The following is a 72,089-nucleotide window of genomic DNA, read 5'->3' as shown; positions in this document are numbered from 1 at the left end:
GATCACTCACTCTAATGATTAGGTTATAAACCTGAAGCTACCCATCACAGACAGCACACTGGGTAAAAACTCAGGCTTTGACACTACACAGCGTTGTGATTTGCCAGCTGTGAAATCTTGGGCAAGTTACTAGATTCCTCTAAACTTTATTTCCATTATGGTAAGTGGAAATGACAGAATCCCGTACTCATTGGGTGGTGAGAGGAGGACATGAAATAATGTAGATCAATCGCACATCACACTTCCTGGCATTCAGTGAGGGCTCTATGGGTAGCAGCCATCAGTGCTGCCCTTCTTTCAATCCATATATATTTATTAAGCACCTACTGTGTGCCAGGCATGGTTCTAGGGTCTCAGATACAGCAATGAATAACTCCCTGCTCTCATGTTGTTTATACTCTAGTGGAAGAAGACTAGTAATAAACAAGTATGTTAAATGGTGATAATGCTATGAAAAAAAATAAAGCAGGGGGAAGGATGGAGAGTGACGGGGTGCTAATTTATAAAGAGTGATCAGGGAAGAGATCTCTGATTACTGGGAAGCTCCCCAAGCAAGAGTTTTGCCCCCAGCCATATTTCAATGTCAGGAGTGAAGAAATAAACGACTCTATCCCTGCATGTTGGTTTGAGCTAACTCTTATTTTTTTTTACAGAGAGGTTCACAGTAGTACAGCTTGTTAACAGTCGAAAGATAATTTCCATTTGGCAACACTCTAATGAATAAAACATTGCCAGGAAGAGCAAGCAGAACGTGATCTGCTGGAGGCTACACATAGAGCATCAAAATGAAAGGCTCCAACCATGAGCTGCCTCCACAACAAGAAGCAAAGATTGCCCGTGTGCCCAGGCACTCAGGAAAGGAAAGATGTTTCCATAAGTAAATAACACATCCTTGATCTGCTAGTCCATTTCAGAAGTAATGATGCTTTCTTTTTTTCAAATCAGCCAAAAATAGATTAAGAGAAAAACAGAGTCTGCTGGAACATCTCAAATTAGAAACCTTTTCATATGGAGGTCTTTCATGCCTCTGTCATAGGAAGACTAGGAAAGCAGAGCTAATTTCATTTTTTTTTTTTTAGCTGTATACTCAAGCTTAAGTGAGTATTCTGAGTTACTTGTGATATCGGCATGCAAATCAACTCAGCACACATTTATTGATCTCCGCTATATACCAGGATATGAAGATAGAATATGATCCATATCATAAACTCACAATCAGGTATGGAAGACAGCTGTATAAAATAATTACAATCAAGCAGGATGAGTGAAATAATGGAAATATGTTTAAGGCATAGGAAGAAAGGAAAGGGGAGGAGCATTGAAGAATGCTTTCTAGAACTGGCAAGTGAACTGGACTTTGAAAAATGGCCAGTGGGCAAAGTGGGTGAGAAAATCATACCAGATAGAGGCAACAGCACAAACAAAGCATGGCCTTCTACAAACAGCATGGCTCATTAAAAAGAAGTTGTAAATGGAGTTACAGATTTAGGGGCATAAAGTAGAAGTGGGCTAATGTCAAGAGAAGCAGCTCAAAACATAGGCAGGGGTCCTTTCTCGAAGGGTCTGGTTGCACTGCTTTCTTTTTTAATACATTTTAAGAGGATACTAATTGGCTGTGCCTTTAAAAATAGTCACTAAAAAAATTCCATTAGTTAATTTTGTTCCTCACAGTCATTTCTCACTTTAATAACTTGTTATTTGTGGTCTGAGATCTGTCCTTCCCCTCTCCCCTCTAGAGTCACACCTAAATGTATGAAATTCAATTTATGGCTGGTGAATGGTAACAGATTAATAGCACTATAAATTAATCTATCCATCCATATACTAAGAATAGAAAACCTAAAAAGAGGCAGTTCAATCTAATACCATCTATTATTATGTCTTAAAACTCAAGCCCAGAGAAATGAGATGAAAATTTACAACCCAAGACCAAAGAGCAGAGGGCATGCAATGGCTGCCATGCCTGGCTTCCAGAACCCTTTCAGAATGACACTTTTGAGCAAGAATCTCCTAGTTTTTAAAAAAAATATCTTTATATTGGATCAAATACCAATGTTGCATTGTTTCATTAATATATAAGGGAAGCCATACTAAAATATGATTTATTCTGGACTATAATCAACAAATAATAGGATGACAATGATAATAGAAAATAAATAAATAATAAGAGACATACAAGTTGTTGAGAATTTCTTTATCTTTTTGGAAAGGAAGGAGGGGGACTTTAATAATCCCTCATTGGTCATAACTTAGATCAGGGGCACCAATTACATAGCCTGTATGCCACCTCCCTCCATCCCACTCACAGGACAAATGTTTATATCCACTGGCATTCTTTCCAACACAGTCCTCAGCCAGTTGGCCCAGGCTGCCATTTTGGAGCTGGCAAGCAGAGTGCACCATGCTGCATCAACAGATGCCTAACAAAACCAGATCCTCTCCATTCAAATCTATTTTCCACCCTGTCACCAGAGCTGTCTTCCTAAAACTGAAAGCTAGCCATATCATTTAACCACATTGAAAGCTTCCATTGGCTCCTTTATACCTAGAAAGATAAATACAACTTTCTTAGCATAGCTTAAAAGCCTTTTACCATTTGGACTCCAGTCACCTGTTTCTCTGGCCTCAGCTCAACTCCCTTCTCTTTTACAAACCTTAATTTAACCACCTAAACCATTCCCTTAACATTCAAAGCCTTCTAACAACACCTTGCCTTTGCAAATGCTGTTCCACTGCTCTCCTTTTTCTTTATCTTTTAAATGATTATTCATCCTGCAAAATGCAGGTCAAATATCACCTCCCTGATGAGTCTTTCCTGTAGTGGACATCTGCCAGCCTCCAGTCTCCCCCCCCCCGCCATTCAGGACACATCCCTTCCCCACTTTCGGCACTTGGGATTCAGAGAAAGCTACCTGGACAACGAGGATGGCACTTCCCTGGACACAGAAATTGGCTCAAAGACGGACAGTGGACAACAACTGGACCAAAAAATCTTCTTCCCCAGGATTCCTCCAAACCATTAAGAAAGAGGCACAAATAAAAATCTGATTGGCTCACTTTGGAGAGTGTGGTGCTGATAACACCAAGTCAAGGGTTAAGATCACATTACTGGTCATCTTTAAAAAAATAAAAATAAATAAAAAATAAAAAGCAGCAGTCCTGTAGCTGTTGTAGACCATTTTTTCGATCACACAAGAAGAGGCTGCAGGAGAATAAAGCCTTAACCAAGGAAGAAATAGTCAAGACAGAGACAATAAGAAGCATTTTTCTTTCTTTTTTTTTTTTAAATAATTAGAAACACTTTAATGTCTAACCAGTTGGTGGCACTTAAGCATCAGAGCCATCCAAGCATGTCAGCCTTTGAACTTGTTCAGCAAGGGTAGATGATCACACAGTTCTTAAGATAAATGAAAATTAGATGAACGTTATTCATTGGTGTGACTTTTTCCTGTACTAAGCTTCCTTTACATACATGGTGTTAATAGCACTAGACTGAATGAAAAGTTGATTATATGCAACCATAAATACTTATAATAAATATAGATCAAGTAACCACACAACACACATTTTTTAGGGCCACATTTTGGATCTGTTTTTATCTCAATGTGCCCTGTGGGAGAAGTAGCCAGTTAGCAGCAGAGACCTTACTCACAGCTGGTATCTCATCAAGTGATGGACAACAGAATCCCAAGTTCATTCAAGGGATGATGATTGAAGGGAACCAAAAGAGGCATATATTCAATGATAGTACGGAGTCCCCAAACTCCTTTTTTTTTTTTTTTTCTTTGCTCAAATTTAGATTGCACTTTTGTTATTTGCAAGAGAAAAGAAACCAACTGATATACTCCCCTAGTGCCTCCCAGGGAGAATTAATCACTATATCCTTCATGGTCCTATAGATCTCTGTTTAAAATTTCTGTAATAGCAATTATCGTGTCCACTGTAATTTATTTGTTTACATGGCTGCGTCCACCCCTGGAATGTGAGCAGTGACTGAATCTTATTCATCTTTTGGGCAGCAGTACCTGACACAGAGTCAGTACAGATGTCTATGGAATGAACGGCCAGAGAATAAAACCCCATCCCTTACTTCCAGTTCCATTGTCCTTTCAAAAGATGTCTGCAACACTCAAGGGCCCATGGGCCCCACATTTTCTAACCTCTTCCATTTGCTCTCATAACTCCCTATGAAACCAAAGATGGTGATATCGCCATACTAGCTTGTAAGTCTCTCAAATCATGAGCTATATAGCTCAGTGGAGTTAGGCACAATAGCAGAACTTCCATGGGCTTAGCATGCTAAGAAACATAATATTACAAATTTACTGTATAGGTAAGAACTGCAGAGAAATCTAATGTTTTTAAATGTAAATTGTGAAAAATAAAACTCAATCCAATTTTTTTGACTAGTGAGGCCACAGATGTATATAAAATCAGGAAGGACAAATACCACAATGTTTAAAGAGTTATCTCAGAGCGATAGGCTATCAGGTGATTTTGTAAAAATTTTCTTCTTTCTTTCTGTACTGTATTTTTAAAATGCCATTTTAAAGAAGTATAAATTCATGTTATAATAATTAAAAAGAAGTTCTTTTCATTTTAAAAATGAAAGGGCAAGGCCCATACTATGTCTCCTTTGACCCAATAGAGGGAGAATGAAGGAGCCATATCCTTAAATGACACAAAGATTTGACCTGGACAAGTTCATACCCAGCCCATCTCAGGCCCTGACATTTTGGGAAGAATCATAAATAATTGATGTTGTTCCCCAGTTTACTTGGCTCTGCAGACGCAACCTTTGATCTCTCCTTTACGAAAACATCCCTTCCAATGACCTAAACGCCTCCACCACTAACCATATGTGTTATCCTAGAATATTCACACTCTGAGGTTTAGAAAAAGTAAACATACATCATAACATAGCCATATGGTAATTGAAATGAATCATATTTGCAATTACAATTTCAGGCAGTCACTCGTGGCCTGTATCTTGAGGTTTCAGCTAAAAATAAATATGAGAAAGACCATCTCTCTTTCCCTCAGTTAACATTCCACTGCAGGTATCACCAGCTTCTTGAAGTAACTAAGAAACTGAACATAAAGGAGCAGCCCTTGAAGAGTGTGTGAACAAAACATACCAGGTCTCCCACACATCACTTATTGTGAAAAAGTATTTCAGGTAGGGTGCAGCGACAGTCATCAATATAGCCAACAATGACCTGTCCCCGAGCAGTTCTTAAGTGTCCCATATCTGCAGACTTCATCCATTCTCCATCCAAGCTTTCATCTCTGCCAGTCTCATGCCCAGCCTAAATGAAATTTTCTAAAGTTCACTATATAGTATGTCTCTGCTACACACAATGTAGATATAAATAACTTCAAGAACATGAATAATAGCAAAAGGCAGAAAAATAATTAGGAAGTGGTGAGTTTTGAGTATTTATCCTCTTTGTTTTCTAACAGTTTATTTAATTTTAGTTTTGTGTGATTTAATTTTTAATAATCATTGTGTTTAACAACCTGCTCACAACATTTCTTAAATTTTAATATCTTGTGCTCGCAAGTCATTATAAGATATTTCTAGAACATCACTGGTGCCAGGCCTAGTGATAAGTTTTGGGGACACATGAATAAAATATAGTCTCTGCCCACAAGAAGCCCTCAATCCCATAATAGAGACACAAAAAGAAATTACAGCGAAGTGAAAAGTGCTAAGTGGGAGGCTTTACAAAACACAGAGAGTACAAACAAGCCTGAGGGGAGAGTCAGGAGAGAAATTCAGAAAATGTTTTGCAGAAGATGCAACATTTGAGCTGAGTACCAAAGCACACCCAGATGTGGATGGGAGAGAGAGAATGCACAGCAGGGCAGAGACATGAGATTCCTGGATCAAGGAAATAGCATGTGCACAATTTTAAACGTATTAAAAAGACAGATATTTTCTGGGAATTTCAAGGCAATTGGAGCACAGAGTTCATGTGAAGGAAAAATAAGAAATGAAAGTTCAAATCCTTTTCCCTTTATGTCAAGAAACTATCTGCCTTTATCATTCATAGTCTTTTGGATTTTAGCCATCCTAACTGGGGTTAGATGGTATCTCAATGTGGTTTTGATTTGCATTTCCCGGATGCTGAGTGATGTTGAGCATTTTTTCATATGTCTGTTGGCCATTTGGATATCTTCCTTAGAGAAATGCCTACTTAGCTCTTTTGCCCATTTTTTAATTGGGTTGCTTGTTTTCTTCTTGTAAAGTTGTTTGAGTTCCTTATATATTCTGGATATTAATCCTTTGTCAGATATATATTTTGCAAATATTTTCTCCCACTCTGTTGGTTGTCTTTTAACTCTTTTAATTGTTTCTTTTGCTGTGCAGAAGCTTTTTAGTTTGATATAATCCCATTTGTTTATTTTTCCTTTGGTTGCCCGTGCTTTTGGGGTCGTATTCATGAAGTCTGTGCCCAGTCCTATTTCCTGAAGTGTTTCCCCTATGTTTTCTTTAAGAAGTTTTATTGTCTCAGGGTGTATATTTAAATCCTTAATTCATTTTGAGTTGATTTCAGTATACGGTGAGAGGTATGGATCTAGTTTCATTCTCCTCCATATCGATATCCAGTTATCCCAGCACCACTTGCTGAAGAGGCAGTCCCTTCCCCAGTGAATAGGCTTGGTGCCTTTGTCAAAGATCAGATGGCAGTAAGTGTGTGGGTTGATTTCTGGATTCTCTATTCTATTCCATTGGTCAGTGTGTCTGTTTTTATGCCAGTACCATACTGTTTTGGTTATTATAGCTTTGTAGTATAGCTTAAAGTCAGGTAGTGTTATGCCTCCAGCTTTATTTTTTTTGCTCAGCATTGCTTTGGCTATTCGTGGTCTTTTATTGTTCCATATAAATGTCTGAATAGTTTTTTCCATTTCTGAGAAAAATGTCTTTGGAATTTTGATGGGGATTGCATTGAATTTGTATATCACTTTGGGTAGTATGGACATTTTCACTATGTTGATTCTTCCAATCCAAGAGCATGGGATATCTTTCCATCTTCTTGTATCCTCTCTAATTTCTCTCAGCAGTGGTTTGTAGTTCTCATTATAGAGATTTTTCACCTCCTTGGTTAACTCAATTCCTAAGTATTTTATTTTTTTGGTGGCTATTGTAAATGGGCAGGCTTTCTTGATTTCTCGTTCTGCATGTTCACTATTGGAGAAAATAAATGCTACTGATTTTTGTGTGTTGATTTTGTATCCTGCTACTGTGCTGAAATCATTTATCAATTCCAAGAGTTTTTTTGTAGAGGTTTTAGGCTGTTCGATATATAGGATCATGTCATCTGCAAACAGGGACAGTTTGACTTCATCTTTTCCAATCTGGATGCCCTTTATTTCCTTCTCTTCTCTGATTGCTCTGGCTAGTACTTCCAACACTATGTTGAATAGGAGTGGTGAGAGTGGGCATCCTTGTCTAGTGCCTGTTCTTAAAGGAAAAGCTTTCAGCTTTTCCCCATTCAGGATGATATTGGCAGTGGGTTTGGCATATATGGCTTTAATTATGTTGAGATACTTTCCCTCTATACCTAACTTATAGAGGGTCTTTGTCATGAATGAGTGCTGAACTTTATCAAATGCTTTTTCAGCATCTATAGAGATGATCATATGGTCCTTGTGTTTGAGTTTATTAATATGGTGTATCACATTTATTGATTTGCGTATGTTGAACCAACCTTGCATCCCTGGGATGAATCCCACTTGATCGTGATGAATAATTTTTCATATGTGTTGCTGTATTCTGTTTGCTAGTATTTTAGTGAGGATTTTTGCATCTATATTCATCAAGGATATCGGCCTGTAGTTTTCTTTTTTGGTTATATCTTTACCTGGTTTTGGTATCAGGATGATGTTTGCTTCATAGAATGAGTTTGGGAGATTTGCGTCCGTTTCAATCTTTTGGAATAGTTTGTAAAGAATCGGTGTCAATTCCTCTTTGAATGTTTGGTAAAATTCTGCTGTGAATCCATCTGGTCCTGGGCTTTTCTTTGTTGGGAGCCTTCTGATAACAGCTTCAATCTCCTTTATTGTTATTGGTCTGTTCAAATTTTCTACGTCTTCACGGTTCAGTTTTGGGAGCTTGTGTGTGTCCAGAAATTTATCCATTTCCTCCAGATTTTCAAATTTGTTGGCGTATAGTTGTAAAAAGGAACTCTCATACATTGTTGGTGGGACTGCAAAATGGTGCAGCCTCTATGGAAAATGGTATGGAGGTTCCTTAAACAATTGCAAATAGATCTACCATACGACCCAGCCATCCCACTGTTGGGAATATACCCAGAGGAATGGAAATCATCAAGTCGAAGGTATACCTGTTCCCCAATGTTCATCGCAGCACTCTTTACAATAGCCAAGAGTTGGAACCAGCCCAAATGCCCATCATCAGATGAGTGGATACGGAAAATGTGGTACATCTACACAATGGAATACTACTCAGCTATAAAAACGAATGAAATACTGCCATTTGCAACAACATGGATGGACCTTGAGAGAATTATATTAAGTGAAACAAGTCAGGCACAGAAAGAGAAATACCACATGTTCTCACTTATTGGAGGGAGCTAAAAATTAATATATAAATTCACACACACACACACACACACACACACACACAAACCGGGGGGGGGGGGGGAAGAAGATATAACAACCACAATTATTTGAAGTTGATACAACAAGCAAACAGAAAGGACATTGTTGGGGGGGAGGGGGGGAGGGAGAAGGGAGGGAGGTTTTGGTGATGGGGAGCAATAATCAGCTACAATGTATATCGACAAAATAAAATTTAAAAAAAAAAAAAAAAGAAACTATCTGCCATATGAGTGGTCTTTTTAAATTTTTTTAATTTATTTTTTTTAGCTTTACTGAGGTATAACTGATATACGAAAATATTTTATGCATTTGATGTACGCATGTTAATGAGTTTGGACATACACATACTTTCATGAGGCTATCACCACAACCAACGTACTGAGCACATCCATCACCTCCAAAAATTTCTGTGTGGTTTTCTTTTCTTTTGTTTTTTTGTTTGATTGTATTGGTAAGAACACTCAATATGAGATCTAGCCTCTTAACACATATTAAAGTGCACAATACACATTGTTAACTATAGGTATTAGGTTGTACAGCAAATCTCTAGAATGTTTTTTATCTTGTATAACAGAAACTTTGTACCCATTGAATAACAATTTCCCATTTTCCCCTCTCCTCGTCTTCTGGCAATCATTATTCTATTCCTCCATTTTAGATACCTTGTATTAAGGGAATCATATAGTATTTGTCTTCTGTGACTGGCTTATTTCACTTAGCATAATGTCCTCCAGGTTCATCCATGTTATTACAAATGGCAGTATTTCCTTCTTTTTTAATGCTTACTAATATAACATTCCATTGTAGTTATATACCACATTTTCTTTATTCATTCATCTGTTGATGGACATTCGGGCTGCTTGTATATGTTGGCTATTGTGCATAATGCTGCAATGAACATTGTGGTGCAGATATATCTTCAAGATCCTGATTCCAATTCTTTTGGATATATACCCAGAAATGGGATTGCTGGATCATATGCTAGCTCTATTTTGGAACTCCAAATACATGGTTCTTAAATAGCAGATAATTATATTAAATCCCATAAGCATTTCAGTATTTCTGTGTTCTTTAACATTCCACTGGAGATATAGTGAGCTTTTTTTTTGAAATTAACAAGAGATTGCAGAAATAAAGAAGATACAATACTCACTCCTGAACAGCTCACAAAGGCCACACCAAGCAATTCTAAAAGAAAGGCCATCTGTGATAGACTGAATGCTTATGTCACTCCAAAATTTATATATTGAAATGCTAATCCCCAAGGTAATTGTATTAAGAAGTGTGGCCTTTGGAAAGTGATTAGGTCATGTGGATCCCTCATAAGTGGGATTAGTACCCTTATAAAAGAGACTCCAGAGAACTGCCTTGCCCCTTCCACCATGTTAGGACACAGCAAGAAGTTACCATCTATGAACCAGAAAGTGGCCCTTCACCAGATACCGAATCTGCTGTGCCTTAATCCTGGACTTCCAACCTCCTGAACTATAAAAAATACATTTCTGTTTGTAAGCCACCCAGTCTGTGGTATTTTGTCATAGCAGCTTGTATTGGTTCATTTGTGTTGCTTATAACAAAATTCATGGAACTGGGTAATTTATAAGAAAATGAAATTTACTTGCTTACAGTTTCTGAGGCTGGAAAGTACAAAGTCCATTGGGCAGCGGCGACAGTGACCTAGGTGTCTCACATTGCAAGACAGTGGAAGTGGAGAGAGCAGAGAAAAAGAGAGACGGACTCTGCTCTTCTTTTAAAGCCCTCAGAACTATGCCCCTGACCACCATTTTTAATCCATCACTACGGCATGGTCCCACAATCCAACCACATCTTCAAGGCTCCACCTTTCAATTACCATAATAGGATCTCCTACCCTTTTAACAGTCACAGTGGGGACTAAGTTTATAATACATAAAACTTGAGAGACACAATTCAAGCTTCAGAGAGTTTTGGGGGGACATAATTCAATCCACTATACAGCCCAAATGGACTAAAACACCATTCGGACATTCACTTTTCTACCTAGACCATAAACAAACTAAAGGGGGTTATCATGAACTCTATGATAAATCTCCCAGATCTCCCTTCAGTTTTGAAGGAATTCTTCTCCCCGATGATGGCATTTTACCAGAAGACAGCCCTCAACCATCAGCCCTCTTTGAAAATTTCTCTACTGAAAAAAATGGTCACGTCCATGTCTGCACTCTTTACCCAAGGAGACTCTCATCTAATAGATAGTCAGTGAGGGATTATAACGATCTTGGCTGCCTGCCTCGAGTCAAGACAGCTCTGAAGGAAGCTCCCCATGAGATTGGCTGGGAACTTGTTTAGAATTAATCCTTTTGCCAAATCCAACTTTCTTCTCCTCCCTTCCAGAGGTGTTGATCCCAAGAGCACTCCCTAATGAACATCCTTCAAGTTTATCTCTGTCTTAGAGTTTCTTTCCATGGACTCCAACTTATAACAAAAGCTAACATAAAAAGACTCAATTCTTTCATTTATTGACCTCTGACCATGTCACAGGCTTTATACAGAGCACTGAAGTTTCAAAAGTAAAGAAAATAGGATATACAGCCCTTGTCTCACGAAGTCTAGTGGAGAAAATAAATATAAATCAAATGGTTAGACTAATGAATGTACAGAATGTGCAATAACAGAAATAATTGCACTGAATGAGAAGAATACAGCCCCAAGAGAGCCTGTAATGAAGGACTGGACTGTGCTGGCTACTCGACTGTGGGAAGAAAGAGTATCAAGAACTGTGAAGGGTTTCATGTTTTCCCTACTTACAAGTTAACAAACTACTCTTCCACAGTGTCATGGAAGCTGGTAGAAGACATGTAGCTCCTAGGTCAGACACAAAGGACAGCGTACTACTCACAGCAATAGTCAGAGCATCAGCATTTTTGCACCATTTCCCTAAGCCCCTTTTCCAGCAGGGTGATGCAAAAAGAGACAAGTGGCCCCTGTACATACAGTGGGTTGCATTAGAGCAGTGGAATGCTGAGCTTAGAGAAATAAAATCTCTTTTCCTGGGCAATGAGGATGACTGCTTTAGCTCCGGAGGGAGACACTATCTCCATTTTCCAAAGCTGTTCGCCAAACAAACATCCGTGAAAAGTTACTCTGGAACAGTAATTTGCAAGATATGGACATACCAAAACTTGCAGAAACTCAAAAGACCCATAGAGAATTGTCTCCCAACAAGCAGGGTATATAAACCTGCCTCTCTTTGTCTTTTCCTTGTTAGATACTTTCACTCTAACTTCTTTATTTCCTTAATTAAGGCTTATTGGAGACACATTTTTGAGGGATTTTTGCCTTCTCAGAAATGGGATCTTAGATGTTCTGGAAGCATTGTACATTTCCTTTTTATAGGATATTATTTTACAGGCTCTCTGGAGTTAGAATATGGGGTACTGGGATCTTCTTTTTTTCTGTGTTAAATAACTTAATTAAATAACTTAGATAATATTTTATGCACAAATGCTGAATGTTAGGGGACATATGGGCTTGTAACGATATACTTGGACATCCAGAAGCTGGAAGCATTCAGCAGCAATGGAAATTTTTACTGCCTAATGTTTAGTGCTCTAGCTGTAGATGCCAAGGACCCAGGAAAACACACTTAGCAATTTTCTAAGAGATCCAGATCCTCATGAGGTATAAACTAGGAGGAGATTTTTTAAAAGTACTACAATGTGGACCCAGTGCCACACTAACATCACTTTCAGGAAATATTTACCCTTTGAATTAAGACTTCAGCATTGCAGAGAATATTCCCATTATAGGAGTGGACATGGTGAGGTCAAAAAAGTTTTACAAATATCTAAGACAGGTAGATCTCTCTTTTCTGTACATTACTGTAGGGTCCCATAGCTACAAATGGAACCAGAGAGTATGGAATTTGTATTTAGAAAATGTTTTGGAGTTGTTCTAGCATCTTTCTACTCCCTGTGAAGAAACACACTCCTGGATAATCTCTGTAAAGATAATTTTTATCATTTTTCCCTCAAATATACCTTATGTAATTATGTACTATGAAATGTCAACATTCGGTCTAGTAACTTCAACTTTAACCTGAACCTTTCTTCTGACAGCCATAAAGGAAAATGATTGACAACTTTTATTTTGTAATCTAACAGTCTAAGCAATAAATCTAACTGCCTGAATTATCATTCTTATCAAAGCAAAGTAGATTCTAGCAAAGTAGTAAGCTGAGACATACAGTGGTAACCAGATTCAAAGAAAATCAATATGCAAATCAATACATTTAACTCCATGTCTGGTCTGACAAAACTTTCATATAAACTACCTTAATTAGGAGCTCAGTGAAATGGAAGAATAGGCCTAACCCAATATCCCATGCCAAAGCTTTATCAATAATGTATAATTTTCCAGAAGGAGACACAAGGGATCAATAGAAAAGCTGTCTTGCCGCAGAAAATGGGAAGCTGACTTCACTCAGAGACAATAGGAGCTGACAAATGGATAAAAATTTTACTCCTACAGTAACCCCACCTTATCCAAGTGATACATTCCAAGATCCCCAGTACATGCCTGAAATCACCAATAGTACTGAACCCACTATATACTGTTTTTTCCTATGCATACATACCTATGACAAAGTTTAAATTATAAACTAGGCACAGTAAAAGATTAACAATAACTAATAATAAAACAAAACAATATATATATAAATTATAAGAATATACTGTAATGAAAGTTATGTGAATGTGTTAAGACAAGTGAACAGATATGATGTTGATTGGGGGGAGGGGGAAAGGGAGGGAGGAAAAGGAGGAATTGGTAAAGGGGCATGAAAATCAACTATATTGTATATTGATAATTTTTTTTTTAAAGTTATGCAAATGTGGTATCTCTTTCTGTCTCTCAAAATATCTTATTGCCCTGTACCATGGGCAACTCAAATCGCAGGAAGCAAAACTTCAGAGAAGAGGGGTTACGGTGTTTACACAGAACCCTAATCTTTAAAAGCCGATCTGCAGCCATTCTCAACATGAGCTGGCCACTAGAACCACCTGGGAAACTGTTAAAAGTCCCCATGATCAGACCACACATGAAAGACAAGTAGTTCTTAAATTTGAGCATGCATCAGAATCAACTAGAAAGTTTGTTAAAATAAGAACCACACTGTCCCAAAGCAGTTAAATCAGAATCTATGGAGCCAGGACCCCAACAGCAGTATTTTTTTAAACTTCTCAGATTTCCAATGAGAAGTCAAGGTGAGAATCACCAATAAATGGGTCAACTCAACCCGGCCACTTGTCCAAGGAGATTTCTCCAGCATGGAATATGTGTGAGCACAGAGAACTTTCGAAAAACATCTCGGAAATCTATTTGTGAGCATAAGATACGGGAGATTTTCCCAAAAATGTCAAAGTTTGTTAACCCAAATAATAACGCAGGTTTATTTATTTATTTGGGTTGCAAACTGTTTGCAACCGTTGGAGAACTGGTGGAGAGTGCTAATGCTGACAGGGTGCAAAAAATATTATAATCCTGTGAGATATGCCAGTCATAAAAGAAGACCATCTCAGCAAATCTCACGTGCATATGAAGTGAGGCCACTGTTGTCACATAAACAGAGGTCACCAGGTGGACAATGAACCAAGAGAGCTGGGCAGAGTAATGATGGTGAGCATCTGAGTGTCTGCTTATCTGTCTTAGAAGAGGGAAGAAGGAGGCCATTATGTGAAGATTCCAGGAAAGACAAGAGAGGAAAACAAAAATTAGATCTCCTAGGAAGTTCAAGACAACTATTAGATGAATATGCTCAACTGCAAAATTGAGTAGGAAAGTGACCCTAATAAATAGTCACCTGGTCCTAGGTTCTGAACATAGTTCTCAAAGATACAGTCAGAAAATAATATAATAATACTAAAATATCTAAAACTTATCAAGTCATTATGGGCCAGGCACAGTTCTAAGAACTTTACATAGATCAACTCACTTAATCACAGTCGACAGAATGGGGACCATCCAAGGCCCAGAGAGTTTAAGTAACTTGCCCGAGGTCACAGAGAGGTTTAGGGTGGTGCCGTGATTGGCATCCAGCAGGCTGGATCCACAGCACATGCTCCTAACCACCAGCAGACCTCTCTGATGCCTCTCTGCCTCCACAAGGGCATTTTCAGAAACTAGTTACCTACCTCTAACATTATTAAGACTATCAAGTTCAAGTGAAAGATCTTTAATTATATCTGTTTTGTTAAATATATACTCTGAATATTTGAAGCACTTAGTTTTTTCAGAAATCTCTTTTTTTCTAACCACATGATGACAGCTACAGAAGATGGCACGAAGATACTATTGTTCCTTTTCTACTCCTTAACTCTATTGCTGAACTCTATGGAAAAGAAACAACAAAAAGAGAAAAAAAGCATGCAAAAATCTTGAGTAATCATGACTTCTCCTATCTGGAACAATATAGGCGCTTAATAAATATTTCTTAAGTGGATGAATCAAATTACCAAAAAAAAAAAAATAAGGTTATAATAATTTGCACTGCTGAAGGGATCAGTAACAGCGATCATTCACACTGTGGATGATACATACGTTACTATGCAGTTTGACACTGTGTGTGAGGAGCTCTAAAGATATTCCTTCCTACCTATTACTCAATATTCATACTTCTAAGCCTCCATCGCATTGAAAATGCAAGAGACTATTAAATATTCACTTACAAAGACGTGCCATGCATTATTCATAAGAGTAAAAAATTTAAAACAACCTAAATGTTCAAAAGGAGCATAGTAGTGAAATAAATTATGGTACATCCACACAGCAAATCTTCTAATGACAGGGAAGAAGGATTACAATATAATGTAAAACAAAAGGAGCAGGAAATAAACTTTACATATACTACAATGCCAAATAAATAAGTGTATATATGTATGTACAGAAGACACTAGAAGGAAATGTACCATAATGTTCATGGTAGTTTCTTCTGCCTGCAGGAATGTGGATCAGTTATTTTTGTTTTTGTGTATACAGACTTTTTAAAGCTTTCTACAATTTATTAAAGTTATCCCTTTACAATAAAAAAGTAATTTTTAAAAGAAGAAAGTGCAGATTTATAACTTAATCTTGGTTCACTTACAACAAATAATTACAACCAAAGCAAAAGTCTAATTCATAAAATTTTCCCTTTCCTTCTCATGGACAAAAATATTTCTATTTAAAGTTTATAAATTTTGAGCTCACAGAAATAAGCACTTGACCCAATAACGAAATACTTCCAATTTTAGCACACCGATTGATATGGTAAGCAGTTTTCAAACTTACTTTTTTCTACAATAAATTTTTTTTTCAAATGAAGCCTTAAATGGAACAGCAACATATATAATAGAAACATATCTGTTCAAATTGGGGATGGCACCCAGAGTGTCAAGGCCATCAACCTCCTCCTTTGAGTACATCCTTGGGGACCACTGATCTTCTGGAAAACAACTCAGAAGCTACTATACCAGAGGCCTTGCAACCAAAAAGCTTTTCTACGTAGTTTCTCAACGTAGTTGCTCAAACTCATAGAGTCTTCTGTAACCCACTGGTAATAATTGTGTGCAGGCCCTTCTGAGTGACAGGTTCTGAGCTTGTGCACATAGCTAGACAGTATCCTGCTGGGTTTGTGATCACAAGCTTCTTCAAATCTACCCACTCGAACATTAAAATTTCAGGGCATCTAAAGAACAAATTGATACACTGGCAAAGACACTAATCCTTAGTCCACAACGGATTCCTTGGCATTTTTTTAATATTTGTATTTCATACTGTGTCTGCTGTGACCACAGCATACTAGAGGGAATGTAGTCTAGGCTAGCTGAATTTTCATTACATGGATGGAATTTTCAAAAAAGATTAAAGCTAATTTCTATAAGACCCAACTCAAGTGCTCCCCCTACTCACCAGTCCAGGGCATACCCTGCCCCCTAGAGCCCCACTGTTCCCAGGAGGCGCCTGGGAAGAACTGCAGAGTAATTGAAGGTAGGGGCACCAGGGCAAAAGAGATGCTCTAACTCTTTTCCCCTCAGTGGGAGCAGTTCTACTCTTTTCTCTCCTACATATTGCCATTTCCCATAGTATTTGATTTGGAGAAAAGGCACCAGAGAAATTTTCAATTTAAAAATGACTACCTTAAGAAATGTCCATCTCTATGCATTAATGCCCACCAGGACTTACCCATGGAGGGAAGTAAAGGTAAACCTAAGACCCAGAAATTACTCCTGCTAAAATTTTGGTGTATAATAGTCAAGCTTATTTTCTTTGTAGCTTTCAAAAATAGAGATTGCTTATCTATAATTTTTTATAAAACTTAAAACCTACTATATATACTTTTAGTTTTTACTGTTTTTCAGTTAATAATATATGTTGGATCTATTTTCATGCCATTAAATATAAATCTAGATTTTCATTCTATAGAATTTCATGGGATGGGTCTATCACAAAGCTGCCTGCTCTAAAAATAATTTTCTAAACCACTGAGCAGTCAGGCAAAGTATTTTGTTAGGTCAGGAAAAGAAAGCCCTTTTCAATACCTGAAATCATGGTTTAGAGTTAGTTACCAGATAGATCTGACTCCACATAATGCTACCTCTGACCACTAACCACTTAAACATAAAGCTTTCTGCAGGCATCATTATGAACAGCTATTTCTGATTAACAATCAGTGTCATAGCAACTTGTTATCCCCACTTGACTGGTGAAATCTTTCATTGTCTCCTTAGGCACAGCTTGTTTGGGATATTCCTATCAAATCCTGTGCTTGACTCCTTGAGAATCCTCAAATCTCTCTCCTCTCTATCAAGTTTTTAAATGTTGGGGCATCTATCTGGAGAAGCATCTTGTTACAGTGCAGGTGCTGGAGAGAGAACAATCCCTGAGAAGAACTGCTTCAGCACTGGCATGTTTTCTGAGCAATGGTTTTCAAAATCCCATTCAAAATGACAATGATTCAAGCCTCCGTGAATAGCCACCAGAGAGCCCTCAATCAGGTCCTTTCTAAGTGCAATGTTCCTGGGAAGAATTCTCTGAATTTAAGACTCAAGCATGATCGGAGGGATTGCTGTAACAAATGATAACTTTGGGGTATTTTAAGTGAAAAAGTATCATATTACAAGGGCTACAAGGGCCTGTCTACCACTCCCAGCCACCACTAGCCACTGAAAATTAATTCATCCATTCATCAAACAAACGATGTCACTCCTTTACTTAAAACTTTCCAATGGCACCCCAGTGGCATGCAGAAAGAACAAGGACAAGAGCTGTAAGCCAAAGATGAGCTTTTGGTTCAAGAAACAGAAAGAAGGCTAGTGCGGCTGAGGTAGAGAAAAGGAAAGAGTGAGTGGGCAGAAGTGAGAATGGAGAATCATGCAGGAGCTGGGTAGGCTTGCAGAGCGTGGTAAGGACATGGGTTTTATTCCAAGTGAGGTGGAAAACCATTCGGTAGTTTTAGTCAGTTGAGGAACAAAATGTGGCATATTTTTAAAGTGTAACTTGAGCTTCTCTGTAGAGAATGGCTTGTAATGTGCCATGTATTTAGTCACATTTAGCTCACCTGATAGGAGTGCAGAACTGTAGGACCCACGGGTCCATTACTAGTTGCCCAGTGGGCTTTGTGATCCTCCTCAGTCCCTCTCTTTGCCCTGGGAAGCCATCCTGTAAGTGTGCATCACTGAGTGCCAAATGGAATGAGTCCCAAAATGGGACTGCACCTGCATAAAATCAATCCCCATTTCTAGAGCACCCAAGAACGTCACAAACCCCAAGATTATAATGACTACAGACTTCAGCCATCCATGCATCCAGAAATATTTATAGAGTACCTACTATGAGCCACGTATTATTAAGATGATAATTAATACCTAATTATGCATATTGATATTTTTTATAAGTATTAAGATAATACATGTCACAGCCAATGTAATAACAATTGTGGTTTCTACTTATGTTCTAGCCCAATGGGTGATTTCAAAGAGATTCTGTACACTCTCACCTTGGTCAGCAACAAGCCTCTCTTCATGCCATCCTCACTTTGTCAAGAATCAGAAAGGGATCCAGGATGAGTCAAATAGGACACTGGGAAGAGTTTGGGCCAAAAAGAGTGCCACCTCCAACGGGACAATTCCAGCTTACTCGCTGGTCTGGTGATCAGAGATTTTCAAAAAGGAGGACAACCCAAACTCCCATGCAGCTTCTTGGCATTAATTTTGGAACATCTGAGCTCTTAGTATGAGGGGCGGGCAGAGATAGCTCAGTGGTTTTCCACAATGGCTCCATCCTCTCACTGTCCCATTACTTTCCCTTCCCATATACCACATCTCTTTCCGGGATAGAAAACTTTGCTTAAAAAAAGAATGCTCCAAAATGTTTCTATCTCAACATCAGGGCCAGCATCTTTTTTGAAGTTTGATGGCCACACCTGTTGTCCATCTGTGTTTCTGTTTCTACAGAGGGTAATTCAGTTCTACCTGCAAGAGCACAGGCTTCTAGGAGGTTCTCTGGGGAGAAAATAAGAAATTGAGTGAGGACGAGAGGAGCAGGGAAACACCCGGTTAACATTTATTCTACCACAGAAAAATCCAAACCAAGTACAGCAACAAAGGCACAAGGGCCTCTCTGCCAGTCTCAATCATCTGCACTTTGATGTCATAAGAGATCTAGTAGATAAAAGATAAGAAAGTGCTCTGGGCCCCTGGAGCCGGAAGAAGCTGAGCTCAGCTGCAACCAGGTAAAAAGCACCCCAAAAACACCATTTTCACATGGGTAGCCTACCATAGCCACCACAATTGCCATGGCTGCCACAAAAGCAGCTAGTCTCTATAGCAGCAGTCACAGCCACCGTGCAGCTGGCACGCCAGACTCTCAACTGCATTGACACAAGGAGAGGCACCAGCAGAGACCACAAAAAAAAAAAAAAAAAAAGAGGTCCTCTCTCCACAAAGCACACTCCAGAATAATAGAAGCAGCATCTGCTTTACAATAACAGAGGAGGACTTGTTCACGCCTGTCTCAGTACTGGACAGATCATCTAGGCAACAAAACAACAGAGGAACCGTTAACCTATCAGATGGAGAGAACAAATCTATGGTTATTAAAGGGGAAGGGGGAGAGATTGGATAAGGGGCATAAAGATAAGTATGATTTGTAACAATAAATATGCTAATAAAAAAAGAAAGTACTTTTCAATTACTCTCTTTGGATGTAAGTTAATCCCTATTCTTGCCACCTTCGGCTTCTCGATATAAGGCACCAGCCTCTGCAGTGTTCTGAACTGAATAAAAATTTTCAGAATCCACCTTGCAGGTACCCACAGTTACCAATTCAAAAATAACACTGCTCTCAGCTGAAAGGCAGATGTGTCACCTACCCGAATACCAAATGAGTAGAAATCACACTGTTTGACACCTCTCTCATCAGTGGCCATTTATTATTTATTACAAATGTGTCTTGCAGACACAGAGGAGAATGACAGACAAGGTTCCTGCTCTCTGGTAGCTTACATTCCAGTGGGGAAAAACAAAAATTAAACAAAGAGATCGATGACAAAACATGAAATGAAAAACACAGAAATCCATGAATGAACATGAGCATTTCATAAAATGTTATGCAGACAGTAAAACAGGGTAGCAGGACGGACAGTGTAAGGATGAGGAAAGGGGGTTGTGGTTGCTACTTCAGAAAGAGGGGTGCATTAGTTTCCCAGGGATGTTGTAACAAAATATCACAAATTCGGTGGCTTAACAGAAATGTGTTTTCTCACAGTTCTGGAGGCTAGAGGTCTGAAGCCAAGCGTTGGTAGGCCCACTCTCCCTCTGCAGCTTCTGGGAGAGCGTCCTTCATTGCGTCTTGCAACTTCTGGTAGCCCCAGGCATTCCTTCACTTGGATGTTCAGTGACAGCATAACTCCAATCTCTGCCTCTGCCATCACATGGCCATCTTCTGTCTGTGTCTCTCCATGCCCAAGTTTCCATCATCTTATGGAATCCAGTCATCGGATTAAGGCCAATCCTAATGAGCTCATCTTAACTTGATCACATCTGAAAAGACCCTATTTCCAAATAAAGTCACAGTCAAAGGTACTGGGGCTTAGGACGTAAAACACTTTTTTTTTTTTTTTGGCGGGGACGTGTTACAATTCAACCTATAACAATTAGAGAAGAATGCTCTGGGGACATGATATTTTAACCAAGCTTCACAATGACAGGGACCCATTGGCCCAGCTACGATTGAGGTGAAGAACTTTCTAGACAGAGAAGAGCACATACAGCTGCCCTCCCCATGGAGATGTTGCTCAGACAAGCTCTTGGGAGTGAGAAACACGTTATGATGCCGTAAGTCATTTGAAGGAAGAAATTAATGTGATAAGAAAATAATCATGAACATGGGGACACCGGCATCCACAGATTCCTACAGCAGCGTTCCTTGTAACAGTTAAGCAGAAACCTCCCAAGAACAACACATCATTGTGGTTGTTAAGGTGGTAACATTATGTGTTCTTTTAATTCTTCTAATTTCTGCATGTTTAGGTTGATATTTTTATAATAAAAAATAATTTTATAGAAAAAAGTGACATTTTAAAAAGTTACTATGAAATACTCAAATATAACAATTATGTATCTATGATGAGATCTACATAATCCCAACATCTTGCTCTATCTGCTTCAGATTTATATTCCAAGATATGAAGTACTACAGATACAGTTGAAGCCCCCTTTGGAAAGGTGATTTTTCAAACCAAACATGCAAGGTAAAGAAAATTTTCTCATAATATTCTTAAAACAGCAAGGCTTTGTTGAGATGAATTCAGTTGTCATCAGCTATGAAAATGAGAGAGGAAGTTTCCACTGTAATCAGAATCGTTTCTTGATGAGAAAAGCTAACAGTTCCCGGAATGAAATAGTATTTACTCACCATGAGAAAGGTTATATACTATCCCATCTCCCACATTTTAAAATATGCTACATACCCACAAATGACTGGGATGTGTTTATGCTCTTATAAGAAAAAGTAGTGATTAATAAAAAGAGTTGGGGTTAGGCTGAAGAGACACCATGACTCATAGTCATAAGTACTAATCAACAGTTTCACAAATTGAAACATAAGGTTTGTGGCAGGAGGACGTTTTCATCGAAGTTGAGCAAAAATGTGTGGCAAATAAATGTCATTTTAAAGTATCCCATTTTCTAAATTTCCCTACCAAAACTTTTAGTGGGAAATTAAATTAGTCTTACCTGGTGATACAATAAAATATGAGTATGTCTAACTCAGAGGTGGGGTGAATTTTCAGGATTGACTCAACAAGACTGTTAGCTCTCAATAAATCATGAAATGAGTAAAGCAATGCCATAATTATTTAACTTGTTTTTCTAAATGTAGTAACATTTTAAACCATTTTATAAATCAACAAATTCAAATATTCAGATTTTTAAAAAATAGGTTAAAAAGAAGTATCCTGCAAACTTCTTTTAGTGTCCCAGGTCAGTCAATATTTAATGTTCCAGATAAATTATTATTTAATTGAGTGACCTTAGGTTATTTCATCTGAAAACTGGAAATAATCATGCCTACTTAGCATGTTGGAAAGTCCAAATGGAATACATTATGTGAAATTTCTTTGCAAATTATGAAGTGTTATAGGGATATAAATAATTTTTACTACCCCCTAAAGGTGGCAATGAGTATCAGGCAATGGGAAAACACTGCCCAGCTCTCCCTCCAAACCCTTAGAATTTATTATGAGCCATTACAAACTGATAATGATGTTGGTATTCTCTCTTTCAAATTATCTCCCAGAAAGTAAAGGTCTTGCCATTTCTTTGACATCAATGTAGGATCAAACATCAAATTATCTCTTTTTGACAGTTTTGACTTGGCACTATTCTATTTCTTAATTATTTAACCTTTTCTGGAAACCAGAAATTACTGATGAAGACTTTCTATATTCTTCTCTCAACAGAGTTCCCTTCAGGCTCTTTAGCAAGAGGGAAAATAGGCCAAACCTAGTTTTATTTTCAGAGACAAACTTTGTAAAGGCTGAACCAAGAAATGTCCCTTTAAAATTGAATGTTGTTCCACCGACCTGATGTATGATTAAAAATTGCAGAAGATACACAAGAAAATGAGTCGTTTTTCAAAGCAGTCACCCACATGTTCCAACATGACATCTGCTTCGTGCAATTTTGGAGGTTTTTTTTTTTTTTTTTTTTCCTGGAATCAGAGTCATTTTAAAAGCTACATAACATTTGGCTTTTTACTTTTTCATCAAGCTAAGTCATTCTTTATGTTCAACAACTTGGTCAGGAATGACTTGTCTATTTCCAATAGTCTAATTCACCTGTGAAGGCAGACAATTTGCTACTCTTGCAAGTGTTTAAAAGAATGTGCTGCAGGCTCTCGATATATTAGCCTAAGAGAAGTTGCAAAAATGTATTGCTCAACATCAGCATCTTTAGAAAAAAAATAATCTCCTGACAACAATGAAAGGAAACTCACAATTGGATTTATAAGCTCTAAATGTGTTTATTAAATATTGATCACAGCAGCCATTCTAAAATCATGTTTTTGCAAATAGCTCATAGGAAAATGCTCACATTATAATGGTACATAAGAAAAACAGAATAAACAGCATGCATTTGTACGTTCAGGAGACCATTAGTCACTGACCCCCTATGTGCCAGGCCCTGTTTTAGATGCCGGGGACCCCACAGGGAGCAAGTGTATAGTAATGGACCAACTTTGTTTAAAAATAGAGATCTCAATAAAATAGCTCACATTTGACACACTCTGATCAAACTACTTAAGTAACTTATCATTTGATATGTGTCACCATACTACAAAAAAAGTGCTAATATACCAGTTTTACAGATAAGGAAATTGAGGCAGATTAAGTGATCCACTTGACATGATAGAGGCATGGAGTAGAGAAATATTCACATCTCTTCCATCTTACCCATGTTTGTATTTCACTCTGCTGTACCCACACAACACACTGTTCCCCTGAGTCAACTACAGTCCCCCTTCACCCACTCCTCGCAAATGCAAAATAATCCAGCAGCCTTTTCTACCATACTGAAAGTGAGACACATCTGAGAACAAGATCCAAACTTGTTTCCTACTATATATGCACATGGACAAATTGCTCTCCCTAGAATTAGAGCCAACTGAAGTTTGTGAGCATGTTTCCAACCTTATTGGAGAATTCATATAGAAAAAGATGTGAACTTTCAAAAGTCTGCCAAAAGACATGAGCAGACATTTCCCAAAGAGTATGTATTTGTAAAGATGGCAAATAAGCACATGAAAACATATTCGACATCATTAGGCATTAGAGAGATGAAAATTAAAAGCTAGCAGAATATTTTATATTTAACCTACTTGAGCAGTTTAAAAAATAGTGATAACACCAACACTGGTGAGGATATGAAGAAACTGGATCATTCGTGCACTGAAGGTGGGAATGTGAAATGGTACAGCCACTCTGGAAAACAGTTTGGCAGTTTCTACAAAAACTAAGCATGCACTTACCATATGAACCAGCAATTACACTCCTGGACATTTATCCTGGAGAAATGAAAACTTACAAACACTTGTACATGAATATTCATAGCAGCTTTATTCTTGATAATCACGATCTGGAAACAACCAAAATTTTTTTCAGCTGGTGAATGGTTAAACAAACTGTGGTACATAAATGCTGTGAAATACTGCTCTGCAATAAAAAGGAATGATCAAAAAAAAATAAAACTTGCTTCCTAAATCTTACACCAGTGTTAAATCCTCTAGGCTTTTCCTCAATAAATAAAATTGTAACACATCATCCCAGTAAACTCTGGCACCTGCTAAAAATTCTGTCCTATTTATATTTTTTTATCTTTTTTTGGTTATGAATATTCATGAAATACAAAGCTGACTATCACCCCTCATGCCCCAGATGTGAAGGTCAGATCCATGTTACTTGTACTTCGCTTCCCTTCTGTCCACAAATGTTCCCATATAAAGTCCCCCAAAGTCTCAAAGACCCAAGACTCACTTGGGTCTCCCTTACTAATATTCAAGTTACTAGTAAGCATCAGATTTTCTCTATCTTCAGATAAATCAGGAAGTCCTGAAAAGATATGCTGAAAACAGGAGACAAACACCTAGGATTAAAGATGCAGCTCTGAGGACATTTTGTGTTAGTTAAGGTAAGTTAGCTGCCATAGCAGATAAACCCTGAACCCTCAGTGACTAAACATAATAGAAATTTATTTCCTACCCATGGAAAGCCCACCAGTCTGATTCCCTTCAATATGACTCTCTATGCATCAAAGTTGCCTTCCATTTTATGTGGCCCCACCCTCCTCCCGTCCTTAAAGTCTTCTCAATTCAGATGCCAAATGAAGACAGGCCATGGAGAAGGCAAGCCCAGGTCTTAGTCTCTTAGGAGGTGACACACACCCCTTCCACTGGACAACAGATATTGTTGGGCAGAATCAGTCCCATAGCCCTGCCTGATGCAAAGGGTGCTGGGAAATGTAGTCCTGACTAGGACTCTACCTACTGCCTGGAAGGAAGGTGTCATGTGGTCACACATCCCAACCTGATGGTATGGAAAATTACAGTGGAAAGATCTACAGGCAATTCCACAGGTGAAAAAGAAGTAATGAGCAGAAATCAAAGTAAAGCCTGGGAAAAGTAGGATCTGAAAGTAATGTGAGCTATGTCAGAGCAATGGAGAAGAAAGAACGTCTTGGTCACTGGGAAAGGTAACAACAAAAAAAAGACAAGAAAAAGATTCAGAAATGAAATTGTTTGAGAAGATGGAACAGCCGAGATCACAACTGTTTCAATCAATAACATGACAAAAGGAAACGAATTCCATTTAAAATAATGTCCTGTTTCCAGAAACTACATGTCACTTTACAAGCTGAGATGTGGCACACATTTAATTGCTGCTTTGTCAGAAGTACTAATTCCCTTGATTGTGTTGTGAAAATAAAACTACTGAATAAAACCTTTTTTAAAAGCCCTCAAAGAAAAATTAATATTCATACACAGCTGTCCATGTGAAACCATACGAGGTTGAAGTCAGTAATTAGCATGGCCAGAAAACTTCCGGCAAGTGGCCTTATTTTGAGATTCTTTTTCTCATAGAAGCCTTTTCCTCTTAAATAAATCTGTTGGACATGAGTGTGAAATGAAAATAGTGGGGTAACTTGGCAACCTAATTTCTCGTTTGTAAAGAGTACATCATTCTGGATCACCAACCATCTGAACTTGGGTTTTATTCAGTTAAACAAGGAGGATTTACACTGTCCTCAGGTTACTTAGGACAGGAGTCGGTAAGGTTTGGTGAGTCACAAATCTGACTTTCAGGGGTGGAACACAACTTTGCCGTCACCTGGTTCACCCCATTCACCATTTCTCAGATGAGGAAATGAAGGCTCAGAGAGAGCCGTGACTTGGCCAAATGACAAAAATAGTGGTGAAACCAGGCCTGGAACTTAAGTTTGTTGCATAGTCCATTAAACAACCACGCACATATAGTAAGTAGCCTTGCCTTTAGACCTCTCCAACAAAGGAGCTCCTAGCATAGCAATATCAGCTATTCATGCACTTCTGGAAAATCGAGCTTGAAAATGGGTCATTAGCACAACAACGAGACAGATTGCTCTCTGTTATGGACAGGCCTATGAAAATAGTGGCAGATACTAGGCAAAGGGCCAGACGAGGGGGAAGAGAGGACTACTAGGCAGCTTTTGCCAAAGAAAGCACAGGGCTTTGGGGAACACTCAAGCCTACAGATGGCAAGTATCAGTTAACATCTGATGCCCTACTGATTATACTGTCTAATCCCCTAACATTGTCTCTGCACTAAATGCACTCTGAGTATGCTCTAACGCCTGGGATTCCTCCAGAGACTGTTTGGGAAAAGTTCCTCTCTGTTTTTAACTTGGGTTATTACCGTACTCATCCATTTATTACAAAAAAATTTTTTGAGTTAGGAACCAATCGTTAGGTATAAGAAAGTAAATGGTGAACATCACACAGACTTTGCTTTTGAGAGTTTCACAGCATATTGAAGGAAAGAAGTACAAAAAAATATTACCACAATATCATCATGGCCATGTCCTGCAATTTTCCTACTTGCTATTAAGTAGAAGTACAGTTAGCCAAGTTGCTCAACAGAAACGCATATTTAACATCTAAATAACATGAGAAACCCAGTTAACTCCCAAGGGTTTAAGGTCCCAAGACAGGAAACTGCATGGTGTGACATAGAGCCATCTACTCAGAGGGTGGCCTGTAACCCAGCAGCACCAGCATCATCTCAGAGCTTGCTACAGAATCTCCAAACCTAGTGAACAGTGATCTACATTTTAACAAGATCCCCAAGTGAGGTGTGATTACATACAAGCTTGATGAGGTGAATGCTGTATTGGAGGCCTTCACTGGAGTATCATGGGGACAATTAACTGTGCCTAAGAGGGTCAAGGAAGATGTAACAGCACAGATTGTGAACCACATTTTTTAAATAAACTTTATTTTAAAATAGTTTTTGTTTTACAGAAAAATCGCTAAGGTAATAGAGTTCCCATATATCCTGTGCTATTAATAGCTATTATTGACATCTAACATGGCTTTGGGATATAGAAGTTCTTTTGTTGTTGTTTGTTTTGATTCAGGATCTTTTTTAAGTCAGGCTCATTGAGGAACAATTTTCACAAAGTAAAACGTATCCTTTTTAAACATGCAGGCTGGTGATGTTGACAACTACACAGAGTCATGTAACCACAAGTACAATCAAAACATAAATAGTGCTATCACCCCAAAATGTTTTTTGTGCCATTTTGCTATGTCCTCCCTGTCACCACAGTTCCTGGCCATCACTGATCTGCTTTCTGTCCCTACAGTCTTACCTTTTCCAGAATGTCATATAAATGGAATTATATAGTATATAGCCTTTCGTGTCTAGCTTCTGCCACTTAGCATAATGCTTGTGAGATTTATCTACTTCATTGCATGCATCACTAGTTTCTTTTCTCTTTGCTGCGCAGCATTCCATTGTGTGGATGCACACGATTTCTTTAGCCATTCACCCCCTGGCTACACATGAACATTTGGATTGTTTCCAGTTAGGGGCTATTATGAATGAAGCTGCTATGAACACTCCTGAACAGGTGTTTGTGTGGATATTGTTTTCCTTTTATCTTAGGTAAATATCTAGGAATGGAATTTCTGGGGCATTTGGTAAGTATATGTTTAGCTTTATAAGAAATTTCCAAAACATTTTCCAAAGTGGCTGTGTAAGAGTTGTGGTTGATGGGCTAGGGCTTTTTTTTAATGACTAGGAGCTCATTAGATGAACAAAGACATTGAGATATGAAAGAGCATGATAGGTTCAAGGAATAAGAAATATTTCAGTAGGGACAGAGTATAGAGTGGCATTGGAGGAGTAGCTGCAGATAGCACTGGAAAAGCACATTACAGGGACATCGTGTGGACATCTCTCACCTGCCCTCAGCTCCCCATTTCCATGAGCTTGCTTGGAAGTTTAGAATGCTCAGGGTCTCTGGATTCCTAAGATGATCAGGTTATTTATTTTCATCTTGAATTTTTTTCTCACATACAATTTAAATGGGAAAACACTAATTCTCCAAGAATGGGGAGAATTACCCCCATGCCCACACTAACCTTCTGTTGCTCGACTAGAATTGATCTTTATGAAGCACGGGAATGAAATTTATTTAAAATAGGCCCTTAAAGAGTTCTACCCTCAAAGGTCTGGCCAAGAGAATGAAGGAACCCATTTTTTTTTAATTGGTTATGAATATTCATGATATACAAAGCTGATTGTCACCCCTCGTGCCCATGATGTGAGGGCCAAATTCATACTGGCAGCATGCCCATTACCACAAATTGTGTTTGTACCCTGTGTCCCCCACCCAATTATCTCCCTCCCCTTTTCCCCCACACTCCACTTTGTAGCTCAAGGAATGTTCCCTCCCTCTGTTGGATCATGGCCCCACTGTGGTCTTTCTTTCCTTCCTTCTTTCTCTATTAGCTCCCACATATGAGTGAGCACATGCGGTATTTATCCCTCTGTGCTTTGCTTGTTTCACTCCATATAAGTTTCTCCAGGCTCCTCCATGTTGTTGCAAATGGGAGTATTTCATTCTTTTTTATGGCAGAGTAGTATTCCATGTTGTATATGTACCACAGTTTCCTTATCAAATCATCCATCAATGGACACTTAGGTTGGCTCCATGTCTTGGCTATTGCGAACAGAGCTGCAATGAATGTGGGAGTGCAGGTATCTCATCAACATGATGATTTCCATTCCTCTGGGTATATACCTAGAAGAAGGATTGCTGGATCATATGGAAGATCTATCTGTAGTTGTTTGAGAAACCTCCATACTGTTGTCCTTAGTGGTTGTACTAATTTACAGTCCCACCAACAGTGTAGGAATAAGGGACCCATGTTGACTCACCTTTTGATTACCAAGAAAATAAAAAGCTCAAAACTGTTCCTTATTCCTATATATCTGCCTTGCCTCTATAAATATAGTTTTAAAACAGAAGAAATCCAAAATACTTTTTTCTTCCTCTAAAAGTATTTCCCAGAGCTTCTCAGACTCTGTATTATGGGCTCAGCCTGGAAAAACAAAATGTCCTATGGTGGCAAGAAAAATATTGGTTTCCAAGCTACATCAGAGGCTGGGCTCATGTTGCTATGTGTTTTCTATTTTCATGCCTCTCTTTTGTTCAGCCTTCTTTAGACTGTGTTAGCTCAGGCAGGACAGACTGCCTTCTCAGGATCTGGTAGGACATCACCTTTCTCCCTTCTTTCTTTTACAAATATGGACAACACATGCTAAGTCACTGCTTTTTTCTCCAGAGTTTTTTCTCTGTTCTTTATCTTATTGCCAGAGATGCCAGATAGTCCTGGAGTCCCAGCATTTATCGTTCAGCCACTTCTCCTGCAGCAATTCCTCTGTGGATGGGACTGAATCTAAGATAATGTGTTTGGTGAGCTTCTTATTTGAAACCATGTGTCTTTCTCAGGATGGGTAAGAAAGGGTAGCCCCATTTTTCCTCATTCCAACCCCACCTGTCTCCTGATACCATTTACAGGAGTCCTCCAGTAATAAGAACCAATTTCTTCCTTCAATTACCTTGAAATACCAAACCCAATCATGGTTTGGCTGAGCCCTGTGATTTTCCCATATGCCCTCAAGCAGATGTACAGGCCTTGACCAAGTTGCTCAAGAGAAAGGCAGTATTCAACATCTGGAACTACATGGGCAATCTGGTTACCTTCCAAGGATTTAAGATTCCAAGACAGAAAACTGCATGGTGTAGCATAAAGCCGTCTACTCAAAGGGTGGTCTGCAGCCCAGCAGCACTAGCATCATCTCAGAGCTTGTCAGAAGGACAGAATCTTCAGCCCTACTCCAGACCTAGTGAATGGCAATCTACATTTTAACAGGATCCCCAGGCGTGTGTACATTCAGTTTGGATACAGAGGCCCAAATCTAGAGTCTAAGGCCATCTCTGATGTTTACAAATCTCACAATCATAGACCATAACATCACCTCTCTGAGACTCATCCTCCTCACCTGTCATATGGGGATAATTATGCCTGCATCAGAATTGTTGTGGAAACTAAATGGGATGTCAAAAGTGGAAGGGTAGTCTATGTGATAATGGGCATGAGGCAATGAATCGGTGACGATGCTCCTGGGCCCATGCTGCTTTGGGGGGATGTTTAATAGTGTTGCACAAGACGTGTCATTACCCTTTCCAATGCGGGATCCATTTTCAGTCCAACCTCCAAACAGGAAGTGATTCTTTCCACCCCAAAAGAGTCTAAAATGAAAAGGAACACAAATGAGAAAGGGAAGAACAAGGCAACCAAGAAAAAAGGAGGGGAAAGTATGAAAGAAAAGACTGGGAGAAGAGAGAATGAGAAAGGAAAAGATAAGGGATCAAGGAAGAAATAGCTCCTAGCCCTCTGGTCCCCAGAAATGGGCTCAATCTCTCCTTCTAGCAATGCCTTTAAACTCAGTGAGCGACCTGCTTTCTTCTAGATGTTCAGAGGATGTGGTGACCCCTAACACATTCTTGAAACTATTTCTCTCCTGCAAGTGATTTTCACACCCATACAGCAGATTTTCAGCAAGGATTTGTCCTTATCACTTCTGTTCAAGGATGTCTTCTGCTTTGTCCATTCCCAAGAGTACTCTAGAAAATGTCTGGGAGGATAATGGTCAGCATTTAATCACTAACGCTAGCTCCAGGGCACCTAGAAAAAAAGTCTAGAAGTGCACTGGGAGTAGCACCAGCGCCACTGGGAAAAAAAATTCCAGAAGTACAAAGGCACTTTAAAAAGTTTGTGGAAAAACAGAATTAAAAGGGAATATGAACCTTTATAGTACCCTCACGTGTTGGGAGGAGTGTGTTCAGCCTGAAACACCAATTATTTTCTCTACTGCAGACTAGCTAAGTGACCACTGAAAAGTGGTGTGAGTGCTCCAAATCTCGGATTTCTATCCTGTGAAATTAGCAGATTAGACAACATGTTGTCTTCAGCAATTTCCTGGCTTCAGGATTGTACGATTTTAACTGTGAAGCACACCTAGCAATTTCCTTAGATTGTGCAGAGATCTCTGGATGACTAGAGGACATTTGAAAAGAAAATGGAAGGACCCATGACTGAGGATGGATGAGAGGCAGAGGGGATAAGGCTGAAGAGAGATACAGCACGATGCAGTTGACCAGTGTTCACAAGGGCACCATGTTATCCAAACAGATGGGTATGAATATTACCAGCTAAGAGCTGTTCCTACTGCAACCCGCATGATGAGTGAGGATTGGCGCCCCAGCTGTGCAGGCAGCTGTCTGCCATGAGGCTGTGTACCAGCTAAATGAGAACTCTTCTCTGGAATTGATGAGCCATGCTCAAGCAGCAGCCAGAGCTCTGAAGTTCCACATCAATCACGTCACCCCTTGCACACTCCTTTTCCTTGACTTAGACAAACAAACGCAAAGGGTTTGAACTTCCACGAGTTCTTTCACCTCGAGTTTGCACAGCAACCGCACTACCTCTTGCTAATACTTCCCTCTCAATGAGAGATGCAACTTCCAGTTGAAATATACACGGTCTAAAATGAGAAAATTATAGTAAAAACTATCAATTCAGATATCAGGGAATGACCTTATGTTTTGAGTAAGAGAGACATACCAGCAAATTAGAAATGTGGGTGCTGTAGAATCTTAACACTGGGAGGACCATGCGGATGCTCTCAGTCCCCATTACTTCACAGGTGGGAAGTGGTGGGTCAAGACCACATCGCCAACGGGTGGAAGGACAACATTTGAATCCAGGATGCTTGACCACTACTTCAGTTCCATTTCCATTACTTCCCTTATTAAAATGCATTTGGACTTCTCTTTGAAGTCCAGCTGTACCACTTACAGGAAGTATTACTTCAGGAAAGTCCCCTAATCTGCCTGAGCCTCAGTTTCCTCATCTGCCAATGGAGATAATTATAGCTATATTAAAGGGGTGTGAGAATTAGTGTAATTTCTAGCACATAAGAGGCTTTCCGCAAATCAGAGAGAAGGGAGGAGTTTTATTACTACTGTAACTTCTTGCTACATATTAATATATTAGTATTATTAATATCTTATTATATCTGAGCATATTCCCTCCCAGCATACCCCTTCCCCACCCCACATACTTTTACCCACTTCAGTCACAGCTATCAGGTACTGTTAAGTGTTGGTTTATTCATATTGCTGTACGGTCTTCATAGATCTCATTTTGATGGATTCATTCTATGTCACTGGGTGCATTACACTCTAACTGAAAGCATCATTACCCTATTGTTAGGTTCCTTCCCATGTTTTGCTTTTAGAAATTTTACTGAAACAAACATCTTCATGTACTTGGTTTAGTCCACATTTTGAGTGAGTTCCTTAGGCAAAAATCCCAAAAGCAATCATTTGGGGGCTTCTGAATATGAAAAACTCTCCAAAATTATATTTCACTGTAAGAAATACTTAATTCACCACAGAGTCATATACACACTCATAGGATTATCAAATTCATAATTTTATATGTATACAAGGAGTCTTCGAAAAGATCATTGAAAGATTTGTATTACCCTTTAATTCCATTTTTTGGTGAACTTTTTGTAGTACCCTCGTGTTTATGTATAATTAAATATATATATACGCACACTCAAATAGACTCAAAAAGAAATAATATGTAAGCCTCTTGGAGGCAATGACAGAATATATTTGGATCAAAGCTATTTTTAGAGGAACTTTTAAACACATGGGAAGAACAAGACCTTTAAGGAATTTGATAACAATGTTAAAGGCAAGAAGACAAATTCAATGTGGCTCAGGGAAGGGACAAAAAGGACTGGATTTACAGGGAAAAAGCTAAAGATAAGACATATGTACAGCATGGTTCAGTTACAAGCTAAGAAGGAAACTCAAACAGCCTCTAAGCTTGAAAGAAGCGAACATCAGAATGGCTAAGAGACATTTACCAAATTCCGCATTGTATCTGTTTGCTTAAAATAATTTTTTTAAAAAAGAAAGTTTCTATGACACACTTCCTTCTACTCCCCCAATCTTGCTCCATTAATATTAGACTTAATTATCTGGCAGAAGTAAGAGAGGAGGAAGAGGAGGAGGAGTCATCTTCTCACCCACAAATGAATCATATTTACTTTCTGCACTCAAACCCCTTCCTCTCCCACCTAACTATCAAAATCCACACAGCAGGTGAGAAAACAACACGACATAGAAATATCATTTAGCTGCAGAGTTTCACAATCTGATAAATACTGAATGACTGCTTCCTCCTCTTGTGACTGTCACTATTTCCTCTCTGACGTGGACTACAGAACTGGTTGACCCACCTGGTACCCAGCAGAGCAAAGGAACGTGAACGCACCTGCTGTATGGCATGCGTCTTTTACACAGCACACGAAAAGCGTATCAATATACAAATTATTATTCCATTTTAATCCTATATACCATTAGTGTCTAACGCTTCATAACAGTAGTCCGTGATGTCTTTTAAAAAGTGAGATTCCAGAATGTCATTCTGACTTGTATAATTCAGGGAAAGATTATAAACAGTAATCCAGCACTTTCTCCCACAGAAAGAACATCAAATAGCACCATTAGGAAGCAAAATAGTAAAGGAGAGAACTAGTTCAAGGAAGCAATTGTGAAAAACTAAAAAAAAAAAAAAAAAATACACAGACACAAATTTATTTGAAAAGGGCCCTACTTCAATCTGTTTTACTATTGATGAGGTGGTTAAAGAAAATGAGAAATGAAGTATGACTCAATACCTGAAAGGCCATAGTATTAAACTTTCCGTAACCCCAGAACATTTAAAGCAAGTCAGAGAGGCAGGGTGGGAGCCCGGGTGCGAGTTTTGAAATTCTACCAGCACTGGCTCTGAGTTAACTCTACAGAACCCCAAAAGGTATGGGGGACCCAAGTTGAAACCACTGTCCTAACAGAAGCTCAAGAAGGGATGAGTTTGGGGGATGGGGTAGGGATGATGGCAGAAGAAGAAACAGAATACGAAGAGCACACTTATAGGAGAAATGTAAATGGCAGAGAAAAGAGTAAGATGAGAGAGAAAACTGAGAGTCACTTTTTAAAAAAAGAAAAGAAGTCAATGATTTTAACGCCAGCTATCGCCATCCCTTGCACATAGCAAGTGATTTAAAAAAAAAAAAAATCAAGAGAACTCTGGTTCAAATCTAGAAATCTGGGCGCCCCTGGCTAGCACTTTCCTTTATTGCCAAATACAGAATGGCTTTCCTCATTAGCATTCTACGCCCTACAAACGTCCCCAATCACGCTCATCAACACTTCACCCCAGGCTGCGCTGTCTTCTCAGGTGTCTCTCCTCTGGCAAACTTTTCTCCAGCTTTATTTAGGTATAAGTGACACATGAAAGTTATATATATTCAAGGTATACAATATGATATTTTGATATACATATCGTGAGATGATTACCACAATCAAGTAATTAAGTATCTGTCACCTCACATAGTTGTGTGTGTGCGTGTGTGTGGAGAGAATACTTAAGATCTACTCTCTTAGCAAATTTCAAGTATACAACACATTAACTATAGTCACCATGCTGTACATGAGGTCTCCAGAACTTATTCATCTTATAACTGCAATACTGTACCTTTTGACCAACATCTTCTTTCCCCCACCCCAACCGCTGGCAAGCACCCTTCTTCTCCCTGTGCCCATAAGTCCAACTTTTTTACTTTCCACATATGAAATCACGCAATAATTTTCTTTCTGTCTCTGGCTTATTTCTCTTAGCTTAATGTCCTCCAGGATAATCCATGTTGTGAACATCAGGATTTCTTTTTTTTTTAAGGCTGAATAATATTCATATATAAGGGTACTCTGAAAAGTTCATGGGAAAATGGAAATAAAAGGTAATACAAAACTTTTCACAAGCTTTTTGAAGACCTCTCGTGTGTGTGTGTGTGCGTGCGTGCACGCGTGTGTGTGCGCATCACATTTCACATTTTCTTTATTTAGGATGTTTCTATATCTTGGTTATGTTAATAATAATGCAATGAACACATGAGTTCAGATATCTCTTCAGTTTACTGACTTCATTTCCTTTGGATAAATATCCAGTAGTAGGATTGCTGGATCATATGGTAATTCTATTATTAATTTTTTGAGTTTCCTGCGTACTATTTTCCATAATGGCTGCACGAATTTACATTCTCACCAACGATGCATAAGGGTTCCCTTTTCTCCACATCCTTGCCAGCACTTGTTATCTTTTCACTTTCTCATAACAGCCAGCGTAACAGGTGTGAGATGATACGTGGTTCTGATTTGCAGCTCCCCGATGATTAGTGATGTGGAGCATTTTTTCATGTACCCTTTGGGCATTTGAATGTCTTCTTCGGAAAAACATCTATTCAGATCCTTTGCCCATTTTTTTAATGAGTTATTTGATTTTTGCTGTTGACTTGTATGATTTCCCTATATATTTTGGATATTAACTCCTTATCAGACGTACAAGGGGTATTTCAAAAAGTTCACCAAAAAATAGAACTAAAAAGATAAAATGAATTTTTCCATGAACCTTTTGAAGATCCCTTGTATGACTTACAAATATTTTCCCCCTTTCTGTGGGTTGCCTTTCCATTTTGTCAATTATCTCCTTTGCTGTGGAGAAGGTTTTTAGTCTGATATAGTCCCATTTATTTGTTTTTGCTGTTGTTGCCTGTGCTTTTGGTGTCATATCCAAAAAAACCATTGCCAAAACCAATGTCATGGAGATTTTCCTGTTTTCTTCAATGAGTTTTATGGTTTCAGATTTGCATTTAAATCTTTAATTTGTTCTAATTTTTTGCATGGTGTAAGATAAAAATCCAATTTTATTTCTTTTTTTTTTTTAATGTAGATATTCCGTTTTCCCAGCACCATTTATTGAAGAGTCCATCCTATCCCTATTGAGAATTCTTCTCACCTTTGTGGAAGATTAGTTTACTATATATGCATGGTTTATTTCCCGGCTCTGTATTCTGTTCCATTGATCTATTCATCTGTTTTTGTGCCACTACCATATTGTTTTTCTATAGATTAATAATAGAATTTTAAATCAGTAGGTGCTTCTTAAATTGCTCTGATTGTTAGGACCAAAAATGTTTTTAGACATCCATGAAAAATGGTCTTGGATGATGCAAAAGGTTCTGATGCACTTGGCTTAGACAATTTATAGCAAAAGCAATAGTAGAATATAGCCATATCTCACATACATCTCAGTTCTCAATCTGAAAAAAAAAGAAAAAAAAAACCTGGAACAAATTTAATGCCTCTTTCAAACCCAAATTCAAGGTAAAACCATCTAAATAACAAATCAAACACACCACCCAAAAATGCATTTAGAAATAAATGTTGAAAACATTAGCCTAATAATATGAGAAGCACATGGATTAACGAGTGAAAACACCCAGCCTGGCACAAAGGGTCCTTCCCAGCCATTTCCTACATGTGGGAGTTTTGGAGTTCTCTACCTACCTGCTAGTTGGTATCACCCATACTTCTTGTCAGAACACCTTTGAGTCAGCTACATCCAACCCTCCCCACTAGTCCAGAGCTCTAAATCTCTATGGGCAATTTCCTTTGCTCAAAATATGCTTCCCACACCTTTCTTTTATGCCCCATCCTCAGAATTGAAGTAGACTTTGTCCCATTTATTCTCTACTGTAGGACTTATTATATCAGATGATCTTTTTTGTTGCTGTTGTTATTCTCTCTCATTATACAGGAAAGTCCACAAATATGAGGATTGTACTTTATTCTTGGTACCAGCATAATGTCTGGCAAATAGTAGACATGAAAACCCTTGATGAATAATAGAGACCAATATGTATTGAGTGCTCATTACATGCCAGGTCCTGAGCTTTAAGTACCTTACATTCATGTTCTCATTTAATCCTCATCACTACCCAGGATATTTCATATTACTATTGCCATTTTACAAATGTGCAAACGGAGACACAGACTGTTAAATGCCTTGACCAGCTACATGAATTCAGCAACAAGCGATGCCAGGGCTCAAATCCAAGCAGTTTAATTCCAAAGTCTGAGTGACTGATCACTAAGCTGAATGAATAACAAGCAAGAAAGCAAATGAACAGAAGACAGGGCAAGGTTGGGTGACTTTATACATCTCTTCAACCCAAACCTTCTAGGTCCAGCAAAATGTCAAAATGCTGTCTCTGAATCTTACAGCAATTTTTCCCTTTCTCTTTCCTGCAACCACCCTTTTATTAATCATTGTGACATGCACAAATTTGATGCCTAAAAAAACTGAAATAAATATAATGCCTCTTCCAAACTCAAGAGCTTGGATGTGTATCGCTATAGGTGGCTCTGCATCTATTTAGCACATGGATGTATGAATGGATGGATGACTAATGGATAACCCAGATACCCCACCACCATCACCAGTAAGTCCTACCTCTACCACTCCTCAAAATCAAAGGTTGGGTAGAAGTAGCAAATGACACAGAAAGAAAAGAACAAAGTCTGGCTCTGATTCTCAGACCCAAATAGCAGTTACCTCTCTAAACATTATTTTTATTCTGGCTGTGATCTCAATGGCCATTTTGAGTTCAAAACACAAAACTGCATGTATCCTTGGGTGAATCAACGGGTTAGTTGCCTGGCCTGAGTCTCCACTCTGCATGAAGTAGAACACTGGAATGCTAGCTCTGATCCTTTTTCTTTTTTTAAAGAGTCCTCAAATTATGACAAAAGGCAAGATTTACTTGCAAGGATACCTATCTAGCAGTTCTCTGAAGCCTTCCCAAACATTTGCAATCAACATAAACATAAGCCTCCTCTATTCTGAATCCAAAAATAAAACACAAGCACTGTTAAATATCAAAAGCAAATAACAATGGACATCATAAGACTTTTCAGGGTGGCATGCGTGCATGAAACCAGCAGATTTTGAAGTACAATAGTCCCCCCTTAACCTTAAGGGAAATGTTCCAAGACCCCCAGAAGATGCTGAAACCACAGAGAGTACTGAAACCTATATGCATACTATGTTCTTTTCCTATACACACATACCTATGATAATGTTTAATTTATAAGCTGAGCACAGTAAGAAATTAGAACAATAACTCACAATAGAAACATTATAGCAATATGCCAGTATCACTACTCTTGCTCTTTGGGGTCATTAAGTAAAATCAGGGATAATAAAACACAAGAACTGCGATACCATGACAATCGATCTGATAACCAAGATGGCAACAAAGTGACTAACAGGCAGGCAGCATAGACAGCATGGATCCACTGGACAAAAAGATCATTCACTTCCCGGGCAGGATAATGCAAGACTTCCTCATGTTACTCAAAATAATACGCAATTTAAAACTTATGAATTATTTTTTTCTGGAATTTTCCATTTAATATTTTTGACCACTATGACTTCAGGTAACCAAGACCATGGAAAATGAAACCATAGATAAGAGGAAACTACTGTACTAATGCTCTTGGGTATCCTTATCAATAATTTCCAAGGGTCTGTTATTTTTTGCTTTAGAAAAAAGGGAAAAACAGCACCAAAAAGAAATTATTATTGAGCTACTATTATTTGCTGGGCTCTGAGTTAGGAGTTGATGATATTGCAGTCAATGAGTTAAGTATAGTCTTTGCTCTAACAAAGCTTATGGTCTCATGATAAATTGGCTATTAGAACTGTGTTGTGATGACTGCTCTGCTGAAGACATTCAGAGTGATGTGAAATTATGTAACCGGATATTCCACATAATCTAAAAAGCCAGGGAAGTGCTCCATTGGGAAGTGGCCCTTAAGACCAAAGGATAAACAGCTGTATGCTGGGCATAGAAGAGAACAGTATTTCGGGGACAGGCTACAGCATGAGCAAAAATGCTGGGGCTGGACTGCACATGGAACACTCAGGCCTCTGAAAGAAGGTCAGTGAGGCTGGAGCACAGAGAGGGTGGAAGAGAGGCAGGGAATTAGGAATCAGGAAGAGCTCATTATTTATCAGCAATAAGAATTTGCTGAGCCCTTATAATGTATAAATCCCTGTACTATGTCTTTTTATGAAGTTAGATGAATATAAAAAAAAAATTAAGTCAAGCTTTAGACTTTCTTCCTTAGCTCTTTAACCAGGCTCCAAATGACCATCTGTTGACTCAGTGTATCATGGGCCAACCAATGAGCACTGTTAGTTTTCAAAAGACTTTGACCTCCTGGGATAAAAGAAGTCAATTCTTCTTGGTTTTTTCATTCCCCAGTGCACAGTTAAAAAGAAGTCAATTCTTTATATGAGTCAGATCTCTCTATGCAGACACAATTTTTATAGAAGTAGCATGATTTCATAAAAATGAAGTAACCTCTTTGAGGCATGTCACCTAAGCATATGGTAATATTACTAGTTAAATTCATATTGTCTCTTCTCACCCTTATAGTTAGGCTCTGGGTGATAAGAATAATGTCTTTCTTTTGCATTTCCACATATTTTCTTTCATTTGAACTAGACAGTCAACCTGGAAAGACATTGTTTCAAGGGCGAAACAGACTTAGCAAGGTCAAGTAATTTCCCCACGGCCAAATTAGTAAATAGAAAACCAGGAGTAGAACTATGGCATCTCTCAGTCCCATCTTTCTGTTTATAAAGATATTTCTCAATATTTGATCCATAAACACTTGGTTAAAACACAGATTCCAGGGCCTTGCCCTAGAACTACTGTAACAAAATCTCAGGAGTTCTTTAAATGATTCTTTGATCACACTTAAAATCTTAGGACACTGCTAGTCATCAAAATCCACCAGAAGAAGTTCTTTTTAAATAATTGTCAGAACATATTAAAATAAATATCATTGACCAAAATCCATACCAGAATATTTATAACAATATTAAACATAATAAGCAAAATCTGGAAACTAGCCAAATACCCATCAAGTGTTGAAAAGATAAACAGTGTTATATTCACCCTGTTACAAATGCAATACAATACAGCGATGAAAATGAAAGATCCACAGGAACATGCAATATTGATAAATCTCACAAACATAATATTGCATAAAATAGACACAAAATAGTATTATAATTCCAGATTTATACAGTAAAAGCAGGCAAAACTAATCTACACTGTTGGAAGTCAAGAGGATTGTTACCCTGGTACTTGTGGGGCAAGTAGGGTAGAGGAATAACTAGTAGACCCAAGGGAAATTCTGAGTATGCTGATAGTGTTCTGTTTCTTGATCTGGGTGCAGCTTACATAGGTGTCTTCAGTTTATAAAAACCCATGTAGCAGCATAATTATCGTATGTGAGTTTTTCTGTATGTGCATTATACTTCAATGAAAATAAGTTTTAAAAGATAATAAACACCATTTCCAAATTTAAACAAAAACTAAAACTCAGTCTCTACTGGGCTATGTCTTTGCTGGCTGACCCCACAGACTCCAAACTACTGCCTCAGGATGTACCAGGCATCTACCCCTTTCTAGTACTACCTTGGCCACCTCGGTTCTTTTCTGGACAAGTTTCATCCTGGTCCTAACAATAGACTCAATAAATACCTTACTATAATTATTGTTTTTTCCCATTATAAAAGCAATACCTGCTTATTGTGGCAAAAAAAATGGAAAATACAGTCAAGCATAAAAGCAGAAACCCTATGCTAGCAGCTCTCCTCCTTGAAATGGTGGTAGTTTATTTCCTTTCAAATTCTTCTGTCTTAAGTATACAAAGGTACTTTTGACTCAATTAGAATAATCTTACCAATAATTTTGTACTCAATTTTTTTACACATTGTGAGCTTTTTTTTTTTTGTTTTTTTTTTACCTATTGTGGGCATTGTCTGAATCATCACAAACACTTAAGATTATTATTGGGAAAGTTTATTATTCATCAACTGATCACTGAGAATTTACTGAACACACATAATGTGCAAGCCCCTGCACTGAGTATTGTTATGGAGTTAAATACATATGGAACCCAGCTCCTACCTTCAAGAGCTTTTATGAAGATTGTGGGATTTTAACAAGAGTGTAATTAAACTTTCCCCTAATCTCTCAGAGTTTATTTCCTAATTCATAAAATGAGGATGATAATCCCATCTAACCAGGGTGGTTGAGATGATTGAGACAATACATGTGAAACAATTAGCATTTAGTAGGTTAATAGAAAATAGTGAATATGAATTCAAGGCAAGAGAGCACATCTGGGGTCCCAGGCAAGGAGCCAAGGGCCACAGCCCCCTCTGCCCAGAAACAGCCAAGAGAGCACACCCAGGGTCCAAGGCAAGGAGCTGAGGGCCACAGCCCCCTCTGCCTGGAAGCAGTCAAGACAGCACACGCAGGATGCTAGTCAAGGAGCCCAGGGCAGTACTCCTCCACTCAAAAGCAGGCAAGAGAGTATGCTGAAAAAACCCCTTCCACACAAGCGGCTCACCACAGCCACTGCCATATCCATGGCTGCCAAAAAAGTGGCTCAACACCACAGCAGTGGCCACAGCCACTATGCAGGCAGCCCACCTGACACTTGACTGCATTGACGCAAGTAGAGTCACCAGCAGAGACCAGAAAAAAAAGAAGACATCTCTCCCTTCAAAGCACACTCCAGAATAATAGAAGAAGCAACTGCTCTACTAGATGACCAGACATCAATAAAGAGACACTAGAAATACGAAAATGCAAGAAAATATGACACCACCAAAAGAATAGAGTAGTTCTCAAATACCAGACCCTACCAAGCAGGAAATGCTTGAAATGACTTAAAAGGTATTCCAAACAACAATCTTAAGGAAACTCACTGAGATTCAAGAAAACTTAGACAACATAATGAAATTAGAAAAAAAATCTAGTATATGAAGGAGGAAATTTACGAAGAGATTAATAACTTAAAAAAGAATGTAGCAGAACTCATGGAACTGAAAGACTCACTCAACAAAATAAAAAATACAACTGAGAGTTTAAGCAGCAGGCTAGAACAAGCAGACAAAAGAATTTCTGATCTTGAAGACAGTCTTTTTGAAATAACCCAGGTGGCCAAAAAAAAAAAAGAATTTTAAAAAATGAAGAAAATCTAAGAGATCTAGCAGACAACCTTAAGCACACAAACATTCAAATCATGGGTGTTCTAGAGGGGGAGGAGAAAGAAAAGGCCATGGAAAACCTATTCAATGAAATAACAACAGAAAACTTCTCAGGTATAGGGAAAGACACAGACCTTCAGATCCAGGAGGCTCAAAGATACCCAAACAGATTCAACCCAAAAAGATCCTCTCCAAGACACATTATAGTCATACTGGAAATGCTCAATGACAAAGAGAGAGTCTTAAAAGAAGCAAGAGAAAAGCATCAAGTCACCTATGAGCAAGCCCCTATCAGACTAACAGCAGACTTCTCAACAGAAACTCTACAGGCCAGAAGAAAATGGGATGATATATACAAAGTACTGTAAGACAAAAATTGCAAGCCAAGAATACCATTCCCAGCAAAGCTATCCTTCAGAAATGAGGGGAAAATAGTGTAATTTCCAGACAAAAAAAGCTGTGGGAGTTCACCACCACATGACCAGCCCTACAAGGAATCCTCAAGGAAGTCCTGAATCTGGAATCCAAAAAATGATAATCACTACCACGAATACACAAGAAAGAACAAAACCCACTGGCAGAACAAAAATGCAAATGAGAAAGAGAAACTAAATCTTACCACCAAAACTCATAGTGACAATGTAATAATACCCCTACATTATTTCTGATTTTAGTAATTTCAGTCTTCTTTTTTATTGGTTATTCTAGATAAAGGTTAGCAAATTTTGTTGATCTTTTTAAAGAATCAACTTTCAGTTTTGTTGATTTTCTCTAGTTCGTTAATTCCCTATTTCATATATTTCTGTTGCAGTTTTTACATTTTACATTACCAATTTGAGATTTTTCTTATTTCACATATAGGTGTTTACAAATATAAATTTTTTTCTAAGCACTGCATGAGCCCTGCATCTTATAAATGATTTTATGTTTTGCTTTGATCTTTATCTCAAAGTACTCTCATTTCCCTATCTTTTCTCTTTTTACCCATTGTATATTTAGGAGAGTGTTGTTTAATTTCCACACATATGTGAGTTTTTAAAACTTCCTCCTATTATTGTGGTCAGAGAACATATTTTCTATGATCTCAGTCTTTAAAAAAAAAAAAGGAAAACTTTGAACAAAAACAAAATAAGTTCATGGAAAGATTTCCATTATCTTTCAATTCTATTTTTCCTTGCACTTTTTGGTTTTTTTGTGTGTGTTTATATTGTTTTATTGATTTTTTTATGCAATTTATGTTGCTAAACTTAGATTATTTAATGTCTGTCCTGATTTCTTTTTACTAAGTGGATTTGTTGATTTTCTTAGAAATGAATTTGCCTTTGAAAAGTTTTTTCATCTTTCTCTGTTGAAATTAATTTCGTATTTGCATGCTTTTGGAAGACTTTAGAGAGCTATTTCAAATAATTGTGGAGATTATAAAATAAAAATATGTAAATTTTAATAAGTTTTACCTGTCCAGTTTTTGTGAGAATTGAAAGCCCTACTTTCTACAGAGTACTTTATTTATGCTATTCAGTTTATGTATTTGTTATCTGAACAAATAAATGTGCATATCCTTAAAAAAATTGAATCCCTTTAGAGAGGAAAGGCATTCCCATGGAAACAATGAACAGGAAATAGACACAGAAGTCGATAATCAGCAGGGTAGGAAAGGTTCTAATAAAGAATTTACTGTAGGCTGGAGCCTTGTTGCTCCAAGTGTAGTCTATGGACCAGCAACACCAGCATCGTCACCTGGGAGCTTGTTAGAAAAGCAGAACCTCAAACCCTGCCCCAAGTTTACTGAGTTGGAATCTACATTTTAACAACAGCCTGGAATGACACATATGCCAATTAAGGTTGAAGGAGAGCTTCACTAGACAGGTCCCTAGTGATGGGCAAAAATCAGATACACTGGGAGAAGATGGGGGCAAGAAGTGTTCCAAGATTAGGGAGAAAAAAGGACTTTTGGAAGCAAAAAAGACTGAAATGTTTTTAGCAGGTACTTTACTTGAAGCAAAGGGTTGTTTGGGGGCTCAGTGAGAGATGATGTTGGACTTATAAACCAGGGTGTTGGATTCTAAAAAAAGAGGTTTTGCCCTTATCCCTCCTCTGGTGTAATGTGTTTATACATTTTTGTCACAAGTTCCTATTTCCAATACAGTTATAATCCTATAAAATTATTCTTCATAAACTGTGAGTAGCTGAGCAACTACAACAGAAACCCTGGGAAGCTGATTATCAATGCAAATTTCTCATCCCATCCCCCAGCCAACTGACCCAGATTACTTAAGGGTGGGATCCTGGAATTGAAAGTTTGAGAACCACTATTATTATCCAATGTCTATGTTAAGGACACACTTTATATAGTAGCCACATTAAAATAAAATTATATTCTCTTTAGGATTTCATATCCTAATTTTAAAACAAGCACTAGGAATTCAATCCATATGCATCCCTTAAGAACAGGGATCATAACTGATGTTCTGTGTTCCCAATGCCAAAAGTAGTGACAAGTATTTGTTGAATGAGTGAGCAAATGCATAAGTGAACAAATGATGATTTCAGAGACAATTCTGAAGGAAATAACGACATATATAAATTACAGCTACATTTTCATACCAAAAGTAATGAGTAATGTAATTAACTACTCATTTTCAGAAAGAATAAAACACAATTGCCTACAACTTACTTTTCACACACACACACACACAATTGACTTGAATTTGATCAATATCCAACCAATAGAAACTTCCTACAGAAGTGAATCTTTTCGTCATGGATGAGAAAATATTGTTTTGATTATAGCAAACTGTAGTTTGTGTTGGAGTTTAGAAAGTGCTGGGAATCTCTCTGTATAGCAAGGCATGCACCAGAACGAGATTTTAACACTAGGTTTGGAGCTGGGGCTAGTTATAGGACTATCAGAAATTATCAACATGCCATTAATTTTACTGTTCAAGTAAAAAGCATAGAATTATTGATGTTATCTGGAATTTTCTTAAATAATCATCTCCAGAAATAATAAGTACAAAGCAGATGTAAATTCAAAGAATTCAGAATGTGTTAGAAAAGTGGACAAAATGAAGTAGGGTATTTCTTCACATTAACAAAAATGAGTTGCATAGGACGAGAGAGAATTCATGTCACTCTGAAACAGAACACGTTAAGTGTTGATAATGGTCAAAAAACAGTGCCAGCACCCCATTTAAGCAAATTGCAGCATGGGAACTTATAGCAGGGAAATCTCCTGCTGTCTATCTCAGTCAGGATGTTTACGACTGCAAAGACAGAAAAATTCAACTCAAACTGGTTAAGCAGAAGCTGAAAATAAAATCAAAAACAACTCATTTCTAAACATTGCAGTTTTGTTCTGGCTTTAGGCAAGCATGATTTAGGTCTCAGACAACGTCACCAAGATATAGCATTCTCATCCTGCCATGCTGCTCTTTGCCCCCAGGCTTCACTCTGGCACTGCATCTTGGAGTGCCGAGATGGCTGCCAGCAGAGCCAGCCCACCATCTCCCAAGGTTCCAGTCCAGCAGGAAAAAAGAGCATTTCCTCCCAGTAACTCTTGAATCCACTTCCACTAAACCATTTTGCCTGTATTGAAATAATCTCTGAGGCTCCAGAAGCATGAAATTACACTGCTTGGCCAGGCCTGGGTCATGTGCCCACATCTGAACCAATCACTATAAGTTGAGAAGACTGTCTGCTCTGGTTGGCCGGCTCACACGTGCAGCCTCTGGCATCACTGGCAGAGCCCCACCTAAAAGACAAGGAGTGAACACATGGACGAAAGAGTTCCCCAAAGGAACTCTGGGGTTCTATGACCAAAAAAGGACAAAATGGACTCTGGGCAGGCAGAAAGAAAATATATACTGATAGAGTTTGAATGTGTTGTCCCCCACAAAACTCAAGTGGAAATCTGATCCCCAATGTGGCAGTGTTGGAAGCTGTTTGAGTCATGCGGGCAGATCCTTCAGAAATTAATGCTCTCCCTGAGGGGTGGGGATAATGAGTGAGTTCTGGCCTTACTAGTCGCCCCCAGAGCTGGTTGTTTAAAAAGACCCTGGCACTGCCTCCTGGCTTCCTCTCGCCATGTGATCTGCTTGCACCCAGTGGCTACCCTCCACTTTCCACCGTGAGTAGAAGCAGCCTGAGGCCCACGACAGATGGGGCTGTCCCAGAATCATGAGCCAGATAAACCTCTGTTCTTTTCAAATTACCCAGTCTCAGGTGTTCTGTTACAGCAACACAGAAATGGACTAATACCTATACTAAAATGGGGGGATTCGGGTGACAGCTTGTGTAGGCAAACTTGACACCAGTAATCGCCTCAAGGTATTATACTGGCATTCACAGATGAAGAATAAGCCATAAACAGAGAGCACTCACCCTCAGTAGAAATTGCATTGCATTATTCCCTGCTGCTTAAAATCCACAAGTGACTCAGGACAAGTCTAAACTACTCAGTGGGGTTACAAGGTGTTTGGGGACATGGCCTTTGTATCTCTCATCATTCTCCTCATTCCCATTCTGCAGTCTGGTGTCTCCTACCTCTCGGCCTGTGCTCACACTGTTTTCTCTGCCTGCCTCACCTCCGCCATACAGTCCATCTCCTCCAAAACCCTCACATGCCCCCTGCTGGATAACTCTTACCCATCATTGAGCTCTTCCCTTCACAGAAGCCTAATCCTCTGAGATCTTCAACCATAGCCTTGATCCTATTTGATAGAAAATGTTCAATTGTCTCTTGACATAACTATATCATAAACTCAATAAAGACAGGAATGGGGTCTGTTTTGTTCCCCCAGGAGGAAAAGAAAGCTCCAGGGAAAAGTATTAGGTGCACAGAAAATATCTGTAGGATAGATGGATGGACAGATAGAAGGATGAAAGTTAAAAAATAGTACTATGAAAACATACCTTAAAATATTTTAGCTCCACTAACTTATATAGACGTATATTATAGCATTCATATATAAATTATGTATTTTATAACTATTAACTATTTATTGAAGCATGATTTAAGGCACTAGAGATACATCAAGTGAAAACAGATAGAAAAATACCATAGAGACAGACAATAAACATTATAAATAAGTAAGATAGCTAACATTTTAGAATATAAGAAGTTCTATGAAAAAATATTGAGCAAGAGAAGAGCGTCTGGAATACTGAGCTGGCAGAACGCAATTTTTTAACAGGGTGGTTAGAGTAGGGGTCATTGAGAAGGTAACATTTGAGCAAAGATGTAAGGGAGGGAGGGGGCCATGCAAATGCTATATCCTGGAAAAAAGGTGCCCCAAGCAGAGGAATGGCCAGTGCAAGGATCCTGAAGAGAAGGCACACCTGGATATCTACATGCTCACTGAACTCACCCAAATTACAACCATCTTGCTACTAAGAGCAAAAACTACTTTTGCCTAATTGTCATTTCACGTAATTTTTTAATATGGAAATACCACAGTTTGGCTGGAACTTTTTATCACAGAACATTGACTTTATAACAAGAGGTTTTTCCATTCAGCCAAAAACTTGAGAAAATAGAAGAAATAAAAAACAAAAACATGTTCAGCCATAATATGTACTGACTTAAAAAATGTTCATTTGCATTAACTTTATTCATCTGAGAATTTAATGAGCATGCCTTAATTATTCAGAGACGCAAATGCCTATTAAAATGTGGGAAAATCATGTAATGGTTATGATGAGTTTCTTTTTATTACTGCTTTAATAACTGTAAACCTCAACTGGTACCAAAAGTCACATTACTATTAATGCCTATTTTGTTCATTAGAAGTCAAGACCATCTAAGCAGCTAGCTTGAATACTTTTTTTTACCCTTAGTAATGATAAGCTTTCTTATTTGCCTTCTTCTCATCTGGTTTGCTTCAAGAGAATGATAAAATGAAAGACTATAACAAATTTAATTACATGAGCCATGCTTCTAAGACTAATAGATACTGTTCTAATGAGGACACCTTCAGACTTATACTCCCAAAGTTGCTTAAGAGTTGGTTCCTAGGTTTTCAAGATGGCGGCGGCTGCGGCAGGTGGCGCGGAGTAGCTGAGGTGGAAAAGGTGGCCACTGGGCCTCAGGAACCCGGGAAACTTGTGGACCTTCCTCTGGCCATCTCTTAAGGGAGGACTGCTGCTGCTGGCCGGTCGTGGGGGCTCAACGCCACTTTGCCCCCGGCAAGAGGCTGCCTCATTTACAGGCAACAGCTTTGAAGTGTGGAGCAGGAAAAGAACTGATTCTTAGCTGCAAAAGCGAGTCTCTAAACAGGGAACACGACTCCAGGGCTGCTGTTGATACAGCCAGGATCCCGGAGGCTGGGGCCGCGCTGAAGGCGGCCAGCTGCCCTATTCAGGATTCGAGGTTGCAGGCCGGCATTAAAGAAGATGCCTGGGAGCGCCCGAGCGGCGCCGCGACTGAACAGCCCGAGGCGGCAGCGCCGAGAACACGGAAGGCAACAAACCAGAGACAGAGCGAGCGCCCGACCTGGCACAGCACTGTGAGTGATCCCTGGCACAGCTCTGTTCGGGGGGTGGATGCCCACGCTGATCCCGCCTGCACCACCAGGCCACTCACTGCGCCGGTGCTGCCTCCATTTTCCCAGTTGCGGGCAGCTCCGCCCTGCTCGGCCATCACTGAGCCCATTTGCTTGGCCTGGCGCGGGGCTTTCCGGACCCTACGGGCCGGCCTCCTCTCCCACTCCCTCCGCGGTTCTCTGGTGGGGCTGGGGGTGTGGGGCGTCCCGACCAGTGTTGGGAGGGCTAGGAAGTACGGGCGGGCCGACTGTCACTCCACCACACCCTGGACTCCGCCCCGGTAAACTTCCTGTTACTGGGAGGCAGATACCATCTCTGCGACCACCAGTTTGGAAAAAAGCCTAACGAATTTCTGGTTGGGAATAGTGTGGTAGGAGAGTTCCCAGGTCCGCTTGAACCTGCCGGAGACCAAGCTGCAGGCGGGCACTAGACTCGGTTTATACCGGGGGGATACAAAGGTGAACAAGACCCGAGAAAGATCTACACAGTGCTACAAAGGCACCCAGAGAGACCGGTCGTCTGTGCCTAGCAGAAACCTGGTAGACTTCGAGGGCGAGGCGGTGCAGAGCAGGGTCTTGAAGGCCCAGCTGATAGACGAGGGGTGCAGAAGACACGACCCAGCCCAGCACAGTGTGCACAGAGGGGGGAGACGTGCGGCCAGGGAGGCGGAGACTCGACAGAAACCACACACCCGGTGGGGTCGCCACTGCACGATCTAACAGCCTGGGCCAGAGCACACGGAACGGGGAGAAGTCCTGTACAGAAAGTGAAAGCTCAACAGAGATCACACACCCTGTGGTACGTGATCCACCAGCCCAGCAGAGTCCAAGCTGACCAGAAAGGTGGATCCCCGGAGAAGCCCAAGACCCGAGGCAACCACACACACAAGACACTAGAGGCCAACTGAGCAGTCACGGCGGGAGCCATACCAAATTGGCAACCACAGCAACATCCTAGTTAGTCATTAGTCTCAAACCGGTGGACTGTGAAACCCCCTGCCACAATGAATAAACACCAAAAAAAAGACACCAGAAATACAAAAAGTCAAGAAAGTACACCACCAAAAGTTAATAAATCTCATACTCTAGATCCTATAGAACAAGAAGCCCTTGAAATAACTGACAAGGAATTTCGAGTGATAATTCTAAGGAAACTGAATGAGATACAAGAAAACTCAGCTAGACATCATGATGAAATGAGGAAAAGTATACAGGATCTGAAAGAGGAAATATACAAGGAAATCAATGTCCTGAAAAAAAATGTAGCAGAACTTGCTGAACTGAAGAAGTTATTCAGCGAAATAAAAAACACAACGGAGAGTTTAACCAGCAGGCTTGTCGAAGTTGAAGAGAGAACCTCTGAACTTGAAGATGGGCTGTTTGAAATAACACAAGCAGACAAAAAGAAAGAAAAAAGAATCAAGGACATGGAAGAAAATCTGAGAGAGATATCAGACAACCTCAAGCGCTCAAATATCCGAGTCATGGGTATTCCAGAAGGGGAGGAAAATGGAGATTCCATTGAAAACATATTCAACAAAATAGTGGCAGAAAACTTCCCAGGTATAGGAAAAATCACAGATCTTCAGATCCAGGAAGCTCAACGATCTCCAAACGTATTCAACCCAAAAAGGCCTTCTCCAAGACATGTCATAGTCAAATTGGCAAAACTCAGAGACAAAGAGAGAATCTTAAAAGCTGCAAGAGAGAAGCGTCAAATCACCTATAAGGGAGCCCCAATCAGGTTAACATCAGACTTTTCATCACAAACCCTAAAAGCTAGAAAGGAATGGGATGATATTTTCAAAATACTAAAAGACAAAGATTGCCAGCCAAGAATACTCTACCCTGCAAGGCTATCCTTCCGAAATGAGGGGCAAATAGTATATTTCTCAGACAAACAAAAACTGCGGGAGTTCACTACCACAAGACCACCCTTACAAGAAATCCTCAAGGGAGTACTGGGTTTGGTTCCTGAAAAATAACTACCACTGCCATAAAAACCTAAGAAAAATCTAAACCCGCTAGTACAATAAAAATGGCATTCATGAAGAGAAAACAAGCTAACAAAAACACTATCTACAACCTAAGGAACCAACAAACAAAGAAACCAAACAGTAAATCAGAAAGCAAGGAACAAAAGACACCTAAGACAACCAAACAACCAATAAAATGCTAAGAATAAATCAACACCTTTCAATAACAACTCTTAATGTTAAAGGCTTAAATTCCCCAATTAAAAGACACAGACTGGCTGACTGGATCAAAAAGCAGGACCCAACTATATGCTGCCTACAAGAGACCCACCTCACCCATAAAGATTCACACAGACTAAGAGTGAAAGGATGGAAAAAGATTTACCATGCAAACAGAAAAGAAAAACGAGCTGGAGTGGCTATTCTTATATCTGACAAAATAGACTTTAAACTAAAAACCATAAAAAGAGACAATGAGGGACACTACTTAATGATAAAAGGACTGATCCATCAAGAAGACATAACAATCATAAATATGTATGCACCCAATGTTGGAGCAGCCAGATTTATAAAACAAACTCTATTGGACCTAAAGAAGGAAATAGACACTAATACCATAATAGCAGGGGACCTGAACACTCCACTGTCAATATTAGACAGATCATCTAGGCAAAGAATCAGTAGAGAAACACAAGATCTAAACAAGACTCTAGACCAATTGGAATTGGCAGATATCTACAGAACATTCCACCCAACAACCTCAGAATATTCATTCTTCTCAGCAGCACATGGATCATTCTCCAGGATAGATCACATATTAGGTCACAAATCAAGTCTCAATAAATTCAAAAAAATTGGAATTATCCCATGTATCTTCTCAGACCACAATGGATTAAAACTAGAAATTAATAACAAACAAAACTCTGGAAACTATACAAACACATGGAAATTAAACAGCATTCTACTTAATGACATATGGGTCCAAGAAGAAATCAAGCAGGAAATCAAAAAGTTTATTGAAACTAATGAAAACAATGATACATCATACCAAAACCTGTGGGATACTGCAAAAGCAGTATTGAGGGGAAAATTTATTGCATTAAATGCTCACTTCAGAAGAATGGAAAGATGGCAAGTGAACAACCTAACACTTCACCTTAAAGAACTAGAAAAACAAGAACAATCCAATCCTAAAGTTAGCAGGCGGAAAGAAATCATTAAGATCAGAGCAGAACTGAATGAAATTGAAAACCAAAAAACAATTCAAAAGATCAACGAATCAAAAAGTTGGTTTTTTGAAAAGATAAATAAAATTGACAAACCATTAGCATGGCTAACAAAAAAAAGAAGAGAGAAGACTCAAATAACAAAAATTAGAAATGAAAAAGGCGATATTACAACTGATTCATCTGAAATACAAGGAATCATTCGAGACTACTATAAACAACTATACGCCAACAAATTTGAAAATCTGGAGGAAATGGATAAATTTCTGGACACACCCAAGCTCCCAAAACTGAACCGTGAAGACGTAGAAAATTTGAACAGACCAATAACAATAAAGGAGATTGAAGCTGTTATCAGAAGGCTCCCAACAAAGAAAAGCCCAGGACCAGATGGATTCACAGCAGAATTTTACCAAACATTCAAAGAGGAATTGACACCAATTCTTTACAAACTATTCCAAAAGATTGAAACGGACGCAAATCTCCCAAACTCATTCTATGAAGCAAACATCATCCTGATACCAAAACCAGGTAAAGATATAACCAAAAAAGAAAACTACAGGCCGATATCCTTGATGAATATAGATGCAAAAATCCTCACTAAAATACTAGCAAACAGAATACAGCAACACATACGAAAAATTATTCATCACGATCAAGTGGGATTCATCCCAGGTATGCAAGGTTGGTTCAACATACGCAAATCAATAAATGTGATACACCATATTAATAAACTCAAACACAAGGACCATATGATCATCTCTATAGATGCTGAAAAAGCATTTGATAAAGTTCAGCACTCATTCATGACAAAGACCCTCTATAAGTTAGGTATAGAGGGAAAGTATCTCAACATAATTAAAGCCATATATGCCAAACCCACTGCCAATATCATCCTGAATGGGGAAAAGCTGAAAGCTTTTCCTTTAAGAACAGGCACTAGACAAGGATGCCCACTCTCACCACTCCTATTCAACATAGTGTTGGAAGTACTAGCCAGAGCAATCAGAGAAGAGAAGGAAATAAAGGGCATCCAGATTGGAAAAGATGAAGTCAAACTGTCCCTGTTTGCAGATGACATGATCCTATATATCGAACAGCCTAAAACCTCTACAAAAAAACTGTTGGAATTGATAAACGATTTCAGCACAGTAGCAGGATACAAAATCAACACACAAAAATCAGTAGCATTTCTTTTCTCCAATAGTGAACATGCAGAAGGAGAAATCAAGAAAGCCTGCCCATTTACAATAGCCACCAAAAAAATAAAATACTTAGGAATTGAGTTAACCAAGGAGGTGAAAAATCTCTATAATGAGAACTACAAACCACTGCTGAGAGAAATTAGAGAGGATACAAGAAGATGGAAAGATATTCCATGCTCTTGGATTGGAAGAATCAACATAGTGAAAATGTCCATACTACCCAAAGTGATATACAAATTCAATGCAATCCCCATCAAAATTCCAAAGACATTTTTCTCAGAAATGGAAAAAACTATTCAGACATTTTTATGGAACAATAAAAGACCACGAATAGCCAAAGCAATGCTCAGCAAAAAAAATAAAGCTGGAGGCATAACACTACCTGACTTTAAGCTATACTACAAAGCTATAATAACCAAAACAGTATGGTACTGGCATAAAAACAGACACACTGACCAATGGAATAGAATAGAGAATCCAGAAATCAACCCACACACTTACTGCCATCTGATCTTTGACAAAGCACCAAGCCTATTCACTGGGGAAGGGACTGCCTCTTCAGCAAGTGGTGCTGGGATAACTGGATATCGATATGCAGGAGAATGAAACTAGATCCATACCTCTCACCGTATACTAAAATCAACTCAAAATGGATTAAGGATTTAAATATACACCCTGAGACAATAAAACTTCTTAAAGAAAACATAGGGGAAACACTTCAGGAAATAGGACTGGGCACAGACTTCATGAATACAACCCCAAAAGCACGGGCAACCAAAGGAAAAATAAACAAATGGGATTATATCAAACTAAAAAGCTTCTGCACAGCAAAAGAAACAATTAAAAGAGTTAAAAGACAACCAACAGAGTGGGAGAAAATATTTGCAAAATATACATCTGACAAAGGATTAATATCCAGAATATATAAGGAACTCAAACAACTTTACAAGAAGAAAACAAGCAACCCAATTAAAAAATGGGCAAAAGAGCTAAGTAGGCATTTCTCTAAGGAAGATATCCAAATGGCCAACAGACATATGAAAAGATGCTCAACATCACTCAGCATCCGGGAAATGCAAATCAAAACCACATTGAGATACCATCTAACCCCAGTTAGGATGGCTAAAATCCAAAAGACTATGAACGATAAATGCTGGCGAGGCTGCGGAGAAAAAGGAACTCTCATACATTGTTGGTGGGACTGCAAAATGGTGCAGCCTCTATGGAAAATGGTATGGAGGTTCCTTAAACAATTGCAAATAGATCTACCATACAACCCAGCCATCCCACTGTTGGGAATATACCCAGAGGAATGGAAATCATCAAGTCGAAGGTATACCTGTTCCCCAATGTTCATCGTAGCACTCTTTACAATAGCCAAGAGTTGGAACCAGCCCAAATGCCCATTATCAGATGAGTGGATACGGAAAATGTGGTACATCTACACAATGGAATACTACTCAGCTATAAAAACGAATGAAATACTGCCATTTGCAACAACATGGATGGACCTTGAGAGAATTATATTAAGTGAAACAAGTCAGGCACAGAAAGAGAAATACCACATGTTCTCACTTATTGGAGGGAGCCAAAAATTAATATATAAATTCACACACACACATACACACACACACACACAAATGGGGGGGGGAAGAAGATATAACAACCACAATTATTTGAAGTTGATACAACAAACAAACAGAAAGGACATTGTTGGGGGGGGAGGGGGGAGGGAGAAGGGAGGGAGGTTTTGGTGATGGGGAGCATTAATCAGCTACAATGTATATCGACAAAATAAAATTTAAAAAAAAAAAAAAAAAAAGAGTTGGTTCCAGAGTAGCCTTTTTATTTCAAACTTCCTGAAATAGCTCCAGTGATTGTGAGCAAAAGTACCTCTTACAAATATTGAAATAATATGACGGATGGCAAGAAAATATCAATATGAACTTACTCTGTGCCAGGCACTATGCTACAATGATTGAAATATATTATTTGATCTCATCTTTATAACATTCCTGATAAATTATGCACTGTTGTTATTCCAACTATACAAATCAATGAACCCCAGTGTCTATTCCCTAGGTAATGGGAGCCATGTGGTACTGTGTGATTCCACCTTCTTGGAACATTATGGATTGGATCTGGGAAAATACCTGATCAAAACAGGACTGATCAGACTCTCCCTCCTGGGAGAGAGAATGAGTTACTGTCTGCAGTTGGCTGGGTCCTGCTGGAACCTGGAGACAGAAGCAGAGAAAGACTCTGTGCTATGAGAACAGAACAAAGCAGAGATGGGAGAGTGAGAAAAGAGACAGAGAAGCTCCACTGATGCCTTTCTATACCTGTTTCCCATTCCTCCTGAGGCTTGATCGCCATCCCTGGGCTCAGAATGTGTTTACTTTCTAATAGATTCCCTATTGTGGCTTAACATTTCTGGGGAAGATTCCTATTACTTCCACTTAAGCATATTCATTAGTGTTGACTAGAATTCATTTGAGAATTTAATGGAAATACCTTAATAGGGAATTTTAACGTGTCCCATTAATCACCAACAGTGCAAGTAGAGAAGTAAGATTAGACTGGTCGGAGGCAACAATTAAAAAAATAAGCATATTACCACGGGTCATGGCTCCTTTTTCACAATATCTCCCACATCCAAATCATTATCTGAGCATTAACTCTGAACTCTTTTGAAATGGCATCAGCACAGCAGCAATGTTAATAACTACCCCTTGAAATCTGATACTCCAGACATTCCGTTAGACATCTTTTCCCAAATCTAACCAAAAAAACTTTTATCTCTCTCACACACACACACACACACATTTCTGAGCACTTGCCATGCACGACCACTCTCTGTTAGTTTTATTCTCATTGCATGCTGTGGTTTTCCTGTGTAGCACCTATCAGACTGTAGCAAAACAATAGTTTACCATTTATTTACTTATTATCTCTCTTCCCTGCTTGACTACAAATTCTGTGTGGGCAGACTAAGTCTAAAGCAATAGCTGGCATACAGTGAACTCTTAAGAAATTTTTAATCAATTAATTAATCCTCTCTCCCTCCTTATCCCCATTTTACAGGAGCTCAGAGAGGCTAAGAAACGTGCTCGTGTTCACATAGCTAGTATGTAGCAAAGCAATGTTGAAATCCAGCTCTTCCTAAGTCTAAAGTTCACGTTCCTTCTATCATGCTTTCACTGTCCCTCCAGAAGTGTCCATGTGTCTTCTTTAATTGCATGAAATTACTCTTTTCAATGGCTGTAATATTTCATTTAAGGATATTGAACTTAATATTTTTAGCAATAAAAGCAATATTATAAAATATTCACATTTTTTCACCTCCAATATGTCACCTTCATAATGCTATTGTCTAAAGATATAGAGAAAGAATTAAATATGATCCAAATTGCCTTTACTGTACAGGTTTTCTTGAAGCATCTTTTTAACTGTTTAGTGCAGAAATAGTTAAGTAGATATTAAAAATAGCTTCTAAATGTGCTTCAAAGCAAGACTAATAGGTACAAATTAATAGGGTGTTTCCCTTCAAATCCCACTCTGCTAGACACTCTCCCCTCTCAACTTCTGTTATTTTAGGTGGGGTTTTGATATGGCAAATAGAGAAAGTGGGGAATATGACAAGGAATAAGAGGAAGTTGATCGTAGGAATAAAAGATATGGAGAATAGAAATTTAAAAATAAGAAAAACATCCTGCAAGGTCTTGCCTGGTATGCCAGAGTTCAAAATCTGGAAACGTATGGAATAGACACAAGTATGATTTGGTCTAATACATTCTGCTTCAAAAATCAAACATATATACCCAATATTTACACATAGCTAATTTGACATAAGAATTTGGATTTTGTACTTCCCTTGAAAAATTCAGTCATCTTTAGATGGGTTGTATGCTCTCCAATTTCCTCTATTTCCTACCACCTACTCCCTCTTTTTTCTACACTTCATTCATTTATAAACCCAGCTGTACTGTGTGCTATATGATTTTGGCACCCTCCAGTCTGATTTCACAACTCTATTCCCATATTCTCAAAACTCCAACCATACAGGCTTCCTTCCAATTCAATGAACTCATTGAGGTTCTTCAAATCTGTATCAGTAAATATTTTGTAAGAAAACAGAAGCCAGTCTAAATACTTTAAGCAGAAAAGCATTTAATACAGGGAATTAGAAACAAACTCTTGAAGAGCTAGGGAGAAAAGGTCAGGGAAATTGCTGCCAGCTTTTAAGAATTCAGGAAGTATATCACAAGAAACCACCACTCCCAATATCAGCTGCCTTGAACACAGAATGGGAGATTTCTAGGAGAACATTTGGAATCCGCTGGCAAACTCTCATCTGTAGTCTGTCCACACCTATGCTCTGTCCACAGTAATTGTCAAAGAACAATGGCTTCTCCTCTTCTTCTGTGAGATTTCAAATCTCACTCAGTACCCTTCATTGTTGAAATCTAAATAAGACTCTTGCTGGCAAGTCTGAGAAATGAAGTTTCTAGGCTTTCAGTCTTGGCTCTTCAAGAGAACACCAAGACGACCAGAGACAAAGCTGAGCATCAAAAAAGAATTCCCAGCACATCATCACCAAGCCCTTGTAAATACTCCTGCTTCCACCTAGAATACACTCCCACCCTTTTTGTCCCTTCCCCAAATATGATTAACTTTGAAGGAGGGAACTTCTGGAATGGCTAAAGCCTCTAAAAATGCACTCCTCAATAAAAGCAATGATAAGAAAATTATCAAAACCAACATTTTCAAAACTTTAGAAATTAATCAAAGCCTTGCAACCATTTGAGGTGGATTTATTAATTAAAAAATATAGCTGAAACTTGCCTTTGAAAACGTGAGCTTTGAGGTATCTCTTGCCCTTTCCCCACTTCCTTCTCTACAGCTCACCTGTAGTAATGAAAACTAATAGCCTCACAAACATATCGGCCATGAAATCCAGCAGCCGGGTAGCCACTGGAGAAAGCAGACCAGCTTTAGAGGTCCCCCAAAAGCCCTATTCCCAGAAAATTGTCATTATTTGACCTGTCTGGCAGTTCCTTAAATTCCTGAAGTCCTTACCCACAGAATTTGTCTTCATTTGATCTAACTCAACTTTTTTGGTGCAAACAGCCTTTTCTCTAGAATGTCTGCCTGATGTGTGAGCAACAGTTGAAAAAAGACTTTGCAAAGCTCCACTACGCTCCTGGGAACCTAGATGGCAATATCATGTGCAAGGCTATGTACATGCCCAGAAAAGACTTGACAAGGCCTGATCTCTCACCTCTGAATGAACTTGAGGCTCTGTGCAAGCAAGAGGTAAAGACTAACAAAGAGTTGTGAAACTGCCCATTGGAGTCTTGAAAACATGTCCCAACACACACACAAAGCCCTTCAACAAAGGTTGAGAAACTTAATGAGAAATTTAAGGAAGTATCTCTTTGTCCAATAATTACCTAGCCACTAAGTTAAACAAAAAAAGACTTTAGTAGCCACACGTGAAAAAGCAGCCAAACCCTTGGGAGGGGAGAAATCTGATTATTTAAAATACATTAAGTTATTAAATAACATTATTTAATAATATGTTAAATAATGTATTATTTAAAACATTATTTAAATTATTTAATGATTACTTAAGATATATTATTTAAAATATCCAATTTTCAATAAAATGTATAAGACATGCAAAGAAACAGGAAAGTATTGGGGGAGAAGAGACAGAAGTCAATAGAAACTGTCCCTGCGGTAATGCAAACATTACATAAAAAATTTTGATCGGTTATTTTAAAACATTTTCCAAGAACTAAAAGAAACCATCTTAGAATATATAAACTGTAAGAATGGTGTCTGAAAATAGAGAATAACAATAAAGACTTAGAAAATTTTCAAGAGAACCAAATAGAAATCCTGAAGTTGAAAAGTATTCACCAAAGGAACTCAACAACAAATCCAAGCCAGCAGAATAAAGAATTAATAAGCTGTAGGATGAAACAATTTGCATTATCTACTCTGAGGAACAGAAAGAAAAAAGAATGAAAAAATTAACAGAGCTTTGGATATTTGTGAGACATCATCAAGCATATCAACATATGAATAATGGGAGTACCAGAAAGAGAAGGAGAAAAGGGAAGAAAAAATAAAAATAAATACATATATATATATAATTACATATTATATATATATATATATATTTCTCCAAGAAGCTTTAAAAAATCCCACTGGGATAAATATAAAGAGATCCACACTGAAGGATAAACATAAAGATATCTACACCTAGAATCATCATAATCAAACCAAAGGAAGCTGAAGACAGAGAGAACCTTGAAAATGAGAGAAAAAACTCATCACATACAAGGGATGCTTGATATGAGTAACAGCTAATTTCTCATCTGAACCATGAAAATCAGAAGACATGTTCAATATGACATATTCAAAGTGCTGAAAAAATTTTTTTGTTTGTAACTCTTGTCTTTCCTTAAAGATAACTACAAATGTATTGATGGGAGTCTAATGTGTTAAAATATACATAATTCACATGACAATACTGGTGCAAAGAAGAGAGGATATCACAGAGGTATATAGAAGTAAATTTTTTGTATACTGTTAAAGTTAAGCTGGTATTTAAGTCAAACTAGATTTTTATAAGATGTTAATTATAACCTTCAAAGTGACCACTAAGAAAATTACTCAAAAATGTATATACTAAAAGAGATAACTAGGAAATTTAAATGGTACACCAGAAAATATCTGCTTAAGACTGGAGTTTCAAGATGGCGGCGGCTGCGGCGGCTGGCGCGGAGTAGCTGAGGTGGAAAAGGGGGCCACTGGGCCTCGGGCAGCCGGGAAACTTGTGGACCTTCCTCTGGCCATCTCTTAAGGGAGGACTGCTGCTGCTGGCCGGTCGTGGGGGCTCAACGCCACTTTGCCCCCGGCAGGAGAGGCTGCCTCATTTACAGGCAACAGCTTTGAAGTGTGGAGCAGGAAAAGAACTGATTCTTAGCTGCAAAAGTGAGTCTTGAAACAGGGAACACGGCGCCAGGGCTGCTGTGGATGCAGCCAGGATCCCGGAGGCTGGGGCCGCACTGAAGGCGGCCAATTGCCCTATTCAGGATTCGAGGTTTCAGGCCGGCATTAAAGAAGACTCCTGGGAGCGCCCGAGCGGCGCCGCGACTGAACAGCCCGAGGCGGCAGCGCCGAGAACACGGAAGGCAACAAACCAGAGACAGAGCGAGCGCCCGACCTGGCACAGCACTGTGAGTGATCCCTGGCACAGCTCTGTTCGGGGGGTGGATGCCCGCGCGGCTCCCCGCCTGCACCACCAGGCCACTCAGTGCCCCGGTGCTGCCTCCATTTTCCCAGGTGCGGGCAGCTCCGCCCTGCTCGGCCATCACTGAGCCCATTTGCTTGGCCTGGCGCGGGGCTTTCCGGACCCTGCGGGCCGGCCTCCTCTCCCACTCCCTCCACGGTTCTCTGGCAGGGCTGGGGGTGTGGGGCGTCCCGACCAGTGTTGGGAGGGCTAGGAAGTACGGGTGGGCCGACTGTCACTCCACCACACCCTGGACTCCGGCCCGGTAAACTTCCTGTTACTGGGAGGCAGATACCATCTCTGCGACCACCAGTTTGGAAAAAAGCCTAACGAATTTCTGGTTGGGAATGGTGTGGTAGGAGAGTTCCCAGGTCCGCTTGAACCTGCCGGAGAGCAGGCTACAGGCGGGCACTAGACTCGGTTTATACCGGGGGGATACAAAGGTGAACAAGACCCGAGAAAGATCTACACAGCGCTACAAAGGCACCCAGAGAGACCGGTCGTCTGTGCCTAGCAGAAACCTGGTAGACTTCCTGGGCGAGGCGGTGCTGAGCAGGGTCTTGAAGGCCCAGCTGATAGACAAGGGGTGCAGAAGACACGCCCCAACCCAGCACAGTGTGCACAGAGGGGGGAGACGTGCGGCCAGGGAGGCGGAGACTCGACAGAAACCACACACCCGGTGGGGTCGCCACTGCACGATCTAACAGCCTGGGCCAGAGCACACGGAACGGGGAGAAGTCCTGTACAGAAAGTGAAAGCTCAACAGAGATCACACACCCTGTGGTACGTGATCCACCAGCCCAGCAGAGTACAAGCTGACCAGAAAGGTGGATCCCCGGAGAAGCCCAAGACCCGAGGCAACCACACACACAAGACACTAGAGGCCAACTGAGCAGTCACGGCGGGAGCCATACCAAATTGGCAACCACAGCAACATCCTAGTTAGTCATTAGTCTTAAACCGGTGGACTGTGAAACCCCCTGCCACAATGAATAAACACCAAAAAAAAGACACCAGAAATACAAAAAATCAAGAAAGTACACCACCAAAAGTTAATAAATCTCATACTCTAGATGCTATAGAACAAGAAGCCCTTGAAATAACTGACAAGGAATTTCGAGTGATAATTCTAAGGAAACTGAATGAGATACAAGAAAACTCAGCTAGACATCATGATGAAATGAGGAAAAGTATACAGGATCTGAAAGAGGAAATATACAAGGAAATCAATGTCCTGAAAAAAAATGTAGCAGAACTTGCTGAACTGAAGAAGTTATTCAGTGAAATAAAAAACACAACGGAGAGTTTAACCAGCAGGCTTGTCGAAGTTGAAGAGAGAACCTCTGAACTTGAAGATGGGCTGTTTGAAATAACACAAGCAGACAAAAAGAAAGAAAAAAGAATCAAGGACATGGAAGAAAATCTGAGAGAGATATCAGACAACCTCAAGCGCTCAAATATCCGAGTCATGGGTATTCCAGAAGGGGAGGAAAATGGAGATTCCATTGAAAACATATTCAACAAAATAGTGGCAGAAAACTTCCCAGGTATAGGAAAAATCACAGATCTTCAGATCCAGGAAGCTCAACGATCTCCAAACGTATTCAACCCAAAAAGGCCTTCTCCAAGACATGTCATAGTCAAATTGGCAAAACTCAGAGACAAAGAGAGAATCTTAAAAGCTGCAAGAGAGAAGCGTCAAATCACCTATAAGGGAGCCCCAATCAGGTTAACATCAGACTTTTCATCACAAACCCTAAAAGCTAGAAAGGAATGGGATGATATTTTCAAAATACTAAAAGACAAAGATTGCCAGCCAAGAATACTCTACCCTGCAAGGCTATCCTTCCGAAATGAGGGGCAAATAGTATATTTCTCAGACAAACAAAAACTGCGGGAGTTCACTACCACAAGACCACCCTTACAAGAAATCCTCAAGGGAGTAATGGGTTTGGTTCCTGAAAAATAACTACCACTGCCATAAAAACCTAAGAAAAATCTAAACCCGCTAGTACAATAAAAATGGCATTCATGAAGAGAAAACAAGCTAACAAAAACACTATCTACAACCTAAGGAACCAACAAACAAAGAAACCAAACAGTAAATCAGAAAGCAAGGAACAAAAGACACCTAAGACAACCAAACAACCAATAAAATGCTAAGAATAAATCAACACCTTTCAATAACAACTCTTAATGTTAAAGGCTTAAATTCCCCAATTAAAAGACACAGACTGGCTGACTGGATCAAAAAGCAGGACCCAACTATATGCTGCCTACAAGAGACCCACCTCACCCATAAAGATTCACACAGACTAAGAGTGAAAGGATGGAAAAAGATTTACCATGCAAACAGAAAAGAAAAACGAGCTGGAGTGGCTATTCTTATATCTGACAAAATAGACTTTAAACTAAAAACCATAAAAAGAGACAATGAGGGACACTACTTAATGATAAAAGGACTGATCCATCAAGAAGACATAACAATCATAAATATGTACGCACCCAATGTTGGAGCAGCCAGATTTATAAAACAAACTCTATTAGACCTAAAGAAGGAAATAGACACTAATACCATAATAGCAGGGGACCTGAACACTCCACTGTCAATATTAGACAGATCATCTAGGCAAAGAATCAGTAGAGAAACACAAGATCTAAACAAGACTCTAGACCAATTGGAATTGGCAGATATCTACAGAACATTCCACCCAACAACCTCAGAATATTCATTCTTCTCATCAGCACATGGATCATTCACCAGGATAGATCACATATTAGGTCACAAATCAAGTCTCAATAAATTCAAAAAAATTGGAATTATCCCATGTATCTTCTCAGACCACAATGGATTAAAACTAGAAATTAATAACAAACAAAACTCTGGAAACTATACAAACACATGGAAATTAAACAGCATTCTACTTAATGACATATGGGTCCAAGAAGAAATCAAGCAGGAAATCAAAAAGTTTATTGAAACTAATGAAAACAATGATACATCATACCAAAACTTGTGGGATACTGCAAAAGCAGTATTGAGGGGAAAATTTATTGCATTAAATGCTCACTTCAGAAGAATGGAAAGATGGCAAGTGAACAACCTAACACTTCACCTTAAAGAACTAGAAAAACAAGAACAATCCAATCCTAAAGTTAGCAGACGGAAAGAAATCATTAAGATCAGAGCAGAGCTGAATGAAATTGAAAACCAAAAAACAATTCAAAAGATCAACGAATCAAAAAGTTGGTTTTTTGAAAAGATAAATAAAATTGACAAACCATTAGCATGGCTAACAAAAAAAAGAAGAGAGAAGACTCAAATAACAAAAATTAGAAATGAAAAAGGCGATATTACAACTGATTCATCTGAAATACAAGGAATCATTCGAGACTACTATAAACAACTATACGCCAACAAATTTGAAAATCTGGAGGAAATGGATAAATTTCTGGACACACACAAGCTCCCAAAACTGAACCGTGAAGACGTAGAAAATTTGAACAGACCAATAACAATAAAGGAGATCGAAGCTGTTATCAGAAGGCTCCCAACAAAGAAAAGCCCAGGACCAGATGGATTCACAGCAGAATTTTACCAAACATTCAAAGAGGAATTGACACCGATTCTTTACAAACTATTCCAAAAGATTGAAACGGACGCAAATCTCCCAAACTCATTCTATGAAGCAAACATCATCCTGATACCAAAACCAGGTAAAGATATAACCAAAAAAGAAAACTACAGGCCGATATCCTTGATGAATATAGATGCAAAAATCCTCACTAAAATACTAGCAAACAGAATACAGCAACACATACGTAAAATTATTCATCACGATCAAGTGGGATTCATCCCAGGGATGCAAGGTTGGTTCAACATACGCAAATCAATAAATGTGATACACCATATTAATAAACTCAAACACAAGGACCATATGATCATCTCTATAGATGCTGAAAAAGCATTTGATAAAGTTCAGCACTCATTCATGACAAAGACCCTCTATAAGTTAGGTATAGAGGGAAAGTATCTCAACATAATTAAAGCCATATATGACAAACCCACTGCCAATATCATCCTGAATGGGGAAAAGCTGAAAGCTTTTCCTTTAAGAACAGGCACCAGACAAGGATGCCCACTCTCACCACTCCTATTCAACATAGTGTTGGAAGTACTAGCCAGAGCAATCAGAGAAGAGAAGGAAATAAAGGGCATCCAGATTGGAAAAGATGAAGTCAAACTGTCCCTGTTTGCAGATGACATGATCCTATATATCGAACAGCCTAAAACCTCTACAAAAAAACTCTTGGAATTGATAAATGATTTCAGCACAGTAGCAGGATACAAAATCAACACACAAAAATCAGTAGCATTTCTTTTCTCCAATAGTGAACATGCAGAAGGAGAAATCAAGAAAGCCTGCCCATTTACAATAGCCACCAAAAAAATAAAATACTTAGGAATTGAATTAACCAAGGAGGTGAAAAATCTCTATAATGAGAACTACAAACCACTGCTGAGAGAAATTAGAGAGGATACAAGAAGATGGAAAGATATTCCATGCTCTTGGATTGGAAGAATCAACATAGTGAAAATGTCCATACTACCCAAAGTGATATACAAATTCAATGCAATCCCCATCAAAATTCCAAAGACATTTTTCTCAGAAATGGAAAAAACTATTCAGACATTTATATGGAACAATAAAAGACCACGAATAGCCAAAGCAATGCTCAGCAAAAAAAATAAAGCTGGAGGCATAACACTACCTGACTTTAGGCTATACTACAAAGCTATAATAACCAAAACAGTATGGTACTGGCATAAAAACAGACACACTGACCAATGGAATAGAATAGAGAATCCAGAAATCAACCCACACACTTACTGCCATCTGATCTTTGACAAAGGCACCAAGCCTATTCACTGGGGAAGGGACTGCCTCTTCAGCAAGTGGTGCTGGGATAACTGGATATCGATATGCAGGAGAATGAAACTAGATCCATACCTCTCACCGTATACTAAAATCAACTCAAAATGGATTAAGGATTTAAATATACACCCTGAGACAATAAAACTTCTTAAAGAAAACATAGGGGAAACACTTCAGGAAATAGGACTGGGCACAGACTTCATGAATATGACCCCAAAAGCACGGGCAACCAAAGGAAAAATAAACAAATGGGATTATATCAAACTAAAAAGCTTCTGCATAGCAAAAGAAACAATTCACAGAGTTAAAAGACAACCAACAGAGTGGGAGAAAATATTTGCAAAATATACATCTGACAAAGGATTAATATCCAGAATATATAAGGAACTCAAACAACTTTACAAGAAGAAAACAAGCAACCCAATTAAAAATGGGCAAAAGAGCTAAGTAGGCATTTCTCTAAGGAAGATATCCAAATGGCCAACAGACATATGAAAAAATGCTCAACATCACTCAGCATCCGGGAAAGGCAAATCAAAACCACATTGAGATACCATCTAACCCCAGTTAGGATGGCTAAAATTCAAAAGACTATGAACGATAAATGCTGGCGAGGCTGCGGAGAAAAAGGAACTCTCATACATTGTTGGTGGGACTGCAAAATGGTGCAGCCTCTATGGAAAATGGTATGGAGGTTCCTTAAACAATTGCAAATAGATCTACCATACGACCCAGCCATCCCACTGCTGGGAATATACCCAGAGGAATGGAAATCATCAAGTAGAAGGTATACCTGTTCCCCAATGTTCATCGCAGCACTCTTTACAATAGCCAAGAGTTGGAACCAGCCCAAATGCCCATCATCAGATGAGTGGATACGGAAAATGTGGTACATCTACACAATGGAATACTACTCAGCTATAAAAACGAATGAAATACTGCCATTTGCAACAACATGGATGGACCTCGAGAGAATTATATTAAGTGAAACAAGTCAGGCACAGAAAGAGAAATACCACATGTTCTCACTTATTGGAGGGAGCTAAAAATTAATATATAAATTCACACACACACATACACACATACACACACAAACCGGGGGGGGGGGGGGAAGAAGATATAACAACCACAATTATTTGAAGTTGATACAACAAACAAACAGAAAGGACATGGTTGGGGGGGAGGGGGGGAGGGAGAAGGGAGGGAGGTTTTGGTGATGGGGAGCATTAATCAGCTACAATGTATATCGACAAAATAAAATTTAAAAATAAAAAAAAAAAAGAAAAAAATCTGCCACTAATGGTTAAGGAAAACTTAAAAAAAAAAAAAAAAAAAAAAAAAAAAAAAAAAAAAAGAAAATATCTGCTTAACACTAAAGAAACTGTAGTGAAAGAATAGATTAACAAAAAAAAAATGAGACATATAGAAAACAAAATAGCAGATATAAATCTTAACTTATTAGTGATTATATTAAATGTAAATGGTTTAACTCTCTTATCAAAATACAGAGATTGTAAGGATCAATTAACACTAATATCTAACAAATTCCTCCAAAAAAAAAGAGAATACTGCTCAACTCATTTTATAAAGCCAGTATTGCTCTGATACCAAGACCAAACAAAAACATAACAAGAAAAACAATAAAAACTACAGGGCTGGCTGCTCAGTTGCTTAGAGCACAGCCTTGTAAAACCAAGGTTGCAGGTTCAGATTTCTGTACCTACCAGCCACTATAAAAGAAAAAAAGAAAAAAAAAAAACTACACAACAAAATTCCTTCTGAATATGTATATGTAAAAGTCCTCAACAAAATACTAGCAAACTGAATCCAGCCACTATAAAAAGGATTAGACACCATGACCCAGGGAGTTATTCTAAGTATGCAAGATTAGTTTAATATGTGAAAAATCAATGAATGCAATATACCATATTAGTAGAACAAATTATTAAAATGTGACTTTCCCAATAAATGCAGAAAAAGCATTTGACAAAACCAAACACTCTTTTACAGCATGGTAAAGACCACATACATAAAAACCCACAGCTAAAACCATACTCAATGGTAAAAGACATCCCCTGAAGATCCAGAACTAATAAGAAACCCACTTTCACTATTGTTATTCGAAATTATACTGCAAGTTCCATCCAGGGAAAATAGGTTAGAAAAATACAGGCCATCCAGATTGCAAAGGAAGAAAGAAAATTATCTCTATTCACAGATGATATGATCTTATATATAGATAATCCTAAGAAATTTTTAAAAACTATTAGAACAAATTCCATTTTACAGCATCAATATACAAAAATCAGTTCTATTTCTATACACTAGAAATGAGTAATCAAAAATGAAATGGAAAAACAGTTCCATTTACAGCAGCATCAAAAAAAAGTACTTAGGAATTAATTTAAGAAAAGAAGCATAAGATTTATACTCAGAAAATTACAGAACATTGTCAAAAGAAATTAAAGACCTATAAAAATAGAAATACATCCCACACTCACACAGAAATCTTAAAATTAAGATGGTAATAGTCCCCAAACTAACCAACAGATTAAATGCAATCCCTATAAAAAAATCTCAGCTACCATTTTTGCCAAAACTGACAAGTAATCATAAAATTCATATTGAAATTCAAGGAATCCAAATTAGCCAAAAAAGAAAAAGAAAACATTCTTCTTGAAAAAGAAGAACAAAGTGGGAGGACTCACACACTTTGTGACTTCAAAACTCACTACAAAACTATAGTAATCAGGACAGTATGATACTGGCATTAGGATAGACTTATTGATCAATGGAGTAGAATTGAGAGTCCAGAAATTGACACTGACATTTATGATCAATTGCTTTTTATAAGGGTGCCAAGAGAATTTAATGAGAAAAAAATAATCTTTTCAACAAATAATGCTGGGACAATTGGATATCCATATGCAAAAAACATAAATTGGAACTTGAGCTTACATGATATGTAAATATTAATCAAAATGGATCATTGGTCCAAATATAAAAGCTAAAACTATATGAAGAGCTAAAACTCTCAGAACAAAATATAGGAGTATTTCATGAACTTGGATTAGGCAAATATTTCTTAGATGTGACACAAAATTCACAAATGACAAAAGAAAACTAAGTAAATTAGATTTCATCAAAATTAAAAGCTTTCACCCTTCAAAAGATACCACCAAAGTGAAAAGATAACACACAATGGGAAAAATATTTCCAACTCATATCTGATAAGGGACTTAAATCCAGAATACATAAATAATTCTTACAATTTAAAAAAATCCAATTAAGAACTGGACAAAGAATTTAAGTAGATGTCTCTCCAAAGATATGCAAATGTCTAATAAGAATATGAAAATATGCTCATCATTACTTATTGTGAAAATGCAAATCAAAACTACAATGAGATATGACTTCTCATCCATTAGGATACCCAAAATTAAAAAGGCAGACAATAACAAGTAATGGTAAAAATGGTGAAAAATTGAAACACTCATTCATTGCTGGTGGGAATGTGAACAGAACAGCCATTTGGGAAAATAGTTTGGCAGTTCTTCAAAAGGTTGAACATAGAGTTACCATATGACCCAGTAATTCCACTGCTAGATATAAATCAGTATTAGCTCATGCTGCTATAACACAATACCACAGACTATTTTGGCTTAAACAACAGAAATTTATCTTTCGTAGTTCTGGAGGCTGGGAAGTCCAAGCTCAAGGGGTTGGCTGATTTAGTTCTGAATGATGGTTCTCTTTCTAGTTTGTAGACTGGCATCTTCTCACTATGTACCTGCATGACCTTTCGTTTGTAAGTCTGTAAGAGGGGGGAAGCGAGGGGAGGGAGGAAAGAAAGAAATCTATCTTCCTCCTCTTATAAGATCACCAGTCCTGTTCCTATCAGATGAGGGCCCCACCCCTTTGACCTCATTTAACATTAATTACCTACTTTCCCAGGGACTCTGGGATTCAAAACTGGAGCTACCAAATCATGCACTGCTGGATACTCTCCGGCTCTTTCCATAGCACTTGAGAATCCCCAAAAGATCTCAGAAGTGATCACTATCTCTCCATCTCCTTTTCAATAGGAATCAAATCATCCTTAATGCAGGTTGGAAAATCTATTTTTCAGGACTATGCCAGCTTGAACAATGTGTGTGCCACAGGCAGCAGTTCAACATTTCTCCTTAATTGCCCTTCTACACAATCGGCTCACGGCTGTTACCAGGAAGAAAGCAAAGCCTTATGCAGCAGGTTCTGTCTTCAGTGCCCTTTACAAGCAATAAATGGAACAAATAAGCTTCTTCCTAATTTAAAAAAAAAAAAAAAAGCTGACCAGTTCAGTTGAACTTATTCTCTTTAGAGAATGGGTTTACATCTTTAACACATATGCCTTACTTCATAATTCTTTGAACTACAGGGAAAAATGCTCTTCATATTGACATCACCTGAGAAAAGATTCAAAGAACTTTATGCTTTAATAATCCTTTCTAAAATAATTGACATTTTTGTGCTACTTTGACTGTCACTGATAAAATCTTACTAATTTCTTAAATTTTGGGATGCTGAAGGACTCTACTCAAATACATAGGCATAATGAATTAAGTCGTGTCCTCCCAAAATTCATGTTAAAGCCCAAACCCTACATGTGACTATATTTGGAAACAAGGCTTTTAAAGAGGTGATTAAGATTAAATGAGGTCAAATGGTGGTGCCCTAATCCAATAGGATGAATATCCCTATAAGAAGAGGAAGAAACACCAGAGAACCTTCTGTCATTCTACACATACACAGAAGGAAGTCCCTGTGAGAACACAGTAAGAAGGTGGCCATCTGCAAGCAAGGAACCAACCCTGCTGGCACCTTGATCTTGAACTTACAGCCTTCAGAACTGAGAAAATAATTTCTGTTGTTTAAGCCACCCAGTCTGTGGCACTCTGTTATGGCAGGCTGAGCTGTCTAGTACAATCTGTGTACTGATATCTCCTATAACTTATCTGCAAATTTATTTGAGAAAGAACAGGTAAAAGTGCAATTTCCCCATAGTTCCAATGGTTTTTTGACCTTTTGGCTATATGGTATTCCTGGTGCACTTAGTTAACAAAAACTTTTTAAATGAAACTTTTAGGTTAAACCCGCACCATCGACTTTTTTTATTTTTTATTTTGAAATAATTTTATACTTACAGAAAAGTTTTAAAAATAGTATAGAGAATTCTCATCTCTTCCTTGCCCAGCTTCCCCTCACATTAATAATTTATATAACCATAGCACAATTTTCAGATCTAAACTACTAATACCGACATACTACTATTAACTAAACTGAACACTTCATTTGAATTTTGCCAGTTTTTCCACTAATGCCCTTTTTCTGTTTCAGGACTCTATTTGGATCCCACATAGTGATTAGTTTCTATTTCTCCTTAGGCTTCTGCTGTCTGTAACAGTTCTTGAATCTTTTCTTGTTTTTTCATGACCTTTCTGCTTTCAAATAGTGTTGATCAGTTATTTTGTCAAACGTCCCTCAATTATCTGATTTTTTTCGTGATTGGACCGAGTTTATGCATACAACATACAGCACAATGTTGCTGTGTCCTTCTCAGTGCATGACGTGAAAGGGTTTAATCAGCTGATATGTCTTGTTACAGATGACGTTGACCTTCATCACTTGGTTAAGCTGGTGTCGCCCTGGTTTCTTCATTGTAAAACATTCAGGCTTCTCTTTGTAGTTACTAAACATCTTGGGTGAGATACCTTGAAACTACAAAAATCCTGTTCTCAAATTTTTGCCCCCTAATTTTAGCATCCATCAGTGGACCTTGTATGTGATAATTATCTTTAGAATGTTTGTCTACTGGTGATTCTCTATTTACTTCTTTTCTTCTACATAACTGAAATTCTACAGTAAGGAAAAAGCTGTCCCTTCTCTATTTATGCATTTAATCGATTATTTGTGTATAAGAAATTGGGCTTATACACATTTATCTTATTCTGTGAGTTATAATATTAGCATTATTTATTTCCTCCTCAAGTTGTTCCAGCTTTGGCCATTGAGAGCTCCTTCAGTTTTTTTCCGTGTTCTTTTGACAAGTCCCCATCTTTCTTTGAGCACTTTTTTACTTTGTCACCACAAGATATTTCAAGCTTGTCTTCTATTTACCTTGCCCCAGTCCTGAATTAAACCACCTCTCCAAGGAGGTCTCATCCTTTTATTGGATAATAGTGTTTAGAAATCAAGGTCTGGGCACTAGATTTGCTCACGCTACTGGGGTGCTACTGCCTTTAGGCCTTCTCAGATAGCAGAGCTAAGCAATTTATATATGTAAACTAACCCACACATTAACACATTTAACCTACATTTCTCTACCAGTCTGTAAAAGTAGAGAAAACCATCAGTTTATACTGATACTACAGATTCCAATTCTATTATACACATAAAGTAATTTCAGAATTGCTAATCAACAGCCCTATCAGAAACGTTTACTAACTAGATTATAGCACTGAGTACAATTTTTTTTTTTTTTTTTTTTTGTCTTTAGATTTATGGTATCTAGTCATGGTAGTGTTTCCTAAACTTTCCTATGTTAGTTCTTCTTATCCTCACACC

Source organism: Cynocephalus volans, chromosome 11 (genome assembly GCF_027409185.1).
Source record: "Cynocephalus volans isolate mCynVol1 chromosome 11, mCynVol1.pri, whole genome shotgun sequence".
Classification (NCBI taxonomy): domain Eukaryota; kingdom Metazoa; phylum Chordata; class Mammalia; order Dermoptera; family Cynocephalidae; genus Cynocephalus; species Cynocephalus volans.
Note: the sequence above shows the minus strand (reverse complement) of the source record.